A 72,089-nucleotide genomic window follows, 5' to 3' on the forward strand; every position below is an offset into this window, starting at 1 on the left:
AAACCTTTTGTTATAGAAATGGAAACGATTTAATCTTTTCGAATAAGTTTCACTTTTTTCTGTAAACATTTACTTCTTTTGAGTTCGAAATCGGCGCCATTTCGACGCAGTCGTTGGACGATTGGACGAGACTTCAGTTTTTTACCCGCATACCACCGCAGAAGTTTTTTCATTTTTCGATCTTTGCATAACTCGTATATAACTACTATTATAATATTATTATTATTATAACAAGTCATAATAATAATGATATTTGGGTACGCGAAACTACTCGCAATCCCTCAACTCTGTCGAGACGTTTTCCATCGAAGTCGGGTGCGACGATCCTCTTCCCGTTCCCACGGTCGGGTCCGCGTCGTGGGGGCGGTTACGAGTACGATGTACCTGTACGACGGCCTACGCAGCAATTACTTAACGGCGATGGCCATTTGCGTTTTATTTTATCGCATGTATATACTATTATATTGTCGCCAGAAGCCGTCTCGACGATCGTTATTATTGTTACCGGTAGTATAGTACGGGTAGTGCGCAGTAATAGTAGTAGGTACCAACTACCAAGTGGTATAATAGCTATAACAATAATATTATTAGAGTAATAATAATAATAATAATAATAATAATAGTGCTTTCGACAGAGTATATATATGTGATAACATTAAAGTGTTCGAATGGAGATGACGACAACGTGCGGGGTAACTCTGATGTGGTACTGGATGTACATCATCATGAACTATGAAACGTATTCCGGAGCTGTTCGTTCGGGTCTTGTCTACTGTCTACGCAGAGGGACGGCGGAACAGAGTAGAAAAAAAAATTATATAGGTACTGCCCGACAATAACGTAATAATAATAATAATAATAAAAATAATAACACTGCGGTAACGTGGCCAATATTACTGTGTAGTAGACGGGGGAGGGTCAGTCGTTAGTAGAAAAAAAAAAACGTATAATATAATAAAATAAATACGGGGTGCGGTCGAAATGGTAACGATCTGACACGCCGGGCGTGTGGTCTTCTTTGACTCTATCATTATATAAATACGCATATCATAATATAGCGGTACACACGTGCATATATCGATACGTATAAATGTCAGGTACTCGGGTATACGTCTTCTGTAAAAATAATAGTTAAAAACTTAAAGATATAACGGACAGTATAAGAGCACTATTCGTGTTTGTATAATTATTTTAGTTTTTTTTTACGAAACTATAATTTTTAAGCGAGTTAGGTTAGTTATAAATATATATTATGGATTTATTCGTTACGATTTAATAACGCTCACTTATTTACTTAAAAATTAAAATATCGTAAAAACCCTATATTTAAGTAAAAAACCAGATACTGTTTGTACTTTTGATAAATTGAAGTTTACAAAAATTGGTTCTGCTCAATGCAAATTTGCAAGTTGTATGTTTTTATTACAAAATGTATTTTACAAAACAGAATAATTCGAATAAACGTATAGACGTGCGATTTCTTTGTATCAATAATCGTAAAATATAAAATGTGTCGTTTACGTTTGCATAATGCAGTAGAACTATAAATGTACACTAGTACTTGAAACGAAATTAAATACATACGATTATGTAAAATATGTGTATTATGTTCTTTGAAAATGTAATAAAAAAACACGTTAGCAAATCGACAGTTCTCAGATGTAAATACTTTAAAATGGTTTCAGCTCTCCCTATTTTTTTTCTTTGAAATAATTGGCAACGATACTCCGTTTTTGACAGTCAAAACCATAAATATATTTTTTTATGTATCAACAATAATTATTGTAAAACATACGTACATCGTACTTAATGCTAATTATAATACAACTACTCATAAGGGCGATGAGTCTTCATTAAATTTTATTTTTTTGCGTGATTGCTGATCGAAATGTATTATGTACGATAATTAATTATTAAAATATCATGTATACATTACACATTAAGCTAGTATCTGGTGAATAGAAATTGACCTATCTGTGGTGGAAGGTGGTGTATGTATAATACACGCAATTTATATTATTATTTCTCGTGGATTTCCGCCACCGTCTGTCTTACAGCAGTACGGATTTATTATAGTTTCGGTTCGTCGGACCGGACGAGAAACTTAGGGGCGTGGCCCGAAGGTCGGAATATTGTAATATTGAAAAACCGTAGGTACCTGTGGCTATAATAGCGTTTTGCGTACCTATAATGTACATTACACATTTATATTATTGTTACGTTAGCGCCTAATTTCGTGCGAAATTGCAGGACGTGAATTATATTATGTCGAGTTTTAATGGTTTTCGGGGTGTATCAATGCTAAGTCTTTGTAACCACTGTGTGGGATTTCATTCGAATCGGTGCGAAATTGCGTGCGTTGATCAACGACGTTATTTCTAACAATTTGATATAATTATTTTTATATTATTATGATATACAGTATTGTGTAGAGATCTTCTTTATACTAAACAGTTGAAAATATTACGAGGTACCGGAAATGTATATATAGGTACGTTCTGACGAATAAGACTAACTCTGAGATATAACAAGTAAAATCGAATAAGTAGTCACGTGTATCAGTGGTAAAGAAACATATCTCTAGAGGTGTATCGATTATTTTTATATAATATTTTAAAGCGTTACGATCAATTACGGGTTTTTTTATATTTACTTGGAAGATGTGTGATTTTTGCACTTGGTTTTTTCTTCGTTTATTATGAAGGTCACTGGTTACACTATTATGTATGCGAAGTCTTCGTTTCCGCGAAAAAAAAAATAATAAAAATGAAAAATAACACACTTTTTTGACATAATACCCGTATCGTTATGCAGTTTTATGTGTGTATATTGTTTGACTCACTCATATGTATTTAAACCTAATTGTACGCGTCCTCGTTGTATTATTATTATTGTTATTATACATAATGGTGGACACGCGATCGATTTATTTATTTGATTACCTAACAGCGATACAATTTTACGTGATCTCGATACTATACGTCCGTCGACAATTATATTATTATTATTCTTTCCGTCAATGTCCGTAGGCACTTGTTTGACGATGGCCTTGCCATCGTTGAGTCACTCGGACAACACACAACGATCATTTTATATTATAATATATTTATATCATAATAAATTCACAGGTATAAAATTAGAACGAATTCGTAGAAATTTGTTTTGTGATTCATACTAGGATAATATGTTTAAATGACTGTTGAAAACATTGCAGTTGAGACTCATCGATGTTCCAATTTGAATTTTATTATCACGCAAATAAACGCATGTTATGCCACGCTGTTCTTAGATGGTATAATATTAATCCACGTATAGTTCAAAATGAAAAATGTTTGTATTATTTAAAAAAAAAAAAAATGAAAAACAAATGCAATCCGCAAAACGTGTGTATATGATTTTATTTTAAATCGGTTTTTCGCTGGTATACAAGAGGGCGTCGTCGAATGACGTCTTTTCGCTTTTCTCTTCCGTCCAGCTACCTTACATTAATAGAATAATAAAATATTGTTTATGTTTATCGCACGATCACGCCCGAATTCAGTCGAAACGGGATGGCACGCGCGCGCGTCTGAAACCGACAACGAACGAGAAATACAAATAAAACAGTCATAATAAACTGAATTGTGTACATTTTTTTATTATTTTTTTTTTCGGTTCACCATACGGCCCCAAAAACCAATATATAACAACACGGAGCGGTGCGACGATGACGTTTTTATGCGTTTCTAAACTATTCTAAACAGGTGGCCTGTACATAATTTATAATCGTACTACATACATAGCATTACTGGTAGCTGGCGCGGTACATCTATATTATTATAATATACGACTAGCGCCGCGACGTTTTGTTTTCACCGCGGCGCTGGTCACTATATATATACATTAATATACGTGTTATATACACTTATATAACACAACACAACAGGTGTGGTCCGGTTGACTGTGGTCACGGGCGACATACAAACGGGCAATAAGATATTAAATGTCGGACACGCTGCTGTTGTATACGTCGCGTGATACTTGTGCAGATACGTCATCGACCGCTGACGTCAATCAAACGTATATAGTAGCTATAGGTAACACATTTTTTTTTTTTATATACAGTCCACTGTTGTCGCGGTCCGTGACGAACCTATTGAATTGTATTTTCCGAACGAATCGGGTTGGGGTTGGTTCGGGTTCTTGCAGTATACGGGGGTGGCGAGACACGAGACGGAACCTTTAAAAGGGCGGGTGATCGTATAGGCGTATATTTGATGTAATGATGTAATTTAAATAATATTGAATACGAATATTGGTTTTTGTTCCTTGTTTATACATGGTCAAGAACTTGAGATTTGGACTTAATAATATTCATAGCAACAATGTGATTCTGTAAAAAAGCGCATTTGTCTCGTCCAAAAGGTCCAAAATAATTTGAAAACCATAATATTATAATTGTATGATTTTGCACGCGTACGTCGTTTCACACGCGTTTTCTATATCGTGCACCACCCTTTTAACTGTAAAGTACATCTGTTCGTATATTATGTATATTCGGTTCGATGATCGATTACTGTGTCACCACTGTATTGTCTCAAAAAATGTCGTATTTTACTCACACGTAAATATAATAGCTGGTACCACACGTATAACAATATACTGGTAAATGTTTCCGGATTTTACATACGTTGACGCGCGAGGTACGCACACCTAACAATTATACAACAAAAGTACCGATACATTTAAACAATTTCATGAAAATATCTGTCGGTTCGGTCAAAATTTTCGAGCCGCTAAGTCCCCGTACTGACTTTGTTAAACTCGCAGCATATACGAATACCAATTATTTTATGTTCTTACGTGAGATCGTACACTCTCGCGTATAATACATCGAATAAACTGATTAATTTTTTTCCTCATATACGATCTCGAACGGTCGTATACCGAGCACTGAGCAAGATACATCGACATGTTATTATTTTTCAGACGTTATTATATTATATCGATACTCGATATCACGCCTGTCTGGCTTTGGTCGCCTTGGTGGTCGCTACACATGCATAATATTCATTTACCTATTCACATGTGTGCATATATCCATCACGCGTTCTCGGTATTATGTTACCGGTGTATCCTTTAAAGAGTGTACGAAGACGACGACGGTAATAATACTATAATAAAAATATATAATAATAATAATTATTTTTATTATTGTCTTTATTACCGTATCGGACTTCGTGAGACGACGTACGACAGCCACGATAAAAACGGCCGCCACGTCAGGTCTACGGATATAATGATAATAGTATTACGTGCGCCTATTATTATAATATTACGTGAAGATATACCTATACCTACGCCCGGGAAACGCGTTCTCGATCATTTTCCGATCGACCGGACGATTAATGTATTATACGTGTACTTGCAGGAGGTGAACCGTGCGAGTATACTGCGTCTGTCCGACAAAAGTGTATTTTGATTAATTCGGCGGCTAGACGGACGTAATTCGTTTCTTAGTGTTTTTTTCGTCTAAAAAAAAAAAAAAAAACCGAACGTCACGATCTCACGATTTTTGAGAGGAGCTCCGGTCGGGAAGCGATACTGTTATTGATTATTGTACAGTGTGATCCGTCGAATAGGCTTTTTCCCGGTCGCGTGACGGTTCGACCGTTCTACGTACGAAAATTCCGCGTTACCCTGTATAATGTCGTTATTATATACGTCGCGACGACGACGATGCGACGAAAGACCGCGGTATATATAGTGTCGGTAATGAGCCGGAGGAGACCAGCATGATATACACACACAGTCCTGAAGTCCTGAAGTCGCCGCCGCACGTATATATATCGTATACTCACAAAGTACCTGTGTGTGTCTACTATAATCTTTTATGTGTGTGCGCGCAGGGCCGATGAACCGCGAGTTGGTTGAACTTTGATCTTTACCTCGGTATAGAAGCCGGATCGTACGGGGGGGGGGGGAATCTAAGCCGCGGTAGTATTAATATTATTATTATTATATCGTCGCATATATAATACGGTTGCCGAGTGTATATAATATATTATTATACAAAGTCACCGGAGTACGTATCATATATATATATATAGTTATTAGTTATATATGCGCATATAGAGGATACGGCTTGGCGTATATTATATTATTATTATACGTAATACGCAATACACTCACACACGCACACATGTATGTATAATATTTGCGCTGCACTATATTGTATGACGGTATGCGACGACAGCGATTGCGCTAGGTCATACTATTTTATATATATAAAGTACGCGATCGGGGCGACAGTAGTGACCAAAGGGGGGGGGGGCATCGAAGAGATAAAAAATAAAAAATAAGGAGCACGTCGTAATAACATATATTATATACGTATCTCCTCCTTGGTGCACGGCGCGCCGAGGCGACCGGGCGGGAACATCGGGGCGTGTGTAAACTGAGATAAAATATCTGGTTAGATAATGCGCTAAATCAACCAGTCCCGACCATGTTTGGTCATACCGAACTAGTCTCCTCCGGGGCCGCGCGTATTATACGTCGTTCGCCGCAGCTTATTACAAAGGACAACCACTATACCTATAAGTATATTATATATTATATTTTTATATGTGGGTTTTTGTCTTATATATATTTTTTCGATCGCGCGCGCATAGTGTAGTACGACCGTTTGGCTGACACACGACCGAAAACCTGTATGTTACTTAATTTCTTTATGTTTATGGTTTTTTTTTTATTTTTTGAAATAGCACGTTGCTTTCATGCGTAATAAAAAACAATAACTATAAATCCAAACGAAATGCATCACTTGCATAGTTGCATCACACCAAATCCAATTTATTCATACGCATTATACTATATGGTTGACACAATAACAATATTTGTTGTCGCGTCGCGTGCTCGTATCCCGATTACCGCAGTGATATGCTGAAATAATAATCAAATTTCGTGAAACTGTGCGTCGTTGTATTGATATGTCAAAATCTCCCAAGTATTCGGGGCAGACGTGCCACTTCATAAGGCCGAGTCGATTAAAGTTGTTACACTTGAAATTTAGACGTTAGATAACGGACTGTTATTAGATATCTTATAGGTGCTGTGTATATTTAAAGTTATATGATTTACTTATACCTAAATGCATATTACAATATAAATGCTGGTTATTATGATTCTATCTTATTTTCAACTTCGTACAAATAGATTTTTTTATCGTTAATAGTTTGAAAATCGCTTAGTTTATCTTTTGAGTAGTTAAGTAGTAAATTTGAGTATAATATATAATATTAGGTACTGAATATTGTAAAGGTAGACTCTCATCAGAGTATGATATATATTATAAATTATGTATATATATATATATATATATATATTAAGTGAGTTTTACATGCCTGCAAGTCAGACTCTATACTAATTACGTTTGAGATGTTTAATCGGATTGTCCTGAAGTGTTTTAAATCTTAAAACAAGCTTTGCTGTTTTATTGATAGAGATCAGATAAGTCTAAAAAAATTAAAATGTTAATGGTTAATGAAACATGTATTCATACTATATTAGATACTATATTTTATTAAACATAAAACATGTGTAGAATAAAATATAAGGACTTTATGTATCTGTGGGTAATTTGCAGTTGGGTGATTATTTAGAAAAAAAAGTCAAAACTTTACGAAATAGTATAGTGAGCACATTTAAAAGTTTTTTGTTGTATATTTATTGCCTTATTGGTAGTTCTATAATGATTACGCTTACTCACGAGTTCCCGGTAAATGGAATGACTCGAATATTACTATGTTGTGTTATGTACGGTGCACCTATATAATATAATATAGGTGTGTCTATACATATGAGTCAAAATCGCACTTCGTCTAAGTAGACGATATTATATTCGTTAAATCGATCATCGGTGTACTCATCACGTATAATAAACCTGTAAGAAACAATAAAAAATAAAAAATAGTTTCAAACATTATAATATTATAATACTCGTCTAAATATGTTGCCAATGCATATCTCATATAGTCTACTATGGTGCACCTGCTGTTTTTTTTATACATGTATAAGTCATATTATATATTATGTAATATAATATTGTATGACGATAACATATACGTATTTAAAGACCACGCAGAAGACTACGATTACAGTCGTATTATTATTATTTTTTTACCATCAATCAGCATCATCGAGAGCAGGTCATCACTAACGCAATCGATTAGTATACAGACTATCCATAGAAGTCGGCATCGTCGAACTCAAAATCCTTGGAACGACTCGCTTCTAAAAATACCTATCCATATAATGGTTTATATATGGAAGATTTTACATTTTTAAACTGTAACTACACTGTCATATACCTATAATACACCAGATACACACCGTATGCGCATATTATATGCGTAAGTCGATCGGTGTATTGTCGTCGACGGCACGCCAGGAGACGACCACGGGGGTCGTACCTATATATGGCCGCGGAGAACAAACGGATCGAACGGATCTCATCTAGTCGGAGAGGATATCATGGCGCTCGAGTTAATCAGTCGGTTGTCATTATATTATATTATACGCAGCATAAAATATATGTAATTATTGCACGCCGCTGCCGGTGTAACGGATCGGGCCGTATAATTCGTGAAATGACTTGCGGGTCTGACGGAGATCGACGGCTGTGAGCGTGTTGTCAATTATTATTTAAAAACGTAAATCACATTGTACTTAACACAACTATAACGCCGTCTTCCGGCAAGATAGGTGTAGGTATATCAAATACATAGATGATAATAACTGCAGCTGAGTTAACGGCATGGAGCGACACGCAGGCGCGGTCGGGTTATTATAATAAATTAGCGCTATCGTGTCGTATAATCTGCGCGCGTGTCCGTTTTAACGCACTCACATGTCTTATATAATATTATGATGTAATAAGCACACTCTATTCATATATACCTATTGTCGGCGACGACTTCAAAAAAGAGACACATTTCTCGACCTGGAAACCGGCGGTGGCGTTCAATTAATTATGTTTTACTGTTGTTGTTGTCGTCTTTCGTGTAAAACGGGACTCCATTTAAAATATAATAGCGTTATATACCTATTGCCGCTGTACACAAGAATGCCTTTTGAGATCACAAAAAAAAAAAAAAACCAAACTACACAATCTCGAAAATATCTCGAATCAATCGATTGATTACTCGATATTTTTTACTACCCGTTGTATGTTGGGTCTTGTAAAAAAAATTTATCATTTTTTTTTCTTATACAATATCGCTGTTCGTACATAATCGGATTAATTGTACCTAATACTACCTATATTTAATATTCTCTCGAAACGTAGCTGCAAGTTATGAAATTAAAGTATAAACGAGACTTAACTATGGTGAATGTATCATATTATTATGTGACAGCTGTTTTGGCATCGCTTCCGTTTTGCAGACTTCGAATAAGTATTTAATAAGATATATCGTATTATTATAAATTGCATGACGATGATAATATTTTACACCAACACCTACTATACTATAATCTTCAAAAATAATCTAAAAATAGAGATATTATTGATATCGTTATTGTTGTAACACGCCACTATAGATATAAATAATACTCATAAGTTCTCTGTGACATTATTGGTAATAAAAAAATGCACAGAAGACTTTTTAATAACGAGGTAAAAATTAAATCACAAGTCAAGGTCGGTTAAATCGCCTCGCGGACTCGACAATATAATGCTGCATATTATACTGTAAATTTATAATACCTATATAGTTATTTCAGGTTGTCGCGTGTAGTGTAAATAGCCACCGGTCTCATGGTCAACCCTTTTATGCGGCGGCGCTGGCTGATTGTGTATAATACTGTATATATGTGTATATAGGTATATGATTTTAAATTCTGTTCAGCTTTGACGAACAGATTGATTTTTTATTGGGCTTTTTTCTTTCCTCCGGCGCAGTAATCCGTGCGAAATTTGTAGGAAGTCTGCAGCGGTGTGATGCGTACACACAAAACGCCAAGGATAGTTACTTACCTCGTCATCATCATCATCATCATCAACATCTTCGTTGTCGTCGTCAGCCATTGTTCTGCCACGGACGGAAAAACACCACATAGACACGTTTTTATAAAATAATAATAATAACAATATAATATTATTATATTTTAAGAGGTGTTGGTGGTATAGTAGCTATATGCCTGTATGTATATATTATATTTAAATCATTTTTGTTTATTTAATGTGCATGTATTCGTTGCGTTTTCAAACGCGTGGCGTGAAACAAGAGCAGGAGATCGAATTGGAAAAAAGTAGTCTGTTATGGCAAAAAAAAAAAAAACAACAAAAAACTGATACGATTATACAAACTCAATCGCAATTCTCTACTTTGCTCGTTTTCCCTTGTATTATATTTCTAATAATTACAAAAAAAAAATAAATATGCCCAGTACTTGAACTTTATGCCCCTGCATTCATTCAGATTGGAATTGCCGAAGAAATGTCGTAGATATAGTTTTTATTAATACTAATGTTGTAAGGCGCTGATTAAAAATTAAAAATATACTATGACGAAGTAATAATATTTGTGACTTAAAGTTATTGTTACACAGGTGTTTGTTAACACCGCCGAATATCATTCCGAAAAAGACATATTCCGGTGCCGCGAGCAAGCGTTGCAAGTGTGTACGATAATGGAGTGATAAACGGGCTTATAATATATTATATCGTGTAAGTACCTAAATAATATCACGTGCACGAACGCCGTATAAGTATTAAGGGCTAGGAAGGTCGATTATTATTATTATTATTGATATTATCGATCTCATTAATCGACGGTCTATTGTTTCGGCACACAGCGCCGAAATGAGAATATTATTATTATTATTGCGTTTCTCCGCCAATAACTCTCCCCCTCCTCTTAAGATCGGCCGTAGGGGTGATTATACGCTCGCGGCTACTATATATAGTAGGATACATTATAAGTGACACGGCTCATTGTGCTCGAGCGCGTGTATAATATTATTATAATAGTATGTTATGTACTCGTTCGTTGTATATACGACGAAGACGACCCGAGCCGTCGACCCAATACGACGCCGCGTGCACGACCTGCGCCCGACACACGTGATTAGAAAGAAAAATTCTTTTATGTCTTTCTACAAGTATACGCTGAACAGCTCCGGGACGAACGAGTGTATGGTTTTTGTTTCTTATATTTGATTTTGCCGTCGTCGCAGCACAACAACCTTTGATTGGAACCACAGCCTCCGACGAGCACTCGTTATTCCTCACCACGTGTGCCAGTAATTATTGTTAATATTATTTTAGTATAATAATATTATTATCATATACGTTTATTAGTCGACCTGCAGGGGTACTCGCGGTATCGTCGCCGTAGTGAGACTTGAATATAATAAAGGTTAGATCCTATTTTATACCGCGCGACCCAATATTATATTGTAGTTCTCGCAAATAATAGACAAATATCAATCAATAATAATATTATAATACGGTGCCTATACTTTTGATTTGTAAGTATAATAAGCGTCCCGCAGTTTCTGACGAATCGGAATGCTGTCGACATCAAACGGAGACACAACAATAATTATTTGGATTTAGAATATTCGTAATTCTGTAAACCGACAAACCGCAGTAACAGTAATGTATTATAAATTATAATTAATAATATGGTCCCTACTAGATGAAAAAAATTACCATCGTTGCCAGAACGTCACTCTTCAGTTATTAGCATAGGTAACAAAACAATATATTATACCTACATGAAGCTATCATCTAAATAGTATATGTACGTACAGTTAATTTTTTCTTATGATTTTTGGAAATTTAAAACATGCTTACTGACTATATTTTTAAATTCTTGAAATGTTTTCTACTACTTAAAGAGGGGTTTAACGAGATAAAAACTTTTTGTTTTTAAAACTCTTCATTTTTATTTTTTTACTGTAAATTATTTAACAGATAAGGGATAACGTTATGAAAATATTTAAGTTTTAAAGTTAAAATTCAAACTAGTAATTTTTAATTTAGTTTACTTTGTGCATCTACTAAAGATAATACGTTATGATGATTTTAAAATGTTAATAATTAATATTAATAATTTGTTAAAATGATTTAAGAATGATAAATACTATAGATCTAATACTTCATTTTTTTTATATTTAAAACTATTTTTAAGACTCAATTATCCTTAGCATATATATTTTAATAACTCAGAAACTACAATATTGTAGGCGGTCACGACAATCAAAGAAATTATGGCTGTTGGTGGTTTTGCGCGACTAGAATACAATCATCTCGAGTAAATGTCATTATTACGATTTTCAGAGGGTCAACAACATTTTTGAAACGTTCACTTTTACCGAATGTGTGCCGTTAATTGGGAGCAGTTCCTTGTAAGGACAAATCGTAATGTATTACTTATATACACTCTCACATAATGTCGCAGCTAGTTGTCACATTTATAATCGGTCGACCGTTCAAAAAACCTCGAGATACACGAATTCGTTTGGGCACACGAACAACGTACCTACATTAATAAAAGCGAAAAAGTACATAATATTGCAATACATATTATGCGATTATATAAAAATAAACGCGTTATTACAGCTTTAAGTGTATTAAATTAAGGTGGTTGGTAATGTATGTTATGCGATTGTTGTACATATATAGGTACACTCGGTGTTCGGGTAAAAATATCATTTAAAGTCGGTCAGAATATTTTATAGTTATATGTTCTCGTTAGCACACACAAATTGGAGAGCGTGTACGGATTTTATCTGAAATTTTACAGTAGGTATTGGATTTCGGTAAAATGGCTTTGGCTTTGTCGCTATAGATTATAATTTATAATAGACAGTTTGCGGAGCTGCACGTATATGTATATAGTCGGACGTATATAATATATATATATTGCGTAACTACGCGCGAGAGGAGGAAAAACACAATTACATAAAAGGAAATCCACGAGTTTATTTGCAATGGGATTTATTTTCCGACGGCAGGTAAAGGAAACATATTATGTATGTAATTCGTACAGACGAGTGTTTTTATTGTCGTGAAACACGGCAGCGATGGTTTTATATAAACATGTACCTACATGCATCACGGATCAGTACCTCGCGCGTTATTCAACTGCGGCTAGGCAGTATATATACGTGTATATTATATGTACAGACATACATTATATTATGCCCGCACAATGCCGACGATTAATGTTTTCACTGCTTCCTTCGTCGAGCCCGGCAGTGAAATTTGCAGAAATCCAAAAAATATATTTTTTTCCGTCCTTTTACTATTCGACAGCGCGACGTCGGTCGCGCTTCCGACCACGGCATCGACGACGACTGCACGACAGCGACGAGTATACGTGCGAACAAACCCGTAACACAAATTACTGCCGTATAATATTATTATATTATTATTGTTAAACGAGATAATGTGTATGCTTCTTATTTTTTATGTTTGCCCTTTCGTCACTTTATTCGCTACTAGAAAACGTGCTAATAAATTATCGCAGCGCCGTCGTCGGTCGCGTTGAAGTCTCCGGATTTTTATCGATTGAGATCGGGAGGGGGAGGGGGAGGGAATAAAAACGATACATATAAACAAACGGACACCAGACACGTCCAATTTGTATGCGTCTTGCACTCGGCTGCATGTTGCACGCACCCCCGACCGAAGCACCTGCAAGGTTGTTGTTATACACACGCGCGAGCGTAAGTAAATATACGACGATGTTGTCCGAGAGACGTTGTATTATTATTATTATTTGTATTATTGCGTCGTACGTCGTAAGTACGGTATTGTCGTCTTCGTCCTCGTAAGTTATGCACCGTCTGATGCGATGGAATCTGAGAAAAATCGTACGTTATACATACATATAGAATGAAATATAATAGGTACGCCGAGCATCCGTCGTGGAGTTGGGAGAGATAAAAATATGTAAAAGGAACGAAATAACAGTTTACGTCTGACACGACGACAGATTTAATATATAAACACGTCACCATAATATTAAAATATATTATAGTCATTATATAGTATTATTAAGTGTGTAGTGTACACGTTTTACGGAAACGTAATCCGTTGATTAGTGGGTGTTTAAACAAAATCCAACCTTGTTCTGTGCTTTAAGATAAACCTAAAATTGACTTTTATTATCATTCGATTGACAACTAAAATAATAAATATTGAGTAAAATGCTCAGAGACTGCGTTTAATGTTATAAGTTAAATTATTTTAGTGTGATTTATATTTGTATACACATAACAATATTATGTTAAAAATTTAAAAATTAGTAGGTAAGAAAAGTGTGTTGTGACAATAAATAGGTATAAGGATTGAATAACATTCTAAATAATGAGTTTGTGTATAATGTATTACACGTTGTCGTAATAAAAGTTGTCAGTGTCATCTGATAGGAGTACGTTCGTATTGTGGCAGCCGAGGTCGTAATAAGCATTTATATTTTTTGTTTTGGTCCTTATAGGTTGCAGTACTGAGTTATTTCATTTAAATGTAAAAATCTTGTTAATTTAGTTTAAAAAAACCATTAATACAAACATATTTATTTATATAATATATTTAAATGTATAATCATAATTTTGTGGTTAGGATGTGTATGGCCGATACTTATTTTTTTTTTTTATTTTAGTCAAATACATTCTAAACAATATTATGAATTTATTTGGTACTTATGTCGAAGGACTAATGAGTAGTAATATTACATTTTATTTCATTTCATATTTTAATGCATTTTTATTTTATTATTGTTACCATAATTTTTTTAAAATTATGAAAGTTACTTTTCATAAATTTTAGATTTCAAAGAACATTTATAAAAATACATTTCTAACTATCTAATTTATAGGGTAAAATAAGGGTGTTATTTGGTTGTTTTTGTAGACCCAACTCATGCCCGTAGGTAATTATACCCATAAATGAGTATTATTTTTGGAGTCATAACTCACTCGAACGAGTAAAATGTAACTTATAAATTCTATTAATAATCTACTTGTTTCAACTATATTTTTATAACATATTAATTATTATTATTTATACAGTATACTCTTAAAGAATTTTTGATTATTTTAAAGCTACACTTTGATAGGATTAGGGCATATTTTCGGGTTCTAGAATAAATATATTTCTATTTGAAATTAAGTGCTTTTAAGGTCATATAAACATGTAGCATGCTAAGCCGAACTTTAATCATAAGTAACCACTAACTGTGGTTTGGTTAAAGTATTATAGTGGTATTACTATTTGTTAAATTAATCATTAAAACATAAAAATAAAAAAGCTCCATTATGGGCGTTGATACTGTGGTACCCATCCGCAATCTTGTAAATGCATAACTGCATAACCTAATCCTGGTGTTTCACATGTTATAAATAAATATTATTATATTATTGATATAATATTAAATCGTCACGACTAACATCTACAGTTGCAAACAAATAGTATAAGAAACGATACATAAAAAAGTTTTTTTTTACCAGAGAAGATAATACCGTTGGACGTTGTATATGTGCTCTGCAAGTTTTCTTAACACGCTTGTGCACTGACCCCAACACTGTTTTTTTTTATATTAACTTGCATAATGTTTTATAAAAATTTTATCTTTCCTTCAATCGCAAACAAACCTCATCTTTATAATATATCTTAATACATCATATAATATATGTATCGTTATATTTTTGGTACCTAGTTATATATTTTCGACACAGTAACGTTTTTAATCTGTTGTACAATTATACAGTGGCTGCATTATGATTTGTATTTTTTCAGCCAAAAAGATCTTAGAGTTGATATAAACGGCCTGGAATTAGAGTTTTGGAACACGATTTGCATAGCCCGATAATTTACAATGTAAATTAACTATACAGTAAAATTTGAAATTTTGTTTGTATATTTTTGATCCGTAAATAGAAAAATTTCTTGGCAATCCTGTAGTATTTAAATTATTTAGATTCGCCATCCGAATAATAAATTGTATATTATATTTGTTTTATTCTTTTTTAGACATTATGGCAACATTACTCTTATATTTTTACATTTTTACACGCGATATTATTATAACGTGTGTAAGTTTCACAAAACGAATGTTTTGTAATGATCAAGGACGAATATGTGCATTTTTAAAATGAATATGTTCTATATAGTTTTAGAATTACAGTGATTTTTATATACAATCCATTTTAATTAATAACACAAAGGAAGGTCAATGATTATCAAACAGAACTGATTGTATATACACTATACATCGAATCTTTATTAGTTCATACACCTATATAGTTGTGGATTAACACGACTTACTATTATGTATAGATAAGTCCGCCGTCGGTGTTCGGCGGCGTTTAATAACGTGGAAGAATAATGAAGTTGCTGATTTGCAGATGAAATTACTGGTCGTTAAAAAAAAAAAAATGTATATTTACTGAAGTAATCTTCGGTCATCAATTTCCTGTGAACTATTTCGTTTTAACTTTTAAATCGTTCGCTATATACATATAATTTAATGACGCATATAGTCGTCTAACGTTTGCCTATAGTCCAGTACGTATAATAACCCGTTGGAATGTACCTATTTCACATCGTCTCATTACTTGTAGTAAACATCGTAGGTAGGCAATAGTCATACATAATAGGTTCGTTCTAATAGCCATTGTTACTCAACTCTTGTTATAAGGAATTCTGATTTTACATCGCAGAATTCAAACCGATGTGAAAATAGGGTTAAAAGTGTTTATCTCTATTTTGTTTATTGATGATTCGTATTCAAATAGTGTTCGATGGTTAGTATATTTTTTCTTCGTTTGATATATATTTATATTTATAAGCATGTATTATGGTAGATTATTCTTGGAAAAATTCATAATTATGTAGTCCATACCTAATGCAGAATAGAGAATATAATGTAGTAAATACCTTCTCGAGTTTATTTAAAACGAATACTAAATACGATTGTAAAGAATTCTTTATGCGCCGAAAATTGGATATATTTATTATATGCTTGGTATGAGTTTTGTCGCATAAACATAAAAATAAAAACCTATAAGGAAATCGTAAAAACATTTTTAATTCGATCGGGTCGTAAACGCGCGGGTGTCCGTAATATTATCGAACGATTTATTGCCGTTGATTCGGGCGGGGTATAAAGAAAACGAAGACCGAAATGCAACTGAATTATAATATAATTAAATGATAATATGCAACAAGGATAATAATAATAATAAAACATTACGTGCGTGTTTATCACACGGCCGGTAACGAATATAAAGCAGAACGTACCAATGATTACGCAAACTGATGTGGCTGTAGATTTGCACATATGTTAGCTGCTTTGCGTTCGCCTTGCGCTGAATGTTATGTCGGTTTCTATTGCATATAATTCACGTGAAAATATCTCGAGAGATTTAAATGATAATTATTTTACAAAATAAGACAAATATTTTTTAAAAATAATTTTATTTTCGTGCAAATTTATAAAGAACCGACCGCGGTCCGTGCGCCTCCGTCGACGTCTCCTGGGTTTGATGACCTCGCTGGTAACGCGATTTTACGGGCGTGGGCCGTCACCGGAGATCGGCAAGGATTTTTCGGCCTACGCTGCTGTTACACGCTGTTATATTCGTTTAATATAATAATAATATGCATTTATATATCGAAACACCACACTACTCCTTTTTCATAATAATAATAATAATATATTATCTTGAGTGTCTCCGAGACGGTGTTTAGCATAAATGTTATTATAATTCCTCCGTGTACTTATATTATTGCCCACGTATGATACCCGCCGATGCCATTTGCAAGCCGATGTCCCCCCACGTATGGTAATAATATTATTATTATGACGGTTTTCGTCGGATCTTGGTTTTTTTTTTTTATAATTTCATTTATTCGCACGTGGGTCGTGGCTGTTCTGGCGATTATTGTTGTAATGTACGCGGTGAGTATCGAAAACATATGTTACCGAGATATACCTGCAGAATAAAGAAGGTACATACGGGCGAAACGGGTTTCTAATTTGCTAAAAACAATGGACGGTCGCCACTTGGAAATTAATCGCGTATGTACATAATATCGCAAAAGTGTACGTCGTATATTTATATATTTTCTAGTACCACTCGGAATTAACTCGTAAATGATATTACAATATTATAATGTGATTAGCATATACGTGTATTGTATAATAAATTAGATTTCTATCCTGTTTTGTAGGGTGTAAATTGCATACGCAGTTTGAGAATAATAAAATTAAGTATAATTATAATTACTAATAAGGGCTACATAGCTTTATTATCACAAAACTAATTGATTAATACTATTAAATGAATTCATTTTTTTTTTCAACTTGAAAATATCTAAGATACACAATACGTAGTTACATCATCTATAAATAAGAACTTTTGAATCTGTCTGCTACTAAGAATAAGTAAAAAGAGAGCATTGGTAAAAAAAACTTGTATTTATCTAAAAAAATTGTTTCCACACAAGTTCGCTAGATGACTAGATTTTTCTCGTTATTTAATATTTATGACTATAATACTGAGCTATCATATGTGATGATTTGTTAGTTTATAGCTACGATGTTTACTCAGAATTTTGTTGATCTTATAAATAACAAAAATATTATTGCCTAACGATATTTTTTCTCAATAAATTCACATATTTTTGTGTATGATCAATTTTATTGCAGAATATGATTGATAGATGTTTTGAATTCACGTTATTAATAAATTAGTTTTTAAATATTATTTCAGTATTTTATTATTCAATTACCACCTGTTTAACTTTTGTCTGTAGTATTTTTTTCACACATGATTGTAGAAGCACTTACCACTTTATTGTTTGTACCCTATTACCTATATTTTAAACTTGAACAATTGATATCGAATTCCACTATGGAAATATGACGTTTTAGTTATTATTTATATTTCATGCTAGACACAAACAATAAATAATAAATTACGTGTAAAGAAAACAGTTATTGGTAAAAAAAAAAAAAAAAAATTGGCACGCTCGTAGAGTGTGCTTTTCTTTACACGTAAAGACTTATCGACATTTAAAATCGTTTTCAGTAAAACAATTTGTTGCCGATTTCTCCATTTATTTTTTTTTCAACAATAGTTACAAACATGTCCGTTACATGTATAAGTTATTATGCAGAGAAACTCTATTTCTATTTATATAATGTTTCTGATAATAATATATGCGATTGTCAAAATGATGGATGGAGATTATCATGTTTTATGAAAAACATTGGTTTTTTAAGCACGACATTAAAAAAAATATGTATTAGAAAACATAGGTAGGTAGCTCGAAATTAAATGCTCTGTATTGGTAGATAATGATGTAACGTATTGGAGGACTATAGAAGAAATTATTAAAACCATAAATTTGGATCTACGTGGACGTTAGACACAATATAATATAAATATCACATTCATTTAACACGTCATTTTGTATAATATTAATTGATACCCACCTTGTTGTCATGATGAAATATTGTTTTTGGAGTTTTGCTCGATACAGGATATTATACTATTGTCTAAACCTGAAGCGAACGTTTTGCGATTGTTTGATAATATATATTATAAATTATGTTGTTAACGGATTTTTATATTTTCTTACTATTATAGTATTATGTGATTATACAATTGTATCATTTGTGTGGAATTTTATTGAAATGTCACTCAACAAAAATAGTAGGTATATTGAAATTCGTTTAAAAAAGAATATAAATACTACAAGATAATATTATACTAATATATAGTATTAGCTAGGTAGATAATGTTTATTTTTTGGTATAACTATATATTATTATAATAATATAGCGTGAACGTTTCGGCGTTTAGCATATCATTGAATCCTACGAGTATTATATTTAAGGTACGTACCTATATAATGTGTATGCGGATTTAGTTGCTATTTTTCAAATAGAATCTACAATGAAAAAAACTCACAGCCAAATAGTATATTGATATTAGATATTGATTTTAAATCAATAGAAAAAAAAAACAAAAAAAAAAAAATATATTTTTTTAAATGAATAACCAGCACATTATAATAATACTATAGTATTATATTATGAATATTATAATATCGTATATTATAGATATATCTTGAGCTTAAATAAACTTTTTTTTTTTAAATTAACTCAATCACTTTTTCAATGTTTATATACCACTAGCGGCGCCAATACGTCATATTGTTTTATAAATTATAATAATATAACATACAGCCAATATTTAGATGTTTTAAATTGGCTTATATTACAACAGTCATTAAACATTTCCGAGTAAAACATTCTGCAAAATTGATTTGACGTACGTTTAGAAGAGCTCATAACAACAACATAATATGCTAAATACTCACTCGTCGTCTCATTATGTATAATATATTTTATAATTTATCTACTGCAATCATGATATAATGGTATAAGTACTATAACAATAATGGTCCATCGCCAATGTTGTTTTCATCATGTGTAGAATAATAATATAAAATATAAAACTATTTGTGATATTATTGTTATTATTATGGTAAAACGACGTGGTTTTGAAATAATACCACAGAATCGAACAATAGATATTTAAAAATTGCATCGTCCTGTTTGTATAATAACGATATTGTTATAATAAATTTACGTTTGGATCGTTTCACTAAAACTCGTATAGAATGTAATGCAGCTATAGATATCTACCAAGGTACATGTACACATAATATAGACGCTATTCTACTGTACACGTCTAATGCGTAAATATTATACGTTCTCGCGGGCATATCATATATTATTATTATTGAGGAAGAACGGCGGCAGCGCGCGAGTTGCATAAGTAGGTCGCAGCAATTAGCAATAGAGGCGGCGGCAGCAGTGTTGGTCGTAGGTAAAAAAAAATAAAAAGTGAAAGTGAAACAAAAGGATGAAGATAATACGGACTATACGAATACACGGGCGCGTATATATGCATAGTATGAGTGTGTGTGTGTGTGTGTGTGTGTGTGTGTATGTAGGTTTTTACGATTTTTTTCACGACGCGTATGAATGGGTTTTATTATTATTTTTTTTTTTAAAATTATATTCGTCCTTGAACGGTTATTACAAATTTGCCTGTAATCTCTGCAAAACGAACCGTTTCCAATAAAAATAATGCCAGCCACGCGAGCGTCGTGTTATACGCGATGATATAATAATTAGAAGATATTCAGGTATTATACATAGATTTATCCGTGTAAGTGTGTGTACATCGTATTGCAGTAAAAAAAACTACATAAATTAAAGTTCTTCTTCTATTAAGACTCAGAATTTTGGAGTAATTATTATATTGAATTTCCACGACTAAATGCGTGCAATGAAAAATTGTGCCAACTAATGAATAGTTTACTCGGAATAGAAAACGTTATTCGTGCTGGTATATAGTGAGACGACCTGTATAATGCATAATTAATACTTACGGATTATTATCGTCGGATACACGAGCCGGATGGATTATAAAAGAGTTTTGCGACGATCCTTCTCCTTTACTGACTTCAATCATCATAACAACACCCGTCGTATTATGTAATATAATTACTACCAGAAATTCTCAGAATCAAATTACTGCTTCTATTTAACCCATTTCAGTTATGCGTGTGGAACTCTCGATGGTCTTGAAGTGTCGTTGAATATTTTGTTTTTCACTGTTTTACCCATCACGCAACAATAATAATAGCTGGTTTACAGACAAACAGTAATCGTAAAATCCGATATTAGTTACTCACAATTTTAATATTATATTAAGTAATCGAACTTCCTCTAGTTGAGAAGGATTTTCAATTATGAGAAACAAGTAATTTTTCCATTCATTATAATAATATGTATTTATCTTATTCGCTTCTTATTGTTCTAATAATGTGCGTATTATAACAGCTGAATCACCATGTCCAGTGTGTTTATCATCAGCAGTGTTTCGTAATAATAAATAAACCTAAAACACGGTATTACATAAGTTATTATTTTTCTTTAAATCGTATTTGCTATCATTATTATAAATATATATATATTTACATACGAATGACACTTAACCTGCCGTTCGTCTATCCTCTTAAGGAAATCGCACGTGGGTAGTCACATATTAATATAATATTGGCTGGTCGGCCCTCGTCGGAATGTACGTTAGTAGGAGGTCGTCCTCGAACGGGCTGAACAGATGGCCCGAGACCGTCGTCGTGCTTACGAAAACAACATCAAATCACCTGAACAGTGCACTTGTTGATACACACAATATCGGCTGTTAAACTTAAGACCGTATATATTATTAGCTATTATATATACTATTGTATATACTTAAAAAGGTATTATGCATAATGTTATTCCAAACATAAAACGATTAGTAAAGGTATTAGGTGTAAGGTATACAATTTGTGATTAGTAATAGCGCAAAATGCGGAAAACAGAATATTCCGTTCGCACGTGCAATTTTAAATCAATACAACGTAAAGTTCGTTTAGAGTATGGTCAAAAATAAAATAAAAGTGTTAAAATAAAATGTATAAGCCCCTCTATCTATAATTTTATTCACAATCGAGCAATAAGTATACGTCATCCGTCTACAATTCATCACGTTTTACGTTCGTTGTAACTACTTGTAAGTATTTACGAAACTATACTATTGCTGTAAAGTGTAACGTTATAATCATATAATATATTATTAGGTATAGAAGTTTGGTCTCGACGCGATATTACAATAATAGAGCGGAAAATGTCGATAATATTGCGGACCGTGGTTTTCGTATGACTGTGTATATTACATTCTTATTATGAGGTTTACAAAAAAAAAAAAAACCAAAAACCAAAAATGGTATAAATTGCACCTCGCAGAAAATATGAAAGCAATATAAACGTTGGAAAGCGTACTAAGAGTATTTTTATATTATATAGTACATGTTTGTCACCGTTAATATTTTTTTCTTATGATATTTTTGAAAATTATTATTGGATGTTATAGCCACATTTATAATTTTTTTCGATTATCCGATCTTATTTTAACATTATTTTCTATTAAGTATTCAATTATAAGTCAGTTACATCTACTTTTTAAGTTCTGGTTAGATAGGTGGGGACAGGTCCTAGTGTTTATATGATGTATAGTAGTTTGGCCGGCGGACAGTTATGATCGATGTCAGAGACGGCGTGCAGTTCACAGTATAAAGTTATTATAATAATAATCATAATAGTTTTAACTCATTATATCGATAATAATATATTTAAACGTAATTGAGTTACTCTATATGTAGGTTGTAGGTATATTACATATTTTATATAATAATAATAATTCGAAAGGAATGGATAAGTGGTTTTAGCTTTGCAAGGAATCAATAAATAATAATTAATCATTCAACCAATAAGCACGAGTATAATATAGGCAGAAGGTACACCTTCAATTTCGTCAAATGGGTTCTCCATAAACATACAATAATGATGATGATAATACTTACAATAATAAATAACATACTTGTTCTAATGCAAATCATTACACTCGTAGTATATTAAAATAATTTATAACCGCTTCATATTATTATACATGACGTGTATTTACAAAATGTTTATCATTGGTTAAATGTTAGTTTATAGAACAAATGGATTCGAACAAAATGCAAATTTCGCCAAACCTATATTTAATTTTTCTACGTAAAAATTGTTAGAATATAAAAAAAAAAAACAATAAACGTTTTGTTATCATTATAATGTGTCAGTCCGGTAAAAATTATCGGGACGCAATATATTCACCGTGGCTGATTAATATATATATATATTTAGTACTTGTTACGATTTTTTGGTAACTATATATTTGTGTGCCGTCTCAATGTTTATAATATGTGTCACAGTGTGAACGCGTTTGCACGTCTTTTGTATAACGTTAATGTGTGATTTTATTTTGCAGTTTGTAATTGTCTCTATAGCGATCATTGTCTTTGGTGTAGAGTTACAGTTTTTTGTTTATTATTATTATTATTATTTTTTTTTTTTTGTGCGATTTAAATTTGATATAATTTCTTTCTCCCTTCTCGCAACTATTAAAATAACATTAATAATGCCGTTATAACATAAAAACACGTTTTACCGATTTTTTTTCTTCTGTCTAATACCGTGCATGCGAGATACTTTTTGAACAGATTGAAACATTTAAATCAATCGCACGAATACCAACGCGTACACAACTCGCATGCTATATGAAAATAATATACATGTATATATTTTTTTTATGCTCGATAAATGCTTAAATTACAGTTAGTGAAAACATTCATTAGTTATTTTTTAGATTAAAAATAATGATTTCGCTAATTTTCTGTTTTGCTATGTGTAAATTAAAAACAGAGAGTCATAAAATCGTTATTATAATATATTATACGATATATTTTATTCTCTACTTTCCGGAACCATGGAGTAGAACAATAAATGAATACCTGAAAATCGTACATTTGTATACGTAGGTATGACGTTTAACGAATTATATGCTTAATGTTTATATTGTTGTAATAATACGAAACATAACAAATTTAAAGTATGAAGTGTTTGTAGTTTAGCTCACTGACGCATCGTTTCTTCCTGCAGACACTAATTCTTCTTCTTTTTTCATTAACTGTTTACTGATATAATATTATTATTTTCTACTTGAGCTTTAATTTAGAAATATATAAATGCAGATTTTCGTGTTTGAAATATCGTATAAAAAATCATCTGCTGTCGTAATAACCCGATTATGACGTGATGGAAATTATTTCAAGCAATGAAATTGTTAGATATGAATCTTTATAATACATTGCAATAATTTCACAGTTTTTGACATATGATCATCTATATATATACCAATTCAAAGCGGGTTACGCATAAATATATAATGTCGTAGATATAACCATACTCGTAATTAATTGATGAACGACGAATATATATCTAGAGAAGAAATAAATAATGCTTGTTTCTTTTTGTTATTAATGATGTGTTTACTGTTTAATGTGTTTAGTGCCTTACCTATGAATTTATTATATATCATTATATTAAATATGTTGCCAAAAATCGAAAGTGGTTAAACTCGATTCACGTGCTGATTGACATAACCACTTTCGTATCGGTCAGTGTTGGCGTATACGTCATATAGTCATGTAGACTTCAAGTCCAAAAACATTTGTAGGTACCTACATGTGAATATAGGACGGACAAATGTTTTAAATACATTATTTTTGCTAACATGATTAACATATTTTGAAGTATGTTCTTAAGGATGTTTGTGTTAGGTGTGTATGGGGTTGATGAGGGTGAACGTGAGGACAAGGGTCAGGATAAATGATGTCCTGAATTCCTGAACAACAAATAAATAATAGTTGGATGGAAAAAAACCATTTATATAATATTATACATTATTACTATTATTATTATTGTCGCATTGGCACAAGCCGACTTTCTCACGGTCCACTGGTCGCGTTCATGTACTATCGTTGATGTCACGTATGTGTGTAACAAAGGCAAGGGGGGGACACGGCGGTGAAAGATTTTTTTTTATACGGCGAAGCGGCTATTTAAATTCTCGGTTAGGTTTTTTTTTTAAAAATAATTTTTAGAGGAAAAATGTAAAAAAAAAAATAATGAAACGCATGAGCGGACGGAATGCATCTTTGCATCGTAGTCAAGCATTGTATATATACTATATACAAACGAGTATACCGTCGGAACGGAATGCTTCGATAAAATAATAATAAGTGATAAACTAATAACCATCGAAGTTATGTTATATTCGCACCTATAAGTACGTGTGACGTCTTAGATAGTTGTACTTGTAATGTATTCAATAAACATTTTAGCTCGTGATATTAATATTTATCTATTTATTTTATGAATGAAAAATTAAATTAAAATTTTCTTATAATATATGACTGGTGATTAAAATGGTAATTGATTTTGAATAAATAAAAATACGAATGAATACAATTAATAAATCAAAGCTGTACCTATGTGTCAAAATAATTAGTTTTACTATGTTTCATTACGGAAATACATTATCTTACTCATTGCCGTATTTAGCCAAAATGAATTTTTGTAAAATATGTAAAATTATTCATTTATTTTTATCAATGCTTCTATAACATTGGTTCTCAACTAGTGGTATGCACAAAGCTCATTGACGCAAGGAAAACATGAGAATTAATAATAATATAATCTCGATTATTAGTTAATTCCTAATAAAATTTTTTCAATTATTCATTACAGCATGGCGTAAGTAGTTTTTTTTTTGAAATGGTACATGAACATTCTGGTAGTACTGGTACATTCACGATTGATAAACAACATAATACGTAATATGTGGTATTAAGATGCTTTATAATGCAAATTTTAATACGAATTTACATATTATTATTTATAATATAGTCATAATTATTGTTATTAATAGCGATTCGCACCGAAAAAACACTAAATAATCTTATATTTATATCTGGTTTTTGTCTGCTTTATCTTGACCTGTAATTTTGCAAAAGTCCATAACACAATATTACTGCTTACATTAACGCGTAATTACCATATCAGCAGCTACCGATTAAAAAATATCGTGAATAACTCGTTTTCGTTAAACAAAATATTATAATACGACCGGGTGGCGTTAACAACTATAACGAGTGAGTGTTAAAAAAAAAGAACCACGCGTGCGTTACGCCCGAAAAGACTATTATACTCGTGTAATTATTATTAAAAACTCGCATAAAATATGATATTATATTATACCTACGTCTCGCTCTTCGACGTCGATCTAAATACGTATTACTATTATTATATTGTACGTTATCTATACACACATAATATATTATCATGTACTGTGCACACGTATGGCGGCGCTGTGTACTCACTTCGACCGCACTTATACATAGTACGTTTTAACCGACCAGAACAAAAACGTATTATATCGGTGGCTGCGGAGTGGCAGGAAAACACAACGTATATATAGTTCTGCGGCAAATCTTTATAATATTATACGCCTACGGTTTTTGCACGTACCTGCGCACATACTCATCTAAATACGGTCGATGAGGTGTGGCACAGATTTTCAATATATTATAATGTCCGCCGAACAACAACAAGGTCGATAGACTTTTTACACGACACACACACACATGCTCTGTATTATAATAGTATCACGGGTTCGCCGACTTCCTGGTGTCGAGACGACGACGTCGGTGCAGCGGCAGCTCGCGTTTATCGTGCACCGGTGTAGGTATACAATAATTGTATTAAACGATCGACAGACACGTATAGCTTTACTTTACATGTATATAAATCGCATTAAACGCGCCCGCGTTTTATTATAATATAATATAGTAATATTGTTGTTATTTAAGTCTGCGCTGCGGGCAAAACATATATAGTGTTATGTAAAAAAAAAATAATAAAAAGAAGCGCCGTTTTGCTCGGGTTCTCCTACAACGGCGCTAACGAACTTTCACCTATCCCGCCGCCGACAATATTTTTGCCGTCACGCGCGTTTGTTGTGTACTGTTTGTGGTGGTCCGTGACGGTACCGCTGCTCGGCGTGTGTGATAATAGCTCGCAATACACGGTGTACTCTATAATAGTAATATTTATATCATTTCGAATACACGCTTGATTATATAATAATGGCACGTGTTTATTTATGTGTGTGTTATTATTTACGAAAAACGGATTAAAATAATGTGCGGATAATGTTTTATAACATTTTGATTTCTGTAGTCACTTTAAGGCATCTGACATAAATACTACATATTATTTAGAAACGAGACGTAAGTGGTTTTTGAATTTTAAATTGATTGGTCCAATGAAGTGCTAACTAAGCTAAAATGTTGTTTCGTGCTTTATTGATTCAAAATATATACATTTTACTTTGATTTTTGAGGTATCTTAATTATAAATGTATTTTTTTTTTGTATTTAACTTCACTTTTCATATTTTCACGATATTTTTCATATTATGTGTATTTTTTAATATTTTTTTTATTTTGTTTGTCATTTTTCTTAAATTTTAAAGGAACTATACAAATGTCATACTATTGAAGGTTTTTGTTGTGATAATATTTACCATGCACAGGTGCTTGTGCTGTTACCGATGGTTTTATAGACATCATTATCGAATATTATATTTATTTATTGCATCGTAAAAATCCTATAAGTAATTTTTTCAAATATAATAATTACTTTTTAATATTTTGTGTAATTTGTTTTTGGTTTGTAGCCTTGTAGGCCATTAAAGTATTCTTTTGTTTTTGTTTTTTATGTTCACTTTTGGTACTATCTTAGATTATCAACAAACTATCTCTAATTATATTCTATAGGTAGCTTTAAGACCCTGGTATAACCGCAAAGACGACACCTTTATGAACGATGCTGCAGTAGAGATTTTTTTTTAGAACGACATCGAATGGTACGATAAACGATTGTGATTAGAAAACACCAGATTTTCATTGCATTAGTTGATGGTTTGAATGTAGTGGATAGGGAGGGAAATTGCAACAAAACCGCAGTAGGTACGTACAAAGGTACGCGTGAATACTTCATAATATATATTATTATGTATATAGCCGATTATGCAAACGGTATAATATTATATAGTTAGTGTGGGCTGCTGCAGTGGTTATGAGCACCAAAAGTCCTTCAACAATAACACACAACAACGATATCGTTATCATAATAATATCGTGAGCTCAAATCACTCCCTCGTCGCTGTGGATGGGAGTTCACAGTGTTTTGACGTTTCACATAATATTATGTATATATTTTATAATAATACACGTATTCTGTGCGTCGTATTATGTAACTCGAATCCCACATCAAGGCATTAGTAGGTACCCAATTGTAACTCACACTATGCTATATTATATTCGTTTCAGACGACGTGTACGTCGAATAGTATTTTGGGTTCGAGTGGCATCATCTTCAGGTGGTATAAAGTTATAGTCGTGTAAAGGTACATCACGTAGTAAATATACTTTAAGTTTTTAAAATTGTTTTTCTCGAGAAAAACTCGATCGATAAAATATGTCAACCTTGTTATAGAAAAATTTTTTATGGTGTAAACATTTCGTGTTGCACGGCATTACGGGCATCGTTAGTAAGTCGTATATATAATGCAACCCTCTATACAGATACGCGTGCAAGGGAAGTTTTTTTTTAATGGGTTTCGATGTCATAAGTTTGTTCAAATTCAAAAACTATCATTTAACTATTGGATGTGATTTTTTTTTTAGTGCTGACTGACGGATTGCCATAAATCTAGCAACGAAGTTTGATATTATGACTACCTATAGATCGACCGCATAACAATAAAACAAATATTGTTATATAACTGTCGAGATCGATCGATGAAAACGCGGTAAAGGAATCGTGAGGTCAGGTCGACTATGTCGAATAAAATATATAATAAAACAACGGATAATACTTACCCATAGGACGAAGAAAAGAATGCGGTTTTTTCTTTTTCTTTCCCCCTCCTCACACCACAACAACGAGTCGACGTTTCGTTCCTAATATCTAAGTCCGGAGGCGGCGGCGCCGAGTTGACACTGTTTATGGCGTTGTGTTTCTCGGTACGCACCGCCGCCTCACAGTTGAGTAACTAAGTACATATAATATTATACCGTGCAGCCGACAATGTTTCGTCACAAGACGTTGCCGGAGAATACGATTTTTCGGCAGGTACGCGTTTTCGAGATGAGGTCATATATTATTATCGCCGAGCCCCGTCTATCGGCCTCAGTGTAAATATGTGGTAAACGACATTTGCATGACAATCAACACACACACATCACACAAGAGCTATTATTGTAATAATAGTTATCGCGCGCGCGCGTAGTGTACACACACGCGCGGATGGAATGACTAATGAACTGTATAGTGCTTGAGTTCGAAAATCGACTGCGTTTAAACCCAATGACTTGGCGACGTCATCGTAAGTTTTGTACCCCGTGGATCCTAACCATCGGAGACGAAACAATAAAAATGTTTTTAGTCGTTTTGTTTTCCTTTTAAGATACAGTTACACAATTGATACCATAATTGTTCCGATTAGGAGGTGTCGTGCTGGGTTATCCAGCAGGGATTGGAATTCAAACGATGCCTTATAGTTGGTTTCAGATAAGGTTATAAAAACGAAAAACCAAAGTTTCATTAACGGTTACTTCGGTTAATATCACCTATGGTGGTATTTTAATTCATTAATTAACCAAGTAATAATCTAATCGCTGTAATATAATATTACGTCTATATTTGTTTTTTTATTATCTTTAACGTAGTTGTATACTTATACAGACCGAAATCGTGTGCATTATCAATCAAATTTGATTACATAGCGATAAGAAGTGGTCGATGTGAACATAATATAGTGATTTTAAAAAGATCTACTCCCCAATTTACAGTATATTATTATTTTGATTAATAATTAAATAATACTATTATTATTATTACTGCTGCTTATGCGCTTTACTGCAGCGACTGGTAATAGGTACAAAATACCCCCCGCTGAAGCCATGGCTATTTATATTGTTCGTTCGTAAAAATAATAACAAATCCGTCTTGTTATAATAATAATCGACGATTATCGTTTACAATTAGGTATTTACTGTATCGTTGAATAACGTCAATAACGTCGAGCGTGGAACCGTATACCGCTATCCGCCGCTACAATAACAGTATTATACCGCATTTATCTTATGACATTTACCTTTTATCTATATTCTATATTATAATATTTTTACGGTTTATCGTGTACAGAGCGGTTGTATCTACTTTCTGGAGCATCGTAGTCTTAGGAAATATTAACGATTGCGTGTTTTAAAAGTGTCGATGATTCAGTCGTGTACGAATAAAGTAGAAAAAATTGTAAAAAATATATATGTTATATATACGGCGTTTTTGTAATACTGTTATTATTTAAACAAGATAAGTACAAACGGTTTTTTTTTTAATCTAAAAACACGAGTGTAAGTTTCTTGGTGGAGAATTATAATTAGATATATTATATATCATAAAGGCATCTGTAGAAATTCTACTCGCCTGCTGTGAAGTCACGCCACACCCTTATGTGTTATATGGTTATTTTTTTCAAACATTCACTAATATTTTAGAATTTCAGCAACGTTCGTAATAAATATATTAAAATTAATTTTAAATTGCATAATTTTTCCATAATAATTATTATCGCATTTTTCTAATTGTGCATCCAACTTTGATATTATTACTCTGAGCACGTCATTTGGGTCAATTAAAATTCTCGTTTTTTTCTTTTAAATGTCTAAAAAAATTGTCTTATTTGTCTCGTCGTACGAACGAAATAAATGGATAGCGCTGACTATATAATCAATCTGGATTCATGCACACAACGCATACCTATACAAACGCATTTCGTTTTCGATTAGTCATATAAAGTAATAATAATCGATAGCTATATATTATAATGTTATAAGCAGTGTATTGGTGACCGAAGACTCGCCACTAACTGCAGTTGCACTCGATAATGGTCGTATTATATATTATGTACACAGCTACGGGAGATTGGAAAAGAGTAATGATGAAAATATATTCTATACATTTTATTATACATTGTTATATCATTAATAATATTTAAATTATTTTTTTTTCTGGTTACGACGATATTATAATGTTTTTAGTCTTTGTTATTTACCCATCAATTCATCAAAAATTCCTATCTTCACATATTATATCCGAAAGAAAATAGAACTCAATTAGAATTTTTTGATAAAATGCTTTCATGTCATAATAATATATACACATTACACATGCATACATTATAATACCCATACGTATTGTGATTTCATCATTATTATTTTAATTCATAGTTTTTTGATTTATGTATGTACAGATACACTATATTATATAATATATTGCGCTAGTGACTCGAGAATGTCAAATATATTTTATAGTCACGCATGTTATTTAGATGATATTATACGTATGTAAGATCTATACCGAACATCTATCATATATAGCTTTAAATATCAACGGTAAACGTTACTTGATATTATATGTATGAACTCCGTCGTCCAACACAGTAGATAAATGTCATGCATCGCATGTTATTGTAAAGGGATTCGTATTATGGTGGTACTTGTAATATATTTGCAATATTATTATCTTATTTTACTGTTTTCTGCGTGACACGATTGATTTGTTGAGAAAATACGTTTTTGACTGTACGTATTTAAGTGTGTATAATACGTATATTTGTTGAACGAATCGCATTGTAAATATTGTATTCAAGATGATGCTTCGAGGTTATACGTAACCTTTAGTGACATACGAGTATACTTACGTTATAGTAATAAATACGATGTATAAATCGTGTGCGTTTCGAATTTAAATCCGAATGAATTGTAAATATATAGAAACGATGTGTTGCATATTTTATAGGTACCTACGCTATGCATGCGGTAGTATTGTAATGTGTTAATTGCAGGTATACGATATTTTTTTTATAGTGTTTAACAAAGAGAATTACACGTAATTGCAGCCGTGCTTTAAACTCGCGAAACGTTCAACCTCCAAGTGGTCGCGAGTACATGGGCAAAATGTTTTGAAAGGATTTCCTAAAATTATAATAATAATAAAATTATTGGTATTTCAATATACAGCGTATTATGTGAAATTGAATTTCGTAACGACTAAAGGCTCGTATTATAATATATTTTAATAATATACATAATCGTGTGATTATTATATGAATCGACGAACCACAACGATCGGATTCGTTTAATCTATTCGATTAAATAATAATATTACAATATACGTAGCTCAAAACTCTAATAAATTAAAACAATATATTATATATGTATAGTAACTATATAATAATAATAATAACTCGCATACTATTGACCTCGTCTAGAAAAGGATATATATCTCCGACCGGTGATCGATTACGCGAGCACGCCCGCCGCGGGATGCACCTATGTGCACTGCGTTTACTATATACATGATGCGTCGTAAACGTAGGTCGCGAGCGAACGATCTTTGAACCGGCCGACTGTGCCGATAGTGGCCGGCGGAGACTTAAACGCACGCCGCGATGCTGCAATATTGTCCTATATAGGTATACAGTCGAATAGAATATTATAATCATGTTTAACTACTATAGAGTGCGTGGTATTTACCGTGTTCGTACTCTAATCATTTAAATTGACATTGTTATTTAAAAAATAAGTGTAAGTGTATTATTCATATTATCATAAATTATTGACTCAATAAATCTTGATCCTGCGTCTTATATTTTCCATAAATAGTGTAAGTACATTGATATTTTATCATTACAGTACGAGTATATTATATTTGACACGATAATAACTGTATTGATATTGCCATATTTGTTTGCATCAATAAACGTGCATTCTGGTATAGGATTATATTACACTGTATAGATACACCGAAGTGTGTCTAAAAAAATTTTTACGACTTTTCAAGAAAATATTAATTTAAAACAAATATATATAGTATATTGTATATACCTACTTAAAACAGTTCAACAAGAATTACAAAACCTAATATAAGATTATTAATCATTATTACTTTAATGTTACGGTGTTTAACATTAGTACATTACATAACTAAGTTTTATCTACGTAGGTCTGAGTGTTTGACTATTTCAAAATTAAAAATACTCTATAACTACTATAATAATTATGTTTTTTTTTTTTTTTTTTACTATTTTAATTGATATTATAATTTATATCTATATTTAAAAATAGTTAAGAAAAATTCCTACGCAAGACTTAATAGTTCATTAACTTTGATTAATTCTATAACAATTTAATTCAACATAGATACGTATATTTATACTGTACTCGTACAAGTATGTTTACATTTTCAACCCACGATTGTGTTATATGCCCACGCAAAATATTATATTGTTAGACGTAATTAGCGTATTTTATAACTAATATCGAAGTGATAAATTATTAATATTCGCTGCAGTTGATAGTTTTAGTTTAATTAAAAACGTCCGTCGCCTCGGGAGACTGCTTATCATCTCCTCCGGTCACGCGCGGTAAGTCAAAACTTAGTAAACTATTATCTTGTCGTCAAACAGCTGCCGCAGACAGCTTACACGACAGTTAACGGTGGCGCCGCACTCGCTATTTTTTCAGTCTCCTGAATTTTGTATTATTTTCCGTTTAACCTTTCGACCGGTGGTGACTCTTGTAGAGCATAGGAAATTATCGAATATAAGTATATATATATATTAATATTTTGTATAGTTTTGGTGCAGTGGTTAGGTTAATTGACTCGTGACTGCGGTTGGAGTGCGAGACACATTTTTCCGTAATTCCGTAATTCGTCTTTTCGTTCTACATCAACATCGATCGTGCATCACAGTTAGAGATGATATAATGCCCTCCCATATAAAACGTGTAACCGAGACCAATCGTTGTTTCCTCCCGTTCATTCGACTGTTGTTATTTTGGGGTCAAAAGCCCCGCGTCGTCGCGTAGAGGTCTCGCTGCAGGTGAAACAGGATGATCGTCGTTTGATCGCGTCACTAAGTATAATATAAGACGTAATATATGTACAGGGTATTGTTTTAGTTACTCTAATCATGTACTGCATTTTACCACATAATATATAGTTACCCACTTTCCCACTGATATATAGGTATGTATATATATTATATAATATACAGATATATCTGATGCCGAAACTTTGAAATTTACAAAACTGAAACGAATAAGGAATACGCTCGATGGAAATTAGTAATTCAGTTTTTAGTTAAGCATTTACATAAATTACTTAGTTCTAAATAATATTACAAAAAAAAAAAAACTTAAATTATTTTTTTATGGGTAAAAAAATGTAAGCTATAATAGTAATAATTTGTTTTTCGAAAGATTAATTATATGACAGTTGTTGATTAACACCGACGTGTTGAGACACCCTGTTTATCACGCAGGAAATACCACTAATACCTATTATATAATTTTTTTTTAAAACCGTATAATGAGTACGCGATTCGTTCGTACTCGCGCAGCACCGCCGGAAATTCGCATATCGTCGAGACGGAAAAATCGACGGTGCGCGGCATACGTAGGTACCTAAACGATATATACATATTTTATTTGTCGTCTTTTGGGACGCGTCTCTCGATGGAAATAACTCAAAGCTATCGCACTGCAGTGCTGTAATAACGATGTAATATTACCTGTGCGACGTGACAAAAAACTGTTTCACATAATAATATATGAAATATATTATACATCATATTGTACACTGCATACGTCATCGTTGTGCGAGTAGCTTAACGCTTATATACAAGCGAGTCATTATTTTATAATGTCTTTCTGTACTATAGCAAATTTACACGGTGAGTACAACAACAGTAAGTATAACATGACGTTTTCCAACAGTTAGTCCAGCAGTATAAGTACAACGTGTGCATGTGAATCGTTATAATAATAATATATTATTGGCATTCTCGCGATGTCAGATTTCGATAAAATGCCGCAATATTCTCACTCGATACTTTTTACCCGTATGAAATATTAATATTGCCGTATGCGTTGACGTTTAAATTTGTATTTCGTTTTGTCATTACCATAGCTATGCTCACATAATGATATTGTCATTACAATGTATTTAATTTGTTTAGTCGTGTAAAACGCACGTCACGATGTCAACTCCGACGACCCGCGAATCGATTAAATAATAATATATAATAACATTATATTATAATAATAATTGTAGCATTGCATAATACGAGTTTATTAGCAGTATATATAGGAACGAGGAAAAGTACGACGGTGTTTTATTATTATAATCGGAGTGTATGGGTAATATATAGGCATACTCACGAACAGTACGCGTATTGTGTATCGACGAGACCTGCAGCAGTTCCTACATAATGTAATATAATAATATTATATATACCTTCACGTAACCGATTGTCCGTCGTAAATCAATCGAGTGTCATACACGTATATCATGCCTCCAAGTTCATGTTCTATCTTACAAGAGTAAAGTACAAACGACATTATATGCATATTACCCGGGGAAGAAAAATGTTATAGTATATATTATTATTGTTATGTTGACTATTGTCGTGTCGTGAATAATGAACAACATCGTATATTTTATTATATAATATTAATATGACAATATAACACAGCGATTTCCTCGAGCTAAAATTACATATATTATATTATGAGTACATATATATATATAAACAATAATCAGCGAAAACGCGAGCTGAGCCGGTGGCTTGAAATCTGTTCACTTCGATCGTATAATACCGGAATTATTATTGTTTCCGATAATTGATTTTATATTTAAATCGACCATAAGCTCATTTTTCCGGGCTTTTCGTTAGATATCTGTAAGAACGAGACCAGGCTTTTTCATAATTGTCTTATGTACGTATAATGAATATAGTACGATAAAATCAATTTTATAAAAGTAACGTCGATTTTAAACAATATTATCATCGTTATTGTTATTAAAATATATTAAGTAACGTATACATACATCGAAGTATCTCATAGGCCATAATGTACAGACATATAATATTGTACATTTCGAATATACTTTAGAAACCATCGATCAACCGTTTAACGTTTGTTTACCCACAAAATATAGCGTATAATATGTATATAATATCTATATCATATAGGCTATAATATAGACACGGAGTTTACCGTAATAATACAACGTTACGGATCCTCAAGGACGTGTTCAGGGTCACGTCATCTGCACAAGTTTTGTGCACGTAATATGCATATAATATGGTTATTATGTTGTTTATATTGACGATATTGACAGATTTTTTGATTTAATTCATATAATTATTGTGTGCACGTCTAAACGTATTGTAAAGTCTTCTCGTTCAAATATAATAGGCATCCTATACGATCGAGTTCTATTATGGATCACGGTGCAACGGTCGTTCCTATAGAAATCTAGCCGGGTACGCGTACAAAATATTATATAGAACGTGGCTTATATTATGTGGTTTTTTCCATTGAATTCGTTTGTTTTAAATTTTTAAGTGAAATAACAAAAACAGCGTACCGATATAATGCATGATTGTATATTGCAATATTATGATATGCATCGCGGTATATCATATTTAATCTGTTATTATATTCATATCGCGAGTTTATTGCACCAATATGTAGCTGTTAAACTTTATTTTTACTAACCGAATTTCAATCGGGGGGCAGCGTTGATGAAGAAAATGACAATTTTATTCGATACACAATTACTGCAATACACCAGCACCGTAATTATAATATAAGGTTATAGTCATGGATCGTGGACAGATTTTTAGCGTATAGTTCAAAGAGTTGATATCATAATGTTGGGTGAGAAAATAATTTTAACTAAGAACCTATCGAACGTGCGAATATCTAGTCACATAAATATGTAGTCCGTGCCCGGGAAGTGACTCGATTCGATTGATTGACCGACGGAATGAATTTACGGTCAAATGTAGGAAATAATAAGTAACAATAATCTAAAGGGTCGGACGAAACCGAAACCGGCCAATACCGGCCGCAAACAATTATTGCGTAAGTGTGGTAAAATTGAATTAGAGAGTTCCATTTTATGGGCAGGTCACGCTTCGATTTATGATAACTATTTACCCATATTATTATACTTGTAGAGGGAATATATATATATATATATATATATATTATGCAGATTTATTAGATAAGATAGTGTAAAATATTCAAACGGTTACAGCATCGATATCGCTGTATTATTTCGTTTTCGTTTATATTATATTATAACAGTGTACCATTATTATTATTATCATTAGGTATGCGAATACTTTTACACATTTATAGAATGATTATTGTTTTTATATAACGTTGCTATAGGTATAGGTTACATTTAAGTGTTTAATGTACAGCGCATATACGACTCTAAAATATATACTCGTTTAATGTAATATAAACAGCTGACGAAACAACAAATTATGTCGATAGCCACAAATCGAGCAGGTACTCGTTGTAGCGCAGGACTGCGTGTAAATCGAACGTTTAACACGCTGTCACCACTTATTATTTAGTTGTGTAATCGCGATACCAGAAGGTCGCACCACATGACCGAATTCGAAGTGAATTTATTATTTCCTACACTCGCCAAGCTGTATTTTCTTCTCGTAATAATGATTTATTATCGTACTTATATATGTTACTGCGTGGATGAAATTCGCTACCGCGATAACACCTCCACAGGGCGGGTTGGGTCGGGTAGAGGTCGATTCGTGTTTTTAATAAATTGCAGTGAAAAGGTACCTATGTAAGTCGGTAGACTGCACAAAAAAGCAATGATTTCCACATCGGGATTCGTTGTCGCTCGAAGATGAGTCATTGGTTTTGGTAGACGGCTCGATATGAATGCAATTCTTATGCCATAATATGATTACGCGTGTTTAATAAGACAGTAAGACGTATAATTAATGTAGGAAGTTATTACATACCTACATACTAACTGCCAGTTAAAAATTGGGGTTAGGAAAGAATAGGATTCGCTAGGACGACGGCATTTTACTATCTAATTAATACACATAATAATTATTATTGTTATATCACGCGATCGGTATTTTGCATAATATTATGTACTTACATTGTGCACTTTCGACGTTAGTTCGACGTCCACAGTGCTAAAACTGCACGTTATACAGTGTAATGACGATAATATACTATTGTGATCATATAATAATGTTGTACACGGCCGAACGTTTAGCTGCAGCAGAAGCATTAGCGGTGGAACCGAAATTTAATATCATACTAGCCGAGACCGTGGCAATGACAATAACAATTCATAGGCATAATATAATAATGTATGTGTGTAGAAGAAGAATAGAACGTCGTAAAACACACACACACTCACGTGCGTAATTTTTTTCCGACAATTATCATAACCATTATGAATCGTACGTGCGTATCCAACTCGAATTAGTCGTGAACGATGTGCCCGACTCGTTGTGTACGACGCGCGTCGTCGCGTGTGTTATTGGGCTGCGGATAGTTGAGTCGTGCGGTCTCGACGGCGGGGTGGAGAGCAGAGGTCCTTGGACGTGGCGCTCTCGTCACATATCCATTGCCGGTCGATATCATTATACTTTATTATTAATATATGCGGTTTATGACATTTTTAAAACTGTTTTTTAGGCCATATTATAATCACGCACTTCATCGCTGCAGTCAATCACGAGTTCGTATCCCATCGGTGAGATACGTTATTATAAACCGTTAATGTAGAGACGGGTGCAAATTATAACATTAATATAACTTATTTTTTTTATCATACGACCCGTTTCAGATGGTTTTAACCTTAACCGTCCTTCGTAGGTGTCACCGCGTCTCTCCGAAATACTCGGCAAATATAATAATACTACAAGATCCGCCCCCAAACGAGATTATAATTATTATTATCTTTAGTCGGTGACTAGACATATATACGCGATGAGAAAATGCGTCGCCTGATGTATTGTTAAAGCGGTAATCCCGGTAAGATTTTCACGAGCATAACGACGACGACGGAAAAAATCGCACGTTTTTTTCCATTATCTTCACGTACAATATAAATTTATAACCACACCGGTACAATACTGTCGTTGTATGCGTGCGGTCGTAGTGTTTAAATGTCATATTCGGAAATCGATATCGCCGTGTGAACAATGTTCATCGTATAATCGTTATGCGCTATCTTATATCAGGAAATAAATATTAGGTAGGTATATATTATACGTTTTTTACAGTTATTCGCTCGAAAACGTTTATCATAATGCTGTAATTTTGTGTAATTTTATTTCTTGAAAAAAGTCTGGCAAAACCGTCCTCAATTGTATTAACTACACAGAGTGTACACGAACAATAATGTTACTATTGACGTGATTATAAAACTCGTTTCTATACAATCCTATTTTCGATGGTATTATAACTGACGAGTATTCCACTTTGATAAACTTACCATTATGTCACTGCACTGATAATGATGATATCAGATCACTGCATAAATTTGAGTACGCTGATGGATAATAAAAATAATAATGTACGATTAACTACTCAATGGTTTTAAATAACTGATAACTATATAAGATTAAAAGTTTCAACTATAATGTTTTAAGAACGTACGACTTCTATACCGACCATTTATGGACTAAAAATTATAAAATTTTGAAATCTGTCCTTGGAGTGAAATCTCTAAGTACGTAAAAATATGGCCTTAAAAATATTTTTGATCTTTTTTTTATAAAGTCATGAAATGAAATTAATTTACAGCTTACTCTTGGCAATAAATCTACTGTTGTAAAACAACAACCACGAAAACGTGCAAAAGTAGTAATATTATAGTTCACGGAACGCTACTGCAGTAGCATATTACACCCACTAAAATAAAATATAATCATATAGTAAGCTATATAGTACATCTCAACTTTAAACATATTTTCGGATTTATATTTGTGACCGTGAAGTCCTCCTCGAAAGGGGGTCGGTGGCGCCTCTGTAGCAGACCTAAATATACCTTCTCCTGCGAAGTCGTTTAAATGCAGATGATTGTGTGCAAGTCGTCGCAAGTACACGTTTGTACGTGTGTGTGTTTAAGTGCAAGGATATAAACGGGCGGAACAGTTTGCATGAAATCGTGTATACTCACAGACACGTATTTTTAACTGCGTTAGGTGGACGGGTGGGTTGCGGTTGGCGGGTGTGCGCGGCGTTGTGCAATGTCGCGGCGGTATATGCTCTAGTGAATGGTAAAAAGCATATACATTCGTATAGTATATTCTATAGCACTCTGCCCTTGACAAGATAGACGTTTCACTTTCGACTTGTGCCGCTCACTGTGCTTATCACTGCGGTTCGACGACTAATAGGCAGGCGCGTTCGCGCGAATAAAACAATCCCAATGCGCTAGGTGTTTTAATAATAATATTATAATATACAATGTCATCTTGTGGATTGAAGATTTGTATATATTTATAAATGGTATTTTCAAAATATAATTATCACGAACTAATTATAGATAAAAAATCAACTCTTTTTGACATTTTGTTTTATTTTTTTTTCCAGAACGGAAAATGACTAGTAACGGCATCATGTCACTGACACTGCGGCTGTTGCTGTTGTCATCGACCTTGGTGACAGTAGCCGTAGCTCAGTCGAACTACGATCAGGTCGAAAATAGCATCGAATTCCCAAGTCCAGATCGGGGCCTGCCTGAGTCCACGGTGTTGGACGGCAAGGTCACCAAGCTGGACGAATTGGCCCCAGTTATTTTTTTGAATAGGACCAAAGCGGCGCTAAACTGTGCCGCCGGATTTATGCAGGTTAGCCGAACACATAATCTATAGTATTACATAAATAAATTAAATACGATAAATAACGATATTATGATTAATGTTTCGATGTGGCCGTGGATTTTTATTGGACCGTGTTTTGTTTTCAGATCGAACTCAAGTTCGAAGAACCATTTTACGGAAGAGCTTACGCAGACTTCGACCGGAGCAGCGCATGCACTGTGACGGGTAAAGGTAACAACACAGCCAGGATCGATTTGCCACTAAAAGGATGTGGTACAAGACAAGTACGTGGGAGAAAATCCGATTTTTACACGATTTTTCTATCTATAATTAAATAAGTCTAATAAAATAAAATTGATGTTTATTTTGTTTTTTATTCAAGGATCCGCAAAGAGTTTTTACCAACAATATCGTAGTCAGGTTCCACCCTTTCTTAGAAATGGACGGTGACGAAGTGGTAACTATAGTGTGCAGATATCCACCGCCCATCGCTCCACCACCAGCTGGAATACCTAATAAAATGTAAGTGTATATAATATAATATACTATAAATGCATAAAACGTATTTTTTGTATAAAAAACAAGTACCCGTATAAAATAATATTTTTCATAGTTTTATTTATTTATTTTCTTAATTATAAATATCAAAACGAGCTCACCGCATAATATGTATAAACATTATAGTGTTGTCATTGAAAGTAGACAACGACTATATAATATTAAAGTTTTACATTCATGAAGGTTATTTAATAATATCACGTGTATAATGTAGGTAGTTTATATTACTGACTCGACATTATTTATAATTAAATCATTGATCTTTAAAAACTAAAAATATATTGAAATGTAACGGAAACTAATTTAGTGCCAATACAATAATAATTTATGTACCGAGTATTTTATCATAAAGTAAAAAAGTTATCGTACTGAATCGTATACTCACTGAAAATAATTATAACAAGAATTAGTTGTTTTTTTTTTTTTTGGTCCAAGGATTTATGTAAAAACGTAGCTACATAATTAATGGTTGGGTGCAATGTGCATTATAATGAATATATTTGAATGATATAAAAATATATAACGAAATGTGTTTAAATTTGGTATGCATTCAAGGTTTGAAATGATACGTATTTAACGATTAATAATGCCCTTTCCACGTAGTAAATGTTTAGATTTACAGTGCATACATTTATTGAGAAAAAAATATCTAATTTATACTTTTTTTTTTACACAGCATTGATTTACCGTCGACACCACTAGAACCACCACTTAAGGGCTTCCAAATCTGTTGATTGTGTGTGGCATACTATTTCTGTCGTTGGTCTTGCTAGGCCTTGGCTGTTCATATTACTGCCTGCGCAACCAGCAAGTGCAAGTGGTCCGCCGGCATCCTTTGTCGTCTGTAGGTTCGGATAAACTGTCAGACTCCAGCTTGTCCATGTTCGATGGGCTGAAGATACCACGGGCCCGGGCTCCAACACTGGACAGCTCTTCCGGTTCAGAAATGGCTCTGGTCAGCGCCGGTGATACACTTCCCAGTGACTACCCATCCGAATCACCCAGTTCCGGACATTCGGAAGCGGAAGACGTGGATGGTCGTAGTTTGAGACAATCGCCAAGTTCCGGTGGATCGTATGAAAATCGGGCGTTCCAACAAGAGTATTACGCTGAACGGTACCAACATTTGCCGGCACCGACTATCACTCCACCACCACCCCCAGTCCAACCGAAGTTCGACGTTCAGCTCCGTGTGAAACGAGCTCCACCTCCTACACCAAGCCCTACACCACCACCGTCCGAATCCGAGGCAAGCGTAGCGGCCTTAGAACGAAACTTGACCACCATTCTAGAAAAGGACGAGACGATGTCGATGACCACTTCGACAGCAGCAGCTGAAGAGCGGTACCGACCAGTGTATTCGACGGTTGTGCGTAAGGACAGGGACGAGACTGAATGGTATAGAACGGAAGAGAACGTTTCGGTTTCCAACTCAGATATCAGAAAGTCACCGCCACCACCTCCGCCAATGGTGCAATTACATACAACGGACCACAATCATCGGTATGCCACCACGTCCAAGTATACGACTGAGATGCAAGTGGATGTCATCGAACCGCCCGTGGTGCCGACCAAACGACCAGAAATCACGTCACACACGGTTGATGATGTGTTCCTTAAAACGATAACTGAAAAGAAAACGATCGAAGACATCGAACGGCATCGTCGAGAAGTGGTTGAATATAAGCCCCGACCGGTGCCGCCGCCGGCCAGCTGGGATGTGACCATCAAGAACTACCCGAATCCGGACGCTTTGTACCCTCAGTCTGGCGAAGATACTGCCACTGACTGGGATAGTTACTCCGAGGCATCGTCAGTGACTGGTTATCCGCCTGCTGGTGTTGACCGCCAGTCGAGGATTCAATCATATAACACTAACGTGATGTCGACCGCCACTGCCGAAGAGAATCACATTAGGTACCTGAGCACCATGGACATTCCGGTGCCAAAGCCGGACAACTGGGAATCGTTGGTCCGAGTCTTGGAACCGGAACCTGAAGAACCTAACGCCAGGTATAGGGTGGAGCAGACATTGACGTTGGATGACAAACGTAAGTGGCGGCAGATCATCACTACCGAGTCGACACTTCGTCAGCTCATCACTGAGGCAACTGTCCGGGAAGACTTCGAGCGCATCCGCAGCGATCCCAAGTATGAAAGGATATTCGAACCAGAAAAGTGGGACGTTATCATACGCGTGATTGCACCACCACAGCATTATGACCAGAAGACTGCGGGCTCGTCCAACAGGTACACCAAGAAGAAGACCGAGTTTGAAGGAGCCAGAACCAGAAGGAACTCGCTGCCCACCGTCTACGAATACGATTCTGACGGCGGGTCCAGCGTGAGAACGTTGACGGCAGTCGATGACAACGGCCCTCTGGGACCAGCCCGATCAAGAAGAACGTCCAGATCAAGCTTCAAATCTGACATGGACGTTAGGTAAGAGATTAAGTGAATATTTACACATGCACTACCACACATAGTGAATATGATTTTTGAAAATGTGTTTTATCTAATTATCTTGTGGAGAACTATTCTAATTTAAAATTATATCCCATAGTTATTAATTTAATCAAGTTTAGTATAATTTTATTTAAATTTAAATGTCTTAAGAAGTACAACTATCTGTTCTTTTGTGAACTAATCATAAAAAATTGTGAATGGTCACTATACTGTTGACCTATATTTACGGGTGAACCAAAGATCAGAAAGAATATTTGAAGAATATATATCTTTAAATGATGAAGTAGAACTAATTATAAATCCCAGTATTATTTATGCTTTTAAACTAATTTGATTAATAAATATCGGTGAAACATGAAATTGAATTAGAACGTACACAGCCTCTACAATAGATAAAGGATCGTATTGAACACTACAACCAATGTTCTTATTAATTGTTCGATAAAATCACATTTTAAAACTTTTATTAGCATTTATTAAATCTCCTTTAATACCCTTAAAATGTAGAACAATCAATTGAATTAGTATTGTGTTAGGCCATCAGTGAAAAGTTTGAACTGAAAACACGGATATAAAATAATGTACAAGTTTATAAACACAAGATATACGATACGGTTATAATATTCGTTTAAACACGGAGATCCGTTTAAAAAAATTACTTTTCGTGTAAATTAGGGATTGACAGAAAAAAGGTAGAAAGAAAGTGTGTGCGTGTGAGTGTGTTCCAGAGATATTACGAAATCGTGTAATGTTTGATTTGTTTTTATTTTTGCGTTCATAGGTCAATGAGCGAGATGATGGTGGACTTCAGACGACCGGAAATGCCTGACAACTATAGCGACGTGAGCTCGGCGTACAACTACAATTACCAGCAGAATCAGCAACAGTACCAGTACCGTCGGGGCGGTTCATCTTATTACGCCGACGACGACGCCGGCAGTCTGGTTCGGTCGCTTAGCCAACCGTCGCTTGCCCGATCCGCATCCGAATTCACTGAGAACAACTGGGGACTTCGGATCCGATCGTATGAAGACGGCGACGACCTGAGCAGCCCGGACCACACTCCCAGGTCTTCGTTCAGGTCGACTCGTGGTCCGCAGCAGCAACAAGTGCAGCAGTCGTATTCCACAGAGACTACCTCTGGAACGAACGCGACTACTAGGAGGATGTTCGGCGGTCGTACTGTGTCAGCGGCAGAGTGGTTCCACGATTCGGACGAAAACGACGCCACTTACAGATGAACAAAAACCGCCCACATACCTGCCAGCTGCAGACGATTTAATAAATTATATATATAATTTTATATCGTGCGAAGAATTTACCCTCAGCAGAACTCGCATATATAATAATATAAATTTATATATATATGTAGTATACACATATAATTACTAAATAATATGTACCTCATAAATTTGAACCCCCCCCCCCCCCAGATTTCCATTTTGAAAATCGTTTTTCAGTTCTTTTTCGATTTTCTGTACGATTATTAATTTTATTTTTATTATTATTATTTTTGTTATTATTTCGACGGGACACATTGTTTAATGCGTGTCCCAGCTGGTCAGGTGCAATAATTCGCGTACTATACGTTATACAATAAATTATGTCACCAAACATGAGCAAACCTCCCCTAATCGCCCCCGTCTCTTAAACCACCCGTAAGCAGCTCATTATATATATATATCATGTACAACCATATTTTATAATATCGCCCTGCAAATTATGACTCTCGCGGCATATTATTATTATTATGATTGTCATAATATCGATTAATTGTTTTATTAATTTTTACTAACTATATTATATAAATACATCATAATAATAATATAATATACTTAAAAGAAAATGTGTTAAACGAGCTGTTGAACAGACTAAATATCGATGGCCGTTTCAGGGTTAATTCGACAGAAGTTTATTGATATTATGATATAATTATAATATTATTATTTTTTTTTTTAACAAAGTTAAATTTACAATCAGGATACCACGCGATCCGCTATGTGCCAAACTAACTAATAATTTAATTCATATTATATTAAATATATATTTAAGCAAATGTAGACTCGTACTCGTTACGCAAATTGTTATTCTACACACGTGCAACAGTCTTACACTGAATGTTTATTTTATCGTGAACCAGGCTATTATTGCGATATCGAGGGAAATCATTTTTTGTAATAACTTTTTTTGTAAACATTATAATTTCTAGTATTTTAAGACATTGCCTGGTTCACGATAAAATATGCGTTTAAATAAACGTTTCAACGTTGACACTTTATTGTTTTTTTAACTTTAGATACTTTACACTCATCGATTTCCCTGCGATAAATCGTTTTGTGTTCCTAGCCATTTATAATAGACGAATATCGTGTTTAACTGATTTTATTCTCAAACGAAACTGTGATAATATGGGCGCAATTATTTAACCCATGTCCGTGTACATCTCCTTATAACGTCTACATAACTATATATAATACACTATTAACCATTACCTATAATAACATTGTATTTTGTTTTGCTCTTTTTTATTCTATAACGATTCTATACTTTTTGCTATACATACGTGTCGGTTGAAGTATAATGTAACGAGTACAATTTAATACGAATTGTCTTAAAAGTCATATTATTTTTACAGTTAATAACTTATTAACGATTAGTTTGTAAGTAAAATGAAATCTAAAAAATGTTCAATAAGAATTTTCATTGTTCACTTGTACTCATTTTTTTTTTTTTTTTTTTGTTAAGTGAAAACTGGAAAATCTTGATTGACTATAAACAATGGATAGACTATTAATTATTATACATTATTAATAATATTGTAATATTTATAATAATATGCAAAATAATAAATCAAAATATTTATCATTGTGAAATGATCATCTTTATTGATTTAATTTTATCCTATATTTTTTATAAAAAATACTTTGATAATTTATATAATTCAAATGTATCAATATAATAAATATAATTGTTTTATAAATTGACATTACAGGAATTATATACATTTATAATTATGTACAATTTATATAAAAAAAGGGGAATTATGATAATGAAATATTATTGTAATATAATATGTTTGACACACCATCATGAATACTGAATAGTATGTCATTTTAATATATTATTATAACAATCAAATTATTACTATAACAATTATAATATAATGTCGTTAAATCCATCACTATATAATCCAAATGTGAATTCCCATCAATAATATTTCTGTTACCTAATTGTATAATAATTCTATTATAAACGTTATTCTGGTAGTAGTAAAATCACACAAAAATACAAAATCAGTTTAAGTGGACATATTTTAAGCTGCAAATATTTGAAAACTGTTAAAAGACTGTATAAGTATAGAATATTATAAAATTAATAATAATAATTATTATTATTATTATTATTATTAATACGAATCACGATGTATCGTATTTTTAACAATCAATTTATTAAATGAATTTATTTTGATGGAACCAAATGGTAAGTATAAGTAAGATTAGGTAAATGTTTCTATGAATCACAATAACAATATTGCACAATATGAAAGTAAGCAATTATATAATAAAAATAAATAAAACCATACTAAATCAATTAAACGTGTAATAGGTAGTGGTTAAATTAGACTGACAAAGGTTTTGATATTGTGAGTTAATTAAATGACGGTTTGAACCGTTGCATTTTTAAAATAAACTGTATTCAATAAACGTTGGCGTGAAATTATATCATGAGCACTAAACGATCGATCGATCTTAATAATAATATAATATTTAACCTTTTGCAGAGCGACGCGGTTCCGTTAACCTATAATTGAGTGCAAGTGTATTCCGTCGCAATTCAAATCAAAAACAAATTGCTTATTCCGGTGAAAAAAACGTGTAACGAGTTACGTTATAACTAAAATCGTTCCTGGTTAGCGGAACTTTAACTGTTGTTTTTGATTAAATGGATCTTCTTATCTATGTGTTCAGGATAAATATTTCTAATTTTGAACTAGAAAATACAATTTTTTCAGCGTCTTGTTAAAATATACGTTTTGGTACTATAACAATAACCAGTTGATACACTCAAATGTGTCAAGACTAAGGAGTATCAATTGAAAATTTTACTAGATAGAAATTATGATATTTTTTACTATCATCACGTCATGTGAAAAATAAGACCGGTAAAAATATAATTGGCTTTTGAACATTCGACGTCATGAATAAATATTACTACAACATCAATCGGGTCGAAGTAAGAGTACGTAAGAGTTGATACTTGAATACTTACTTACAAATAATAATATGATATCAAAAATTATATATAATATTAAAAGTTTTAAAATTCTTAAACATTACAGAAATAGGCTCGTTAAATTATTTTGTCATGTAACATAACTCATTTGCAAAAATTGATAATAATTTTTATTGTTGTATTGGCACACATTATATTTTTCATTCGAAGGAATGTAATTTATTATATTATTATTTTCCACTCCTTATATTATTTAATAGGTACGGAAAAAAACTCTACTTATTTTTATATTTATTGCCTATCGTTTACGCCTCATTATTTAAGGATATGTATTGTGCCGTGTCAAATGTTTCTTCCAGCGAGTCTACGGCAAAAACATTAATTTTATAATACAAGCAACAGTCGTTTCGAAACACCCATAAAAATGTATTATTATCTTACTATTATACTTATAAATTGTTATTATAAATACGATTTAATGATCAATCATCTGTAAAACGAAAAAATCTATAATAAAATAATCTATAAGCTGATAATAATAAAAAAAAAATGATTTTGTCATAAATTGGATTTGCATAAAAATTCTTATTTTATTTTAATTTGTTGTTTATTTTTCTCAATTATAAAAATCAGTACTGGGAATTTTCGAGTTTCACCTGTTTAAAGTAATAACTAGATAACTAGATTCAGATAAAATTGTTTATCTCGTTTTCAAAAATCAAAGCATTTAACTTACAACTTATCGTGTACCCATCCACAAAAAAAACACACTATGATAAAATTAATAAATTTACCACTCCGCTTAAAATCTAAAAATATACATATTTGACAATTAATTGATCAATAGCACATTGAAAGTCAAAAAAGTACTTTGATGTTTGTTAATCGGTAAAATCACATCTTATTATTTATGATCTTATACAACTCTGATACAATCTGTTTATACTTTACTTGAAAAGTATGAAAAGTATTGTTTAAATTTAAAATGTGGTTAATGTAAAAATTATATTAAATACATTAAAAAAAAAAAAGATATAGCATATTATAAATACTTTTCTATTTAAGATTAAAATAATATAAATTTCCATCATATTTTATTATTCAAAATTTGACGTTAACTCGTATCATTAATCTATAATAATAATAAAATACTACACTATTCAGTATAAATAATTATATAACCTATTTTATCATACGATCCAAATAGTTACCGTTACGAGCATAGACCTTATACACCTTAGTATAAGGTCTATGGTTACGAGTAATTTTTATAAAATCTCAGTAGACTCCTTGAAATATGATGTTATACATTTCATAAACCGTAAAATAATAATTTTTCTTGTTCGTTAAAATTGGTATGCTATGTATTTAATGTATGTATAAATATCAAAAGAACTTTTAAATACCAATTACCAGTGTTAAATACAGCAAAGCATAATTAATATTTTTATTTTAAGGTGATTCTGTTAACGATGAACACCTTTTCCGAAGAGTGTTGACTTTATCGAAGGCTTACATATTTTTATGTGTGTCTTAATATTTCTTATATAAGTAAAAAAAACTCCTTTATCACTCTGTTTTCATATTATTATTTTTTTATAAATTAATAAATGTTTTATGAACAATTATTAGTTTTTATTAAGATATTATAACTATTAGATAAGATAAGCAGAAATACCAGCAAAAAAAGTCTTCTATTTCCCATTACGTTGCATTCGTTTACATATACAAATATTATTTTAAGTAGATCTCTTATTTTAACCTGCACCCAATAGTTAGTCCTGTTTGTAGTTAACATAACTTGATTTTTTTTTTAGTTTTTTTTTTTTTTTTACATCATCCTTAAAGTGTTAACATGATAATTTTCCAAATTCACTTAGTATTTATATTCAAGGAGTCTGTAAAATGGATAAATTATATGACCCCTAAATGCAAACCCGATGCATCGCTTTGACTCAGACTATTGTTGAATTTTATTCAGACAATAATACGCACTATGTGTCCTTTACACATGCGGCTAAGGGACTGGGCCCTTTAGCCGTCTTTAATACGATCCTACATAAATATAGAAATAATAGGAATAATTTTAAATCGGCCATAATAAAATTATAATTGATAGTGGTTTTCCGTCCGAATGAAGAAAAATGTTTTTTTAATTGCCTCTGTGACAGTACAATGAATAATGAATGCGTACGAGAATCGTTTGGTTTTGAGTTCATGGCGCTATTCATAACGTCCAATTATTTTAAAATCTATATAAAAACACTAAAAACAATACAAACAAACTGTTCAATGATTATGTTCTTTACAAATATGTTGAAAATTAAAACAGAAATAGTAATAAAAAAGATTCAATAAAAATACGAAATATTGAACTACCAAATCTGTCGGTTAATTGGGTCGTTTCACCGATTTTATATACATTTAGACCCTTGTAAAGCTATATAACATCAACAATATTTCTTTTTAGGGTTTAAAATTTGTTTGTTTTTAAAAGTTAAAGATTATAATCTGCTGTTTTTGAAAACTGATTTTTTTTAGGATATGTACGATTCAAATTATATACTACATTCAAAAGATATTTAACTGTACATTATTCTAAAAATCCAAAGAAGTTGTTATTATCACAATTTATATTATCATTTAATTATTTATTAAATGATATATTATAAAATAAATCTCACGTTGTGTGATAATTTTGTTCAGTTACGATTTACTGTTGAACGTGTGGATAACAGTTCCGGAAATATAATGACCCGACGCTATAAATAATTATGATTGGAATTTATTGACCTTCCATTGTTTTGCTTAACAGCTGGAGATTTGGTCTAGTTTTCAAAACGAGTTGTCCAATAATATTTGAACCCTTAAGTCAGCTTTATTAAAAATCAAAATATAAATCCTGACCATTTTAAAACAATAAATTATTGTTAGTCGTGTAGTAGCATAAAAAACAAATTTGTTAAAAATATTATTTATGTATTAATCGTTTGTTGCTTAGAAGATGTGGAAAAGATCGTCTGACGATTTTAGATTTCGATCGTATAGTATAGCACTATTGTATACATGTGTACATGAAACTATTTGACAAGATGAATATTGAAATTATGTATGTGTATAGATGAGGTAACTTGATTTGATTCCTGTATACAATCCACATACATTGTATATTTGATTTTTTAAATTGTAAAGAATATACTTTCTATCGGTATAGCCGATTTGGTTTACGGTTTGAATTATTTTTAAATCAAAATCATTTATTTAATCCAATGTAGGTATTCTTTGTTTAGTTATTTGTGTACACGATGTACAGTTTCAATATAATAAAAGGATAAGTAAAGAACTATAAAAACTTTAAGTGTTTTGAATTTGAAAGTGAACTAGATATACATTATTATATTTTTTATTAAAACGTAGTAAGGAATACTATTTTTTTTTAAATTTTATAATCTTATAATAATGCATAATATATCATTAACCCGACCGCGTAATCCGATGCTAAGGATTTATGTTTTTTACATAGTAATGTATGAAGTGGGGTCGGAAAAGCAGTGTATTGAACACTATATATGATTTTCGCTAATATCACTGCGTTATTATAGATTCAGACGTCTATTGGGAATACGCAAGACTGAAGGGCGGGATAAGCTTAGGATTTCTGCTCGATTACCAATACATACATACCAGCTCGGTCTTGCAAACTTTAATCCGACGTCGGGGCATGTGTTTGTATAATAATATAGCATAATATTATCCAGTCCCTCTTCGGTTCGTTTCAAGGTCCAATATATTAAAACATAATTCATTCGTACAGTGTTTAATAATTAATGATATCGTATACTGCTTATAACTTATCAAAAATATTAAAAAGTTTATCAATCGTCGCAATAACGCTCATGCAAAGGTGATCTATCATTATAATATAATACAATCCATTACGATTAATTGTTCTAAATATTATTATGTTTTTAAATAGATACGAAATAAATCGTTATAATTGATGTAAAATCGAAGGAGAAAACATTAATTCGTAAATCGTTAATTCAATTCTCTGCTTTTTTTAATACTTTTTACTGTCCCAGACCTATCGTACTTGAATGTGAATCTGTAATTATAGTTATCAACCAAGAATTTTTTTTTAACCTACTTATTTTACATAGTTGAATAGTTTATATTGAAATATACCCCTTAACTACTCTTATGCAACAAACCTTTCAGTCAAGAACTATTAGTTTGTTAAGTTTAGCTAATTTCCACTTTTCAGGTACTGTGTATTATTCAAGAAGATTATTTTCAACTCTACTGATTCTTCTCATAATAGCTAAACTTAGCTATTTAGTTCTAACAAATTTCACTGGAAACATTGTTAATTTTCGAACTCAACTATTTATTTGATTTTAATTTTATCCATTTATTGAACACTTTCCATTAAATATCTTTATTAAATTGATCATCATTCTATGCTTCTGCTTCTACATTTTAACTTATGTTTTAAGTAAAGTGATTCATGTATTGATTTTTATATAATGATGGTAGATATGTGTATATTTTTGCATTTTAAGGCTCTTTTTATAGTGGAAAAAGATGCTTACGTTTTTTACGTTTTTCACGTTTAGGATGATTTATAGTACTAAATTTGGACAAATAGTTGTGGTTGGTACTTAAAAGAACAACAAATATTATTTCTTAAAAATAACGAGTAAAAACGAAAAACAAATTAGAAAAATATTTGAAATTATACCGATAATAATATTTTGACAAAATCAATTTTTTTAAATTATTTTATTGGATATAAACAATGAATAATTAAATAGTATACTCGTAAGTACCATATTCTGTCCAGTGAGAGAAGTCGTTGCTGCCCGAAAAAAATTGGTTTTTCAACGTATCCCCATACAACATTCCGATCAAGTCGAACTGGTATCAATGACACGGTTTCCAATTAATGTATTTTTTTTTTTTGCTAAAAACAGTTTACGTGCTGTACTTGAAATTTAATCTTTGCTAAATAATAGATATTCATTAAAAAAAAAATTATCAAAGACTTAAAATGCCATGTTAAACACAATGGTAATGGTATATTATTACTAATCCCAATATACAGATTTATAATAAAATATCTTTTAAAAAAAGACTGACAGACGATTTCTGACTCTGAGTTGTTTTTCATATGCAATAATTTATCATTAAATTCAAATAAAGTATATCTCATTTACCATGACCTACTCAATAAAGAAGTACACTCAACATCTACAACTATGCAGTTGGGTGACAAAAAAAATTGCATTTTTCCATTCATCTAATTTATAAGCATATTACTGTTATAATTTAAAAACTGACTTTTTTTTTAAATCAAGATTTTTTTTCATAATATTGTATCTAATAAATTAATGCCATAATGGCGAAACTAACTGTTTATTCTCACTGAAACCTAGATTGTCACTCACAATAGCAACTCATACGAAATAATAATATACTGATGTATATTGTATATACCCATTTAATATATTATTTATCTATTCGGAGGGTTATAAAATATTTAAGTCTGTAGTTTGAGCAAGCGTGTACATCATTAATTGAGTTTTTCAGTCCATCGTCCAAACAAAAAATATTATTTAACGCTATTATTTAGGGAATTGTTTTGTTTATAATTCGTCAAAATTAATTAAGCTTACAGTATACGATATATTTTACGTCATAGCGTAGTACCTACCGTCCTAAAAGTTACCCACGTACTCAAAATTATATTGGACTAATAAATTTGATGTTTTTATTGCGTGTATAATATTTATTAAGTATACATATTAATGTTTAAGACGGTACCTAATTTTAAGACTTAGAACATTTTGTGCAGAGAGAACCTCTAAGTTAATCAAGCGCATCGTTGCAATAACACCTATTTTTATTCCAATTGATATTTGTTGATAATATATTAATATACGACTGAGGGCAAATGAAAATGTTATCATATAACTCAATTATTTCTAATATGTAACATTGTAATATATACACTTTAACAAATTATTGTTTATTATTTAACCATATATTTTTTTTATTGCATATGGCATGGTATTGGTGTATAACAAAAAGTAATAACGGAATAAAATAAAATAAATAAACCAACTAACTAATAAATAAATAAACAAGCTACAAAGTAACATCTATTAAATGCTATGAGCGTATGGCAAGATTGTATAGCCAATCTAACGCTTCCTTGTCGCCATTGTGTAGACCTGATGTTCTTCCATTGAACTTTGTTTTCGGTCATTCCTCAACAATGTGTCTAATAGTTTGGATCTAGCCAAAGTTACAGAACGGAGAGTCCACCATACCCCATTTGTGCATCAAATAATTGCACCTTCCCTGTACACTTCTTACACGGTTTAAAGCAAGGATATTCGAAACCTGGAACTAATTGGGTTGGGTCGCTAATTAGGTGATTATTTAGTACTACTCCATCCTTTCAATGTAAATTCCATAAATCTTCTTCTGTGTTTGTACTATTTTTTAACGTCCATATAGGATTTCTAGATGTCAGTCTTTCTTTTGGTGCGTTATGCAAGTCATCATATATTGGAAGACTTGGAGAATTTTGTATTTTCTCAGTCATCTTTAGCTCTGCCGAATGTCTACGCACTTCTGGGGGGGTATATGTGAGAGCACTGGTAGCCATTCTAATTTAGTTGATTTGACACATCCTGATATAATTCTCATTGTGCGATTTAATTGTGTGTCGATATTTTTAAATTATATTGTTTATATATAATGGATAGAATGGAATTATCTATACTGTAAAATTTGTTAGAAGCAATTTTCTCTTTGCTAAAATAAATTATGTTATTTCATATATATTACTTATAAATCAAAACATTTCATTGATTTATCTAATGTACTTTAATAACCATGTAGTTAAGAATAAAAAAAAAATAAAAATAAAAAAGTATTATTTGACTTATATTACCAAAAAAATAGAATACTTGACTATACTTATTAAAATATGTTTATCTATTACATATGGTTTGATTAAAATTTATTAAAATATTAAAATTTTTTTAGCACATTAATATCAAATATAAAAAAATATTATCAGTTGGTTTTAAATGCACCAAAAACGAAATACGTTCTAAACACATAAATTAATTTTTAAAAAGTAAATATAAAATTTTATGACATATTAAAACTTTTGAAGTTTCTAGAAAAAGAAATCAATTTTTAAATATTGACAACAATTCTGCATATTTTTATGTTACAATCAAATCCGATCTTCCCTATTGTACCCATAAGATGTCCGAGAACGTTATAAAATACGTAACCTAACCTAACGTATATGTTGGTAAACTCGCATATAATATTATATTAATGTTATACGTTTGTTTTTATGACTTAATTTTTAATCTTACTGGTTTTATCGGAAAACACCGGAAATTTTTATATCATAGATGTTACTGTGTCCCTTGAATGGTGTGCCATCTTGTCGTAAAGTAGCATCGTTAACTATTAGAGCCACGCATCCTTACTGAAAATCAGTGGTAACATAAAGGTATTGAAGATGGAAATTAAACTATTTAGGTATGTTACTTTCGTATGAATTGTTTTTTTCATAAAGCTATGATTAATGTTCCCAAGTTAATATAAATAAAAATTCCGACCTTGAGATAATTATAAGTTATAACATGGCATTTTCAACAGGAAATTCAGCTACATCACGCTTGGGAGTATATTTTTACTGGAACTTCGGTATTATTATCATATTATTTCTTAAAATATAGTTAATAAATTGTATTGCATAATGAAAAACTGAGATTTAAGAGTACTCAGCAATAATTGTAGCTGGTATAAATTCTCAAATAATTCATAATTAATATGAATTAACAATTATAAAATAGTGAATATATTTATAAAAGTAGAGGAGGTAAAAATAATATAATTACGGTTTAACACATATAAATCTAATAAATTCCTATTTAATTTATTTTAAAAATTATTTAAAAATTTTAATGGGTATGTCCCTAATACATTGTCTGTCAATTTATGGTTGTAAATAATCATTTGCTTAAATAAAAATATTAAAATTAGGTCGTAAATTCTAGATTTGTTATTAAAATTGAAATTATAATTAATATTCTCAGTTTGTAACTATATCTATTATTGATAGGTGAAAACTGGGGATTATAATATATTATAATATATACATATATATTATATACATGTGTTTGCATATTTTAAAGTATTAAACTTATTTAATTTTATTTGTAACAAAATGGTTGTTTTAAAAATTTTGTTTGTTATTTTTATTCAACCTAACTGGATAGTTAAAAATAATTGTTTGTTCAACAATTTATTTAGTTTAAAACATTTATGGCAGTTGTTTCAGTAGTAACATATTTTAAACTGGCGTAATATTTAAAGTTATCTTAATTTATTTTTGGTTCGATTATTAGAAAAAAAAACAGTTTTCATATAAACTAAATATATTATATTTTCAATACCTAAGAAAAATAGTAGACTTCATTTATTATTATTTAAACCTAAACGATTAAAAAAAAAATCATTATATATTATATTTAATTGTATATTTATTGTATATTTAGTTAAAAAAAAAGAGTTGCTTCTAGATTTATTTTATTATTTTTATTTGAATCTATACTTTTATTGGACTTAAAACAAAATTTCATCTTATATCTTATTTATTGTACACATTTATTATATTTTTCAAGCTCGTAAAAAATCGATGTATTTTCCGTTTTTAAGTTAAAAATACCGATTTCGTTGATACTTGTTAATTCAAACGGGTTATGAATTTATGATTTGGGCTCAGAATCGAATTTTTTTAGTTCCTGATGCCAGGACTTAGTACAGTATAATACATATTACAATACACATCGGCATCATGGCTATTATATTTCTTTCCTCTCGATCTTTCACAAAACGTACGATTTAGTAATAACAATAATTATAATATATACGTGTATACATGTATAACACGTATAGTTTGCGCAGTCCTCGCGATCGCATTTGACGACGACCGTCCGCCGCATACCTAGGTATATGCTATACCTACCTTATATTCAACCATATAACCGTTAGTTACCAAGCTGCAGTCGGTCGCACAGTTTCGGCAACGGTCGGCCGTCGGGGGTTGTGTATAATATAATTTGCGGGTATGCTCGGCGGGTGGAATGAACGACGGAGAACTCGTGACGTGGGGAGAGGGTGTGATCGACCAGGTGGGAAAGTACGTTCAGCGATTATGGAGGAGGGGTCGCCGCTGACGCCGCCGCTACCTGTTACACTGAAAGCCGTTTCCGAAAGGATTTCGTTTCAGTAGCGCCGAATTAACGGTCTGAATCACGTTGCGCGCCGTTTCGTACGCGTAAACGTTTATATTTTACCGTTGTTATCATCGTAATTCCATATATTATAATGTTGTGAGCAGGTATTGTAAATAATTATCGTGTCGTTTTTATGCTGTCGTGTACGGCAATAATTAACAGTGCGTGTTTTGGGGTCGCGTTCTGTATAAAAAAAAATTTTTTTAAAAAAAACTGATTTCGTCCGAATCATGCGTCGTGCATTATAAAATATTTATATTTACAATATAATTTATGTAAATGTGTTTAAATTGTGACTCCGCGATACATGTGTGTGACTTCTGCACATAAAACATATCGCTGCAATCAGGTCAGTATACAAACGTCAAACACTATTATTTCGTATGTATTATACTATACAAATATAATATACGAACGCTATTATTTTGTGACGAGGTTGCTGTTATTCAGTTATAAAAAAACGAAGTGTAGCTCGATTTTTGTTCGTCTGATAATATGTATACACTATACAGTATACACTCGAGCGTATGAAAATACACACTATGAAAATACGTATTTACCCATATAACAATAATATACATTTTAGTATTTTACTATTTTACTATTTATCATACCATTAGTCGTTAGGTATACGCTATTAACCTCTGCGTTATGCTGATGCGGGCACAATCGCAGTTCCAGATCACACGTAGTAAAATATTATCTTTCGACGGACTTAATACTATTATTCATGTTGTTATAATATTAAATACTAATACTCGCAAAAATAAATAAATAAATAAAACAACACATAATCGGGAAATTATTTTATGACGATGACGGACCACCATAAAATGAACGGATTCCTTTCGTTTTGTATATCATTAGTATAATATTATAATATATTATTTATATTTCTTTTTACATCGAAATTAAACTCGTCGGAAAACAATTTAGGACTCGAACGTGGGACGTGTGCGTACACGTGAAATATGTAAATACGCCAGCGATCCAAACACACCTGGGATCAACATTTAAAAACTAATTTGTCCGCCGGTGCAGTTAGCATGTCATATTAAATACATACGTTATGTAGTCTAGGTATGGCGGTCTCGAGCGTTTGTATACGTTTGCATTTGGCACATGTGCGTTTCATCGTGACCTCAGTCGGCGTGTGTTCTTTTGTTATTAAATTATATATTATCATATGCGATTAGAGTTGAAAAAAATTAACCGTTTGATGATATAGTCAGTAGATTATTATTTTCCAAATTATTGATATATATATAGCTACACGCACGATTATGTATATGTATACCTATTGTCTCATATGCGAGTTAAATATGGTAGCATCAGAACTGTATCGAGTCATTTGCGTGAAGTGACGTTTGTCACATCGGAATCGATATTTTTTTGTTTTTTTTTTCGTATAATGCTTGTGCATTTCCTGATGATTATTATTAAATTAAATGGTGTGTAGTGTGTGTACATCGCATACAACTAAAATTTATTTATAAACATCAAAATCCCTAAACGCTGTACACGTTTTTGCATCGAAGCAGTTATGTAAGACGAGACGAGGTAATCCGCAAGCAATAATACAATATATATTAGTATTTTTTTTTAGAAAAAAACCGAACTATACATACCACTGCAAATATAGCTCAATACCCTATGGCCTACTAGTTCGATGAAAACTGAACATACTATATTATGTTTAAAAAATATTAAAGTATATGATACACTGTAGCTCGCGGTCGGTACGAAAATAATTGATAAACCATATAGCTATACGTATATTTATTTAAATTTCCCATCCCTGTCCCACTAGGGTTGCATGCATATGTTATTATGTACATACTCGCGTACGTGTATATATAAATATATATACTATTCATATTTTATGTCGAGCACTCAACCACGCTGTGTTGCCCGACCGTTGCAAGTACGTGACTATGGCCCACGTACTAGATTTTTCCCTGAACCCGCTCTCTCCATCGACGGTCTAGTCGATCCTTCATATCGGGAGGGCGCGACACCCGTATACGCGGACCGAAAACGGAAATACGTGAGGTGGTTTTATTTTATTTTTTTCCGCGCGCGAAGAGAAATAATCCGAAACTAATCACATTCCCATGTTTTTTAAACGAATGACAAAATGTATTATAATATAATATGAAATCTAGAGACGTTATCGAAACGAATTTGACGATATTGCGTGAAACCTCCATAAAATTGCTTTGCAACATTATAATAACTTGCAATACGTTATGAAGTTTTCATTTCTACGTCTAGTTAAACATAGCAATAATGTATCGATAATATAATATTATGTGTATATCAGCTGGTTCCGCTACTATTATAATCTTTAGAACGTCGGAATGAAAAAAAAAAACAGAAAAACGTTTTCGTAGATGAACATTGCCGAGCGACAATATCGAAGAAAACTGAATATTATTTCGGATTATTATTATTATTGTTATAACACCCGCGACCCAAGTGTTTCGATTGCCGTAGTCAAATTGCCTACACAATGCGCCGTTCGATAATGGGAAAAGGTTTTTCAACCATAATCCGCGAGTGTGTGGAAATCGCTTGAGAGGTCACATATACACTACATACACTGTAAAAAATCATTACTTTTTTGATACGCGATTCGAAATATTGGATGAACTGTGTCGACGATGCACGTCTCTAGAACCCATTTGACACTTTTGAGAATTTTCTTCATCACACGCGGTATACCTATATAAGGCTATAGTATTATATGCTATAATATTTTTATATTAAATGTATGAATTGGTTTAAGGTGGATTAAAATAAATGGTCACATTATTCGTCGTATCTTTTTACTTTATATTAATATATTATTATGGTTATGATTAATAATATTCCATTTTGATACATTTATTTATTTTTTTAACAACCACATATTTCTCTGTTTTATATACAATTACATTTGGTAGAAAATAACTAATTTATAATTTATAGTAAAGTAAATTTTTATGCATTTTTAACGTTTATATATAATGTGCGACACGTGATAATTTTGTAAAATTGTCTATCGATATTTATTTTAAAGTGTATTTACTTAAGACAAATAACATAAATTGCATATAAATATAATACTTCAGTACAATACAAAATTATTATAAAACGTGATTTATTTGATTTTAACGTTTAAGTAATAATTAAAAAGAATTAATCTTGTCACAATTTAGTATAAATACTGTGTTATGTGTATACTGCAAACGCATAAATTATAAAACGAAAATTGACAAAAACTGTAATTTTATTTTATTTACATGAAATCTGTAATGCAATAATATTTATAGTTATATGTACCAATGTATAATATATTATATACCTTTGTATTCCTCGCTATTCTCACTGAACTAGAGACGGATTTACAACATTGCATCCTCCTGTCAACTTTTTTTTCGTCACCCTTACTAAAGTTTATTTCAGTCTACTAGTAATATAAATACATTATATTTGACATACCTATCTACTGAGCTATACTAACCTATAATTGTTTAGATCCATACTCCATAGAACTAATAATCACGAAAATGAGATACTTATAAAATAGTACAATTTACCGGTTATTAGTAGATGATAATCTACAGTAAATTTCATGAAAAAACTGTTGATAAATACAATATCAACGTTCATGCAATATAACCTAGATAGACAGACAGTAATTCATTATAATTCTGACATAAAATTGAGACCTATCAATAATTTTACATCCCGGGAGGCTGCATTGATTATCTAAAAGTCAATGATTTATAAACTGATTAAAGAAATTACCATTAATCACACCAAGTTATTAAAAATAAAATATGTCGTAAGAGTCTATGTGAAATATTATATTATATTAATGCAACTTTAAACGCAAGTAAAATAATATCTTTTTTTATTTATTCGTTTTAATTGTTTCAATACACATAATATTTTTAGAAAATACTAATTTATAAGCTTACAAAATATATATTGTTATTCACAGGAAATCTTAATTAAAAATTATGCTGTTGTTACATGCAATATAAAATTGTATGATAACTATATAATATCCATATTTTTTTAACTTGCCTGATTGATCCTCTTGAGTTTCTTTAAAGATATATTAAAGTAGATGTGGCTTAGCCGAGAATCGGTAGTAAAATTATTTAGTATATTGAATCACATTTTTTTACTGAAGTGAATTGTAATAATTAATTGGATTTCAAAACTGCGAACAATGGCTGAAGTTAAAATTATATATTTATGTAGGTTTCAACACGAGGGAGGAAATTTATAATTATAACATTATTCAAGTAGAAAATAACAATTTAAATGGATCAATTATTTTCTGTGGTCCTGTGAATCTGCTATTATAATATTAATATCCTACACACTAATGACAATTATCACATTCAGTAGACATAGAATTGAATGTCTACTATATTGCCTGCTTATTTACTCGTTTATAATATTATATAAATTGAACGTTCACGTGTACACAGATACGAGAAATAAATTACTTACACCGTTCGGGTCGATTCGAAACGTGAATAGTTTAGTTTCGATTGGTGTAACGAACACTAGAAAAGTGTGTTATTGTATTGACGTAGAATGATCAATAATTCACATTGGTAAAACGACAGCGCCGCGACGATATCAAACATTTTTTAAATTTAAATTTTTATGAAGTATCCGTAAATTCTTCGAATCCTTATGTATTATTGGTATCTATTTTTCATGTTTATTCCGATTATTTTGTAATATATAATCATATATCATATGAATATTATATACGGTAATGGGAATCTATATTTTTCATTTTTTTTTATTTATATGTAGGCAATGGTATAGTGAAACGAAAAAGAACTATAGTCTCTGTGTTCCTAAGTGATCTGGGAAAGAATCCAAAGAATTCAAGACCAACAAATCAAATGGAATAAATAATTCAATTACAATTGAAAATGTCCTATTAAATAATAATCACAACAATATTATTATTTATTATAAATAAATAATATTTAATGAAAAACTAATTACATAATATAATTGTAGTTAAATAACATTAAAAATAATATTTAATTAGTTGTTTAATAGTAGGTTAATTAATTTCTAAGTGCAAATAATAAATTATAAATTACACCTAAAATATACTAACTATATACAATTAATAATAATAATATGTATTTATGGAACGTTTCAGAAAATAAATAAATATAATTATAGTATCAGTTTTTAAAATTTAAATGGAACAAGTAATATTTATTTATCGAAGTTACAATTATCATATTTAAAACTCTTTATTACATTAGACATAATTATTTAGTTCAAACCGACAATTTCATCAACTTTTTCATTTGCATACTTTATATTAATAATAATGACTAATAATATTGTTAATTATTAGTATTATTATAAATATCATTGATGATCAAGTGTAGTATTGATTATAACCAATAGTTAGAATTATATCATAATATAAAGTGTAACCATTACAGTAGAAAGTGTGTGAAAAAATATATGTATCTAATTTTCATATAATTTTTCATTGTATTTATTTTTATATTAAGATTATAAGTTGTAGAAATATAACTCATTATTAATATAATTTTAAGATAATTGTAGTAAAATAATATATTTAAGATTTTCTTAAGTAAACTTAATAAATATGATTAATATTAATTATTATTATTATTGAAAATCTATTTTCATATATATATTTTTATATGTTTTATAACTAGAATTTTATTCATTGGATATTCAGTACATAATATTGTAGTATAGGTGTTTATTAAAATGTAATAAACTATTGATTAGCTCGTACAAAATATGTAAAGCAAATAAATGTTTGTTACATAACAATGTAATTTTGAAATTATTTGGTTAAATATTATTGGTAGCTACTGTTTTGAGTAGATGGTTAAGTGATAATACAATACTAAATAACATTATTCGATTTATTCGGATAGCCACGATGGACTTCAGCTGTATGTGGGTATGTGTGAGCATAAAACTCAAGTTACAGAAATATTATTAATTCAATTATAGGTTAAATTCCGGACGAGAGGTTTCTATAACTATATGGTTGTCGATACTGGAAAGAAATATTTAAAGAATTTTGTAGGAAGTTAAAATTTATTTTACATTCCCCCGCAAGTAGAGTATTCTAAAAAGGTTTTTTTGATTTGTTATTAAAATTCCATCAATAATAGTTATTGTTAATAAAAAAAAAGCGGGCAAGTGAGTACCGCTCTGCTGTACATTAGGTGCCGTATGGATCATTATTATATATTATAGGAGTGTTAAATTTGAATCCAATGATAGTTATCATTGTATACGAAAAACGATTCTGAACGAAGATGATTTGTCAGCCTAGGATATAATTTCTAGTGGTTGGTGAAAAAGGTGGTTTAAAAAAACCAGCTTATATTAAAAAATATTTTGAAAATTAAATCACGTAAAGAAAACGCGAATCTTAATAACTGGTAAAATTTTCAAGTATCTACGACTTATACTTTTTGAATAATAACAATATTTAAAATCGTTTGAGGATAAATCGTTATCGTTACGCTATTTCGTTAAAATTTAAAATTCAAACGCACTTAAAATTTTTCCTATAATGATGCTTCGAGTTTTCTCTATAGATACTTGAAGGTAAACTTATGGAAAACTTAGTGTTGTATTTTTAATCCTTAGTTATAAACACAAAAAATTTTATGATTTTTCAACTTCAAATATTTCGCAAATATTCATAATTTTGACGAATTTTCGTCAAAATTTGAACTTCAAATGCTAATAAAAAAAAATTGTGCCTATGTATTCTTATAATTTTTTAATCACTATAAGAATAACATATGAGGAACTTTGTATTAAATTTTCAAGTATTTTGATAGGGCCAAAAAAATTTTATCGACACTTCAAAAATATTTTTTCAGAAAAATTGAAAATTTCAGTTGTCTATAAATAGCTCAAAAAAAGTCAAAATATTTTGAAATTTAAATCACGTAAAGAAAACGCGAATCTTAATAACTGGTAAAATTTTCAAGTATCTACGACTTATACTTTTTGAATAATAACAAATATCAAAAATCGTTTGAGGCTAAACTGTTATTTAACGCGGTTTTTGTAAAAATTTAAATTTCAAACACCCATAAAAATTTTTTGTCTGAATCCGGTAGAGTTTTTTTTACAGATATTTGAAGAAAAATGTATGGAAAACCTTGTACCAAATTTTCAAAACTTAGTTATAAAAGAAAAAAATTTTATGATTTTTCAACTTTAAAATTACTTGCAAATTTTCGCGTTTTCGACAAATTTCGTAAAATTTGAACTAAAAACGCTTATAAAAAAAAATTGTGACTAACGATTTTTAATTTTTTTTAGCTACATTAAAAACAACTCATAAGGAACCTTGTATTAAATTTTCAAAACTTTTTGGTCATCCAAAAATTTTTTATCGACACTTTAAAAAAAATTTCTCAAAAAAATCGAAAATTTCAGTGGTCTATAAATAACTCAAAAAAGTCAAAATTTTTTGAAAATTTAACTATATACGAATACCACTGACATTAACATTTGGTGAAAATTTCAAGTATTTTCAGTAATTAGTTTTTGAATACAACCATAAAAAAAAATCGATTTGGTCGAAAACTGGTTTTGCGTAAAAATTGCCGTTTTTTCCGTCATTTTTTTTTTGTTTTTCTCGATTTTTTTGAAAACTGTTGGAAAATGTTAACTTTTTACCTCTATAATGCACCAAGGATATTCACTTTTACATCGGAAACCACCCCCATTGTTTGAAATTGGAGCATTATTTCGACTAGTTATGCTGTACACAGACACAAAAAAAAAAAAAAAAAAAAAAAAAAAAAAAAAAAACACACACCATTGTAAAATCAATACATTCATCACTTCGTTCAGAATCTAAAATATATTATATAAATATATTTATGAATTAAATTTGTATAATATACATTATCTTATAATACCTTTAAATATATACTCGTGTTATAACAAAATGTACGTATTCACTCCTTGAACTCATCAGTCATTAAAACAATATTTTAACAATATTTATTTTAAGATTTAAAATATCGCAGTGACCATCATATCGTGTAAATGATTAATATACACTTGTAAATATAAATTTATTAAAGACATTAACAATAATAAATAATGCTTTGATATGTATTATAAGATACGTATTATAATATTATATGTCTTAATAGTGATTATGTGTGTTTAAAAATAATACGCCACTTTAATTTGTTTGTTCTCTCAGTAAAAATTTGTTTTCAGATGGGAATTAAATGATATGAATCTCAAAATAATTGTACCAACTAAAACCTCGTTTCGTTTTTAAAAAAAATTATGTTTCTGGCCATCATAATCATTTCAGTACGTAACTAAAAGAGAGTATCTGAAGTATTAGAATTTCGAATGCAATCCGAAAAAGATTTTGTTGATTACTTGAATTATTACTATTAGTACGTTCATCTCATTTTGATGCGTTCGGATAAAATAAAAATTTCGAAATACGGCAGATAAAGGATCGAAGTACAATATTATGTACATTAGGAATAATTGTAGCACGTTATACGTAAACAACTTTATCTTTAGAAGCACTTTTCAATTGCTATGATGAATATAGTATACATTTTGCTGTGGTCTCGTAGGATATTTTAAGTACAATTATTAGTTGTTAAATTATGATCGTTTTTATATTATATATAAGTCCAGCACAGCTAAAACAAATATCTAACTGTTTATCGCAAGAATTCCTATTATATTTTTTATAATAGCGTTCCATACTACACACTGTACATATACATTATAGTGTTCGCATGAATACAACATAAAAAACAGAAATTGCACTTTAGGAAATGTGGTGGACGCTATAATAGGTATATTGTTTTATTACACGTGGACTCGGCCACTCGGGTCAAGCACGCCGGAGATAGCAGTGGCAGTTTTCTCGGTGGGTTATAAAAATACGAATGTCGGCGTAAAAATCATTTTTTTATTTATGTGATCGTAATTTTTTTTTCTCCGGAAATTTGCTAGAGAATATTATAGATCACATATCTAAGAGATGGAGAAAAAAATAACCATGATGGAAAAATAAATAATATCTGTCATCTTTAAGATCGTTACAGTGGTGCAATATACTTTTGTGCTTGATTTTTTAAATAAAACTTCAATACCATATTAGACTGAAATATACTTTTCGTTGAAGCGGAGATAGAGTTATAACGAAAATAAATGAAATAATAAGTATATGATATGCATATCATAAGCTAGTCATAAATTGTTGACATCAGTTTTACTTGATGACGATAACGTTTGATGTAGGCAGTTTAAGATGTAGGTATCTGTTTAATAACTATACAGTATACACTATACACACATATTAACTATACGCTTGGCTTAACAATATAAGATTCAGTTGTTTGTTGAAAGATAAATTTAACTAGTAAAAAGTCCAGTTGAAAATATTTAGAAGGTTATCATTAAATTTATAATGTAATTTTAGTTTTTATAAGTTTAAATCCGTCATAATAAATCTTTGAAAATAAACGTGAACAATTTATTATTATAATTAGCTTGTGTATTGTGGAGTTCGGAAGTTACGACATTTAAACATTGCGTCTTCTTTTAAAGCAAATGATTTCTGTTTTCAGAGAATAAATTATATTAAATATTATGCCTATATAATTTATATGACAACATGATAGACTGATAGGTACCAAAAAGATGATGATTTTATAAATGATTCGTTACGGATTAAAATAAAACAACAAGAAAAACGTAGTAGAAAAACATGTTTTTTATTAAATACTCATAATTTAAAAAATAAACGCAGTCTTTAGAGTAGTTATGATGCTGTTATTTTGAATTTGAAAAATACGATATTGATAACCGTTATATTATTATGTTTTAAAACAAATTTTTATAATGAGTACATTTAATAAACATCAAATAACTGCGAAATAAATTATAACAACGATAGATATTGATTATTTATTCTAGATGATGATTTATTGATTAAGTGATAATACATAACAAGTCAATTATGTTAACAGCAAGCACGTCTTGTTTTCTGTTGAGAGTGTTTGTACATCATACGCACATTCACGTAGTGCATTGTTTCTGTGTTATAATATAATATTAGTGCAACATAAACAATTTAACTTCAAAAGAATCAACTTTTCTTCATTGGCTTTAATAATGGACTAAAATTACCTTTATCGACTTTAAAAGGCAAGAATATTATTATATATGTGTTTATTTTTCAAATTTAATTGATGAAATATTAATAAATGACAAATTAATGTTTTATCTAGCACGTTTTACGAGTATAATAATTTGCGTAAAATATTAAAATTTAAAAATCCCTTTAATTAGCTTAAAAATAAAAATAAATAATGCAAAGCACCCATTCACTAATACAAACAATGCTTTAATCTTTAAAAAATACAAAATTGATTCTGCTGAACACTAAGAAATAAAATCAAACATTTAAATTATTATATAATATGGTTATAAACAATAAAAATCCATATCTAATGTAAAAGTTTACTATTTATTCTAATGGTGTAGTTTTTAAGATTTGTTTTAACATTCATAACGATGGTATTTTTATATTTTGTTAAATATTCTTTATTTAAAATACAACATTTACATTCCTGAAAAAAAGGTAAATTTTACAAGATTGTAAATATTATTATATTGTTATATTGGCATTTTAAAAATATTTCAAATTTTTAATCGTATTATTTAATATTATTTTAATAAAATTAAATATTTGTTTCTATTTTTTCTATTCAATTATTTATAGTATGGAGAGCATAATTTACAAAACATAGGAAATTTTCGAAAGTTTTGATATTTAAATACTTAAACAATTATATTTGTTAAAATGCATTGTTCCAAAATACACATGAAATAACCGGCATAATGATAATATATCATATATTTATTACTGAAAGTAAAGTCAACCCATATAATTTACGAGTTAAAATAAAAATAGTTTACAATTAAATAATGTAATAACTTTTTGTGTAATTGTAAACAAGTGCCTATTAATCAAAAAAAAAAAAAATATATAAAACACAGATAGTTAATTACATTATGTCTATTGTTTCTATAACTATATACGTATAGTATGGTTCTATTCATATCTTCATGAAAATATATTATTATTTAAGTATTAATAATAATTCTAATGATACTAATAAATATTTAATAATAATAATTACAACAATCGTTATCAAATAAATGTTAATACAATATTAAAAATATCAGGGTAGGTATTAGTTCTAAAATTTTAATTTTACGAAAACTTTTGTAGAGCTTTGGGACCCGTAAAATCATAAAATATTAACTAATATACTCATACTATGATTCTATTAAAACATGATGTGATTATATGTAAAAAATACACTTTTTATTTCAAAATCATTTTTTTTTACTTTGATAACAATAATAATAATAAAAATAATACATTTTTTTTTTTTGAAGTTTTGAGTTATATAGGTATGTGAATATTCAATATTACATTTGCTATTCATTTAAAAGAAAAATCGTAATGAAAAAGCGACAGGACAGGAAAAATAACATAACTTCGTTATGCACACATAGCTGCACACTTACACACGTCATATATTATATATATATGTGTAACGATTATCAAGATATCAGCTATAAATACATACACGCCTCGATTGAAAATCCTTATTATTCTGAATCTGTGTATCGCGGCTGATCTGGTTTCATTTAACTCTACACACACACGCACACACACACCCACACATATATAATATATTTAGATACATTCTAAAGACACTGATGTACCTAGTACCTACTTAATTACTTATTTTTTTTTTAATTGTTTACCCACATTATGTTTTTGTTTCGTATGGAGTAACTATTTTGTCAAAAAACGTAGACACGCAACTAAAAAGTATGCCTCCGTCTTACAATATTACAATATAACACCTATACATAATATATTATACATATAACATTTATAATATTGCTATAAGATTTATATACATGCATATTATGTTATTATATTAAGTGGTATGTATAGAGTGTGTAGAAAGTTACGGCGCACCAAAAAATAGTCATCCACCCATAGATAAAAGCGTTTCCTAAAGAATTTAATCCTTAGCTTTAATTTTAATGTTCCATTCATAATTTATTATTATGTTAAGCGCGAAGTTTTTACAATTTAGCTATACATCGAACTTACTTATTGATGCAAGACCGTTACTGAAAATAAATTTTATTAGGGGAAGTTTGAACTATTTTCAATAGTACCACAAGCACAACATTTTTAATCATTACTGCTAAAAAACTACTGATACGGAAAACCAAGTGAGTTGTAACATATTATAACTTCTGTGACTTATGGAAAACTTAATTTTAGATAGCGAGTCTTGTGTATTTTATTTCTAAAACGGAACATCAATGGTGACCGCAAACAACCAACCAGGTGAATTCCATTCCGATAGTACAGTATACATTATAATATACGTATTATATATTATTATGTATAGATAAATATATAATATTTATATCATTAATATCTTCAAGCACATCATATAATATATATTGTATGGGTATCTGTTTGAGGTCAATAAACATAATAATATAATCATTACATTTTTATTACATCCAAATTGGTCCCTATGTATACACCTAAACGTCAAAATCTGAATATTTTTAGTTACAGATATTTTATGCAACAGACATCTAAGTTGGTTCCTGTAGGATGTGGTCCTACTACCATTTTTTTTTTATCGAACATAAGCTTCAGAAATCGTGATATTTTTTGTATAAAATTAACTCAAAACCAAAAATAATTTTTACTAATTCCATTGCACAAATATAAAAAATAAACAAAGTTAAGTTAAATTTATTTATGGTTTGTTGATTACTAAGTAATTTAATTTTCCATTGTAGTAATACATACATTAGCTTTTTTTCCAGCTAATTTTAAAAATAAGAGGTACTTGAGGTTTTAATCATGTTTATGCATATCAATCACTATGTTGATGAGGTTTTCAGGTCGTAAATGTATTTTATATTTTTAAGAGTATATTCAAACCATAATTATTAATTACTATTGAAAAAAAAATTAAAGTTAAACAACCACATGCATATGCATGCCATACAAAAACACGATCAACTTAATTTAATTTTGTCAAGTTTTTACAATCTAACGTTTTTAGTTTGGTTTAATTTAACTTATACATTTTTTTTGTTTTTTTTTTTAAATCATTGATATTACATATTATTTTAATGTCGATTGTAATGATGAAATTATCGTGTCATCTTCACCATAAAACTTTTCAATAACTAATCAATAATTCGTAGTGTGTGTTTATATGATAGATATTTTCTCAAAGAGCAGAGTCATGGACTTTTAAACGGCCAGAATGGCACAAATAGTTGTGTTCCGGGGTAAAAATATCTTCCAAATTGTGACCCATGTTTTAGGGGGTACATACGAAATGCGGCACAAATTTTATTAATTAAACATTGTTTAAATATGATATAACATACTCTAAATTTCATTGTTCTTCCCACCTTTTTGTAGACTTAGGACTGTCTATATCATCAGTATTACAGGTACCTAGTTCATAAATGTTGTTATTATTTTTTTTTAATTAATAATATGGTAAAAATGTAAGTGATAGTGTTTTAGCTTAAAAATATTATTTTAATTTTATTTTAAAATATATATTATCATGTAGGTATATTTATAATATATTTTTAATTAATATTATGACACTGGTGTTATTTAATTATTTTTATATTAAATGTACTGTCGTTAATTAAATAGTCAACAAGTTATTAGCTAAGATAGAAAATGATCTTGATATAATGTTATAAGCCTATAGTGCTGAATATCGTTATTATTAAACGGAGAATGATAATAATATTAGAATGTGGGCAAAAATTAATCTGGCCGCAATTCGGATATGACGTCAAAAAAACTCCAGCTGAATTTTGGATTAAAACTTTTTCTCGGATATCTTCATGACGTAACTAGTATACAGCCAATGGCTAAGTATAATATAGTAGTTATTTTTAGTACATACATCCCTATAAGTTTTTCCCATTCTCCTTACTTGATTTAAAAATATGACCAATATCAAGTAAAATTATGTTTGTATCGATATAATATCATATT

General features: G+C 30.9%; 2 protein-coding genes across 2 annotated transcripts in view; both read left to right on the plus strand.

Moving 5' to 3' along the window:
• The first annotated feature begins 659 nt into the window (after positions 1–659).
• On the plus strand, positions 660–47,215 carry LOC126549977 (uncharacterized). The gene is given in 7 exon segments (XM_050200597.1): positions 660–822; positions 41,089–41,345; positions 41,465–41,602; positions 41,701–41,840; positions 42,553–42,599; positions 42,602–44,318; positions 45,124–47,215. Coding segments are annotated over 7 exon segments (2,913 nt in total). The 5' UTR covers positions 660–668; the 3' UTR covers positions 45,584–47,215.
• A 10,699-nt stretch (positions 47,216–57,914) lies between these two features.
• Positions 57,915–72,089, plus strand: part of LOC114126445 (GTPase-activating Rap/Ran-GAP domain-like protein 3) — a 309,554-nt gene continuing 295,379 nt past the window's right edge. The window contains exon 1 of the mRNA XM_050200598.1: positions 57,915–58,256. The gene's annotated coding sequence lies outside the window, so the exon portion shown is untranslated. The remainder of the gene's footprint in view (positions 58,257–72,089) is intronic.

Source organism: Aphis gossypii, chromosome 2 (genome assembly GCF_020184175.1).
Source record: "Aphis gossypii isolate Hap1 chromosome 2, ASM2018417v2, whole genome shotgun sequence".
Taxonomy (NCBI): Eukaryota; Metazoa; Arthropoda; class Insecta; order Hemiptera; family Aphididae; genus Aphis; species Aphis gossypii.